Source organism: Bufo gargarizans, chromosome 10, assembly GCF_014858855.1.
Source record: "Bufo gargarizans isolate SCDJY-AF-19 chromosome 10, ASM1485885v1, whole genome shotgun sequence".
In the NCBI taxonomy this organism is placed as follows: domain Eukaryota; kingdom Metazoa; phylum Chordata; class Amphibia; order Anura; family Bufonidae; genus Bufo; species Bufo gargarizans.
The window spans coordinates 97,039,216-97,111,304 of record NC_058089.1 but is presented as its reverse complement, the minus strand read 5'-3'; positions in this window follow the sequence as shown (position 1 = coordinate 97,111,304).

Sequence of the window (72,089 nt, the reverse complement as noted above, 5' to 3'; positions counted from 1 at the left end):
TAGGTAAATCCCCTGCAAACAAATGTGGATAGGGAAATGAATTAAAATAAAAATTAAATAAATAAAAATTAACCAAAATCAATTGGAGAGAGGTTCCATAGCAGAGAATCTGGCTTCCCGTCACCCACCACTGGAACAGTCCATTCTCAGATATTTAGGCCCCGGCACCCAGGCAGAGGAGAGAGGTCCCGTAACAGAGAATCTGTCTTCATGTCAGCAGAGAATTAGTCTGCATGTCATAGCAGAGAATGAGGCTTCACGTCAGCCACCACTGCAACAGTCCATTGGCATATATTTAGGCCCAGCACACACACAGGCAGAGGAGAGAGGTCCCGTAACAGAGAATCTGGCTTCATGTCAGCAGAGAATTAGTCTGCATGTCATAGCAGAGAATGAGGCTTCACGTCACCCACCACTGCAACAGTCCATTGGCATATATTTAGGCCTAGCACACAGGCAGAGCAGAGAGGTCCCGTAACAGACGATCTGGCTTCATGTCAGCAGAGAATCAGTCTGCATGTCATAGCAGAGAATCAGGCTTCACGTCAGCCACCACTGCAACAGTCCATGGTCATAAATTTAGGCCCAGCACCCAGGCAGAGGAGAGAGGTCCCGTAACAGACAATCTGGCTTCATGTCAGCAGAGAATTAGTCTGCATGTCATAGCAGAGAATCAGGCTTCATGTCAGCCACCACTGCAACAGTCCATTGGCATATATTTAGGCCTAGCACACAGGCAGAGGAGAGGTTCATTCAACTTTGGGTAGCATCGCAATATAATGGTAAAATGAAAATAAAAATAGGATTGAATGAGGAAGTGCCCTGGAGTCCAATAATATATGGTTATGGGGAGGTAGTTAATGTCTAATCTGGACAAGGGACGGACAGGTCCTGTGGGATCCATGCCTGGTTCATTTTTATGAACGTCAGCTTGTCCACATTGGCTGTAGACAGGCGGCTGCGTTTGTCTGTAATGACGCCCCCTGCCGTGCTGAATACACGTTCAGACAAAACGCTGGCTGCCGGGCAGGCCAGCACCTCCAAGGCATAAAAGGCTAGCTCTGGCCACGTGGACAATTTAGAGACCCAGAAGTTGAATGGGGCCGAACCATCAGTCAGTACGTGGAGGGGTGTGCACACGTACTGTTCCACCATGTTAGTGAAATGTTGCCTCCTGCTAACACGTTGCGTATCAGGTGGTGGTGCAGTTAGCTGTGGCGTGTTGACAAAAGTTTTCCACATCTCTGCCATGCTAACCCTGCCCTCAGAGGAGCTGGCCGTGACACAGCTGCCTTGGCGACCTCTTGCTCCTCCTCTGCCTTGGCCTTGGGCTTCCACTTGTTCCCCTGTGACATTTGGGAATGCTCTCAGTAGCGCGTCTACCAACGTGCGCTTGTACTCGCGCATCTTCCTATCACGCTCCAGTGCAGGAAGTAAGGTGGGCACATTGTCTTTGTAGCGTGGATCCAGCAGGGTGGCAACCCAGTAGTCCGCACAGGTTAAAATGTGGGCAACTCTGCTGTCGTTGCGCAGGCACTGCAGCATGTAGTCGCTCATGTGTGCCAGGCTGCCCAGGGGTAAGGACAAGCTGTCCTCTGTGGGAGGCGTATCGTCATCGTCCTGCCTTTCCCCCCAGCCACGCACCAGTGATGGACCCGAGCTGCGTTGGGTGCCACCCCGCTGTGACCATGCTTCATCCTCATCCTCCTCCACCTCCTCCTCATCCTCGTCCTCCTCGTCCTCCAGTAGTGGGCCCTGGCTGGCCACATTTGTACCTGGCCTCTGCTGTTGCAAAAAACCTCCCTCTGAGTCACTTCGAAGAGACTGGCCTGAAAGTGCTAAAAATGACCCCTCTTCCTCATCCTCCTCCTCCTCCTCCTGGGCCACCTCCTGTTCCACCATCGCCCTAAGTGTTTTCTCAAGGAGACATAGAAGTGGTATTGTAACGCTGATAACGGTGTCATCGCCACTGGCCATGTTGGTGGAGTACTCGAAACAGCGCAACAGGGCACACAGGTCTCGCATGGAGGCCCAGTCATTGGTGGTGAAGTGGTGCTGTTCTGTAGTGCGACTGACCCGTGCGTGCTGCAGCTGAAACTCCACTATGGCCTGCTGCTGCTCGCACAGTCTGTCCAGCATGTGCAAGGTGGAGTTCCACCTGGTGGGCACGTCGCATATGAGGCGGTGAGCGGGAAGGCCGAAGTTACGCTGTAGCGCAGACAGGCGAGCAGCGGCAGGATGTGAACGCCGGAAGCGCGAACAGACGGCCCGCACTTTATGCAGCAGCTCTGACATGTCGGGGTAGTTGTGAATGAACTTCTGCACCACCAAATTCAGCACATGCGCCAAGCAAGGGATGTGCGTCAAATTGGCTAGTCCCAGAGCTGCAACGAGATTTCGCCCATTATCACACACCACCAGGCCGGGCTTGAGGCTCACCGGCAGCAACCACTCGTCGGTCTGTTGTTCAATACCCCGCCACAACTCCTGTGCGGTGTGGGGCCTGTCCCCCAAACATATGAGTTTCAGAATGGCCTGCTGACGTTTACCCCGGGCTGTGCTGAAGTTGGTGGTGAAGGTGTGTGGCTGACTGGATGAGCAGGTGGAAGAAGAGGAGGAGGAAGCCGAGAAGGAGGAGGTGGCAACAGGAGGCAAAGAATGTTGCCCTGCGATCCTTGGCGGCGGCAGGACGTGCGCCAAACAGCTCTCCGCCTGGGGCCCAGCTGCCACTACATTTACCCAGTGTGCAGTTAGGGAGATATAGCGTCCCTGGCCGTGCTTACTGGTCCACGTATCTGTGGTTAGGTGGACCTTGCTACAGATGGCGTTGCGCAGTGCACACTTGATTTTATCGGATACTTGGTTGTGCAGGGAAGGCACGGCTCTCTTGGAGAAGTAGTGCCGGCTGGGAACAACATACTGTGGGACAGCAAGCGACATGAGCTGTTTGAAGCTGTCTGTGTCCACCAGCCTAAATGACAGCATTTCATAGGCCAGTAGTTTAGAAATGCTGGCATTCAGGGCCAGGGATCGAGGGTGGCTAGGTGGGAATTTACGCTTTCTATCAAATGTTTGTGAGATGGAGAGCTGAACGCTGGCGTGTGACATGGTTGAGACGCTTGGTGACGGAGGTGGTGGTGGTGGTGTTGGTGGTACATCCCCTGTTTGCTGGGCGGCAGGTGCCAACGTTCCTCCAGAGGCGGAGGAAGAGGCCGAGGCGGCAGCAGCAGAATAGGCCGAGGCGGCAGCAGCAGAAGAGGTAGCAGGGGGAGCCTGAGTGACTTCCTTGGTTTTAAGGTGTTTACTCCACTGCAGTTCATGCTTTGCATGCAGGTGCCTGGTCATGCAGGTTGTGCTCAGGTTCAGAACGTTAATGCCTCGCTTCAGGCTCTGATGGCACAGCGTGCAAACCACTCGGGTCTTGTCGTCAGCACATTGTTTGAAGAAGTGCCATGCCAGGGAACTCCTTGAAGCTGCCTTTGGGGTGCTCGGTCCCAGATGGCGGCGGTCAGTAGCAGGCGGAGTCTCTTGGCGGCGGGTGTTCTGCTTTTGCCCACTGCTCCCTCTTTTGCTACTGCTGTTGGCTCGGTCTCACCACTGCCTCTTCCTCCGAACTGTGAAAGTCAGTGGCACGACCTTCATTCCATGTGGGGTCTAGGACCTCATCGTCCCCTGCATCGTCTTCCACCCAGTCTTGATCCCTGACCTCCTGTTCAGTCTGCACACTGCAGAAAGACGCAGCAGTTGGCACCTGTGTTTCGTCATCATCAGAGACATGCTGAGGTGGTATTCCCATGTCCTCATCATCAGGAAACATAAGTGGTTGTGCGTCAGTGCATTCTATGTCTTTCACCGCTGGGGAAGGGCTAGGTGGATGCCCTTGGGAAACCCTGCCAGCGGAGTCTTCAAACAGCATAAGAGACTGCTGCATAACTTGAGGCTGAGACAGTTTCCCTGGTATGCATGGGGGTGATGTGACAGACTGATGGGGTTGGTTTTCAGGCGCCATCTGTGCGCTTTCTGCAGAAGACTGGGTGGGAGATAATGTGAACGTGCTGGATCCACTGTCGGCCACCCAATTGACTAATGCCTGTACCTGCTTCAGGCCTTACCATCCTTAGAACGGCATTGGGCCCCACCATATATCGCTGTAAATTCTGGCGGCTACTGGGACCTGAGGTAGTTGGTACACTAGGACGTGTGGATGTGGCAGAACGGCCACGTCCTCTCCCAGCACCAGAGGGTCCACTAACACCACCACGACCATGTCCACGTCCGCGTCCCTTACTAGATGTTTTTCTCATTGTTATGGTTCACCACAACAACAAATATATTATTTGGCCCAATGTATTGTATTCAAATCAGCGGGATATAAATTTGAGGCCTAGTATTTAGGCGCTGGGTGACCGGTATGGATTTAGTGACAGAATTAGACTTGGAAATGCACAGAAGCGTGTGTGTGAAGTTATTCTGAATGACCCTATGTGCACCTTCAATATTATATACCCTTTTAGGGATAGATTTCAAATAGCTCTGATATAGCAGAAACCACTAAATTATGAAATTGCTAAATTGGGAATTGTACTTCAACCCAGAACAAAAAATGTGCTTTGACGGACACTAAATATCTTGCCCAGCAACAACAGTACAGCGGTGGGTAACGAGAGATTTAGAGGGATTTAAATTTGAGGCCTAGTATTTAGGCGCTGGGTCACCGGTATGGATTTAGTGACAGAATTAGACTTGGAAATGCACAGAAGCGTGTGTGTGAAGTTATTCTGAATGACCCTATGTGCACCTTCAATATTATATACCCTTTTAGGGATAGATTTCAAATAGCTCTGATATAGCAGAAACCACTAAATTATGAAATTGCTAAATTGGGAATTGTACTTCAACCCAGAACAAAAAATGTGCTTTGACGGACACTAAATATCTTGCCCAGCAACAACAGTACAGCGGTGGGTAACGAGAGATTTAGAGGGATTTAAATTTGAGGCCTAGTATTTAGGCGCTGGGTCACCGGTATGGATTTAGTGACAGAATTAGACTTGGAAATGCACAGAAGCGTGTGTGTGAAGTTATTCTGAATGACCCTATGTGCACCTTCAATATTATATACCCTTTTAGGGATAGATTTCAAATAGCTCTGATATAGCAGAAACCACTAAATTATGAAATTGCTAAATTGGGAATTGTACTTCAACCCAGAACAAAAAATGTGCTTTGACGGACACTAAATATCTTGCCCAGCAACAACAGTACACCGGTGGGTAACGAGAGATTTAGAGGGAATTAAATTTGAGGCCTAGTATTTAGGCGCTGGGTCACCGGTATGGATTTAGTGACAGAATTAGACTTGGAAATACACAGTAGCGGGTGTGTGTGAAGTTATTCTGAATGACCCTATGTGCACCTTCAATATTATATACCCTTTTAGGGATAGATTTCAAATAGCTCTGATATAGCAGAAACCACTAAATTATGAAATTGCTAAATTGGGAATTGTACTTCAACCCAGAACAAAAAATGTGCTTTGACGGACACTAAATATCTTGCCCAGCAACAACAGTACAGCGGTGGGTAACGAGAGATTTAGAGGGAATTAAATTTGAGGCCTAGTATTTAGGCGCTGGGTCACCGGTATGGATTTAGTGACAGAATTAGACTTGGAAATGCACAGAAGCGTGTGTGTGAAGTTATTCTGAATGACCCTATGTGCACCTTCAATATTATATACCCTTTTAGGGATAGATTTCAAATAGCTCTGATATAGCAGAAACCACTAAATTATGAAATTGCTAAATTGGGAATTGTACTTCAACCCAGAACAAAAAATGTGCTTTGACGGACACTAAATATCTTGCCCAGCAACAACAGTACAGCGGTGGGTAACGAGAGATTTAGAGGGATTTAAATTTGAGGCCTAGTATTTAGGCGCTGGGTCACCGGTATGGATTTAGTGACAGAATTAGACTTGGAAATGCACAGAAGCGTGTGTGTGAAGTTATTCTGAATGACCCTATGTGCACCTTCAATATTATATACCCTTTTAGGGATAGATTTCAAATAGCTCTGATATAGCAGAAACCACTAAATTATGAAATTGCTAAATTGGGAATTGTACTTCAACCCAGAACAAAAAATGTGCTTTGACGGACACTAAATATCTTGCCCAGCAACAACAGTACAGTGGTGGGTAACGAGAGATTTAGAGGGATTTAAATTTGAGGCCTAGTATTTAGGCGCTGGGTCACCGGTATGGATTTAGTGACAGAATTAGACTTGGAAATGCACAGAAGCGTGTGTGTGAAGTTATTCTGAATGACCCTATGTGCACCTTCAATATTATATACCCTTTTAGGGATAGATTTCAAATAGCTCTGATATAGCAGAAACCACTAAATTATGAAATTGCTAAATTGGGAATTGTACTTCAACCCAGAACAAAAAATGTGCTTTGACGGACACTAAATATCTTGCCCAGCAACAACAGTACAGTGGTGGGTAACGAGAGATTTAGAGGGATTTAAATTTGAGGCCTAGTATTTAGGCGCTGGGTCACCGGTATGGATTTAGTGACAGAATTAGACTTGGAAATGCACAGAAGCGTGTGTGTGAAGTTATTCTGAATGACCCTATGTGCACCTTCAATATTATATACCCTTTTAGGGATAGATTTCAAATAGCTCTGATATAGCAGAAACCACTAAATTATGAAATTGCTAAATTGGGAATTGTACTTCAACCCAGAACAAAAAATGTGCTTTGACGGACACTAAATATCTTGCCCAGCAACAACAGTACACCGGTGGGTAACGAGAGATTTAGAGGGAATTAAATTTGAGGCCTAGTATTTAGGCGCTGGGTCACCGGTATGGATTTAGTGACAGAATTAGACTTGGAAATACACAGTAGCGGGTGTGTGTGAAGTTATTCTGAATGACCCTATGTGCACCTTCAATATTATATACCCTTTTAGGGATAGATTTCAAATAGCTCTGATATAGCAGAAACCACTAAATTATGAAATTGCTAAATTGGGAATTGTACTTCAACCCAGAACAAAAAATGTGCTTTGACGGACACTAAATATCTTGCCCAGCAACAACAGTACAGCGGTGGGTAACGAGAGATTTAGAGGGAATTAAATTTGAGGCCTAGTATTTAGGCGCTGGGTCACCGGTATGGATTTAGTGACAGAATTAGACTTGGAAATACACAGTAGCGGGTGTGTGTGAAGTTATTCTGAATGACCCTATGTGCACCTTCAATATTATATACCCTTTTTGGGATAGATTTCAAATAGCTCTGATATAGCAGGAACCACTAAATTATGAAATTGCTAAATTGGGAATTGTACTTCAACCCAGAACAAAAAATGTGCTTTGACGGGCACTAAATAACTTTCCCAGCTACAACAGGACAACGGTAACGAGAGATTTAGAGGGATTTAAATTTGAGGCCTAGTATTTAGGCGCTGGGTGACAGGTATGGGTTTAGTGACAGAATTAGACTTGGAAATACACAGTAGCGGGTGTGTGTGAAGTTATTCTGAATGACCCTATGTGCACCTTCAATATTATATACCCTTTTTGGGATAGATTTCAAATAGCTCTGATATAGCAGAAACCACTAAATTATGAAATTGCTAAATTGGGAATTGTACTTCAACCCAGAACAAAAAATGTGCTTTGACGGACACTAAATATCTTGCCCAGCAACAACAGTACAGCGGTGGGTAACGAGAGATTTAGAGGGAATTAAATTTGAGGCCTAGTATTTAGGCGCTGGGTCACCGGTATGGATTTAGTGACAGAATTAGACTTGGAAATACACAGTAGCGGGTGTGTGTGAAGTTACTCTGAATGACCCTATGTGCACCTTCAATATTATATACCCTTTTTGGGATAGATTTCAAAGAGCTCTGATATAGCAGGAACCACTAAATTATGAAATTGCTAAATTGAGAATTGTATTTCAACCCAGAACAAGAAATGTGCTTGAACGGACACTAAATAACTCGCCCAGCTACAGCACTAGGGACAGATTTAGCTGGATATAAATTTGAGGCCTAGTATTTAGGCGCTGGGTGACCGGTATGGATTTAGTGACAGAATTAGACTGGGATATGGCCAAAAAATGAACAGACTATTGCTGGTTAAATGCACTTGGTGTGACAGCTTCACCCTGATGTAGGCTTTAGCCAAATAACAACCACACCATTGAGGGTTAAATGCACTTGGTGACAGGCGCAGCTTGCCCCTGATTTTGTATATGGCCAAAAAATGAACAGACTATTGCTGGTTAAATGCACTTGGTGTGACAGCTTCACCCTGATGTAGGCTTTAGCCAAATAACAACCACACCATTGAGGGTTAAATGCACTTGGTGACAGGCGCAGCTTGCCCCTGATTTTGTATATGGCCAAAAAATGAACAGACTATTGCTGGTTAAATGCACTTGGTGTGACAGCTTCACCCTGATGTAGGCTTTAGCCAAAAAACAACCACACCATTGAGGGTTAAATGCACTTGGTGACAGGCGCAGCTTGCCCCTGATTTTGTATATGGCCAAAAAATGAACAGACTATTGCTGGTTAAATGCACTTGGTGTGACAGCTTCACCCTGATGTAGGCTTTAGCCAAAAAACAACCACACCATTGAGGGTTAAATGCACTTGGTCGCAGCTTGTGCTGGCGCACCACAAGACACAAAATGGCCGCCGATCACCCCAGAAAAATGAGACTGACAAACGGTCTGTGCAGCCTAAAAACAGTGAGCAATTGAGGATCAGCAGCTCAATGATCCACAGCTGCAGATCGATCAGTTAATCAAGTCCTTTGGAGGAGTTAATCTGCCTAATCTCGCCCTACTGTCGCAGCCGCAACCTCTCCCTACGCTAATCAGAGCAGAGTGACGGGCGGCGCTATGTGACTCCAGCTTAAATAGAGGCTGGGTCACATGGTGCTCTGGCCAATCACAGCCATGCCAATAGTAGGCATGGCTGTGATGGCCTCTTGGGGCAAGTAGTATGACGCTTGTTGATTGGCTGCTTTGCAGCCTTTCAAAAAGCGCCAAGAAAGCGTCACAAAAGCGCCAAGAAAGCGACGAACACCGAACCCGAACCCGGACTTTTACGAAAATGTCCGGGTTCGGGTCCGTGTCACGGACACCCCAAAATTCGGTACGAACCCGAACTATACAGTTCGAGTTCGCTCATCCCTAGTCATTAGTAATACTGGTGCATGAACACTAGTCGCAGACCATCTAGAGCGAACACATGTCTGTTCCAGGAGAAACAGGCATGGTCAGTACAGTTGACAAGAACTTAATTCAAATATGTGTCAAGGTCAGTCACCAGGAGAGTCAATTTAAGTAGAAACAGCAGCCACTGGGTTAATCCAGAAACAAACCAGAAATCAGTTTAACATGAGAGTGAATAATGTGAGTAAATTTGTGATATTGAATATGATATAATGATATATGAATAATGAATAAATGTGTCACTAGCCAATCAAATAAAAAAGCTATAGGTGTCAAATAAATGTTTGTAAAAACATCTAAACTGTGCCTAATCCTAAAGCTCAAAACTACGGTTGACTGAACCCAAACTGTAAAGTACGGGTTCGTACTGAACTTTAGTTTTTTTTTTACCCAGACCCGAACCTAAACATTTTTGTAAAAGTTTGGGTTCGAGTTCGGTATTCGCCGATTTAATGGCGCTTTTTGAAAGGCTGCAGAGCAGCCAATCAGCAAGCATTTAACTGGTGTGCCCTTAGAAGCCATTTAAAAGTAAACCGTTGCTTATTCTTCAATATAGCAATCAGTTCAATCAGATATTTTTTATAAATACTTGCCCATCTTGGAAGATGATGCTACGGTAAAGGGACTGATACAACAGGGATGTGATGATATTTATAGGAGACCCCCATCGATACGACAAATCTTATCACCCAGTTTATTCCAGTCAACAAAAACACACAAGGCTACTTGGCTACAAATTACCGACTTTTATAGATCCTTGTCATACATGCAGACATGTAGTATCAAGTAAATAGTTTTCAAACGCAGGTGGAATTGCATCTTTCACAATTAGGAATAATCTCAATTGCAATACTACATTTGTCATTTACATGATCCTGTGTTCTCTTTGCAATAAAAAAAAGTATAGAACATCTTAATGACATCACTAATCCAAAAACAAATAGGAACATACAGTATCAAGTGTATCCAAACATTTGTTACAGGCACATAAAGGTTCATTAATGGGGCTGCAAGTGGTTGGTATGGAAAAAATAAAATAAACGTTTAGGGGGGTCAATGTCAAAGATTTACTGCATAATAGGGAGACATAATGGATATTTCAATGCAACACAATAGCCCCTAAATATGAAGCGTGAAATAATGTATTACTACTAACCCAATTGGCCTACAAAAATAAAATATAATATTTTAAACACCCTGAGATCATTCGACATTGTACACGACACACAATTTAATTTTGGAATCTATCTTGTGAAAAATGTATGGGGCATAAATGAATTGCTGTACAATGTCATGGAATTCAATATGGTGGCCCTGATATACTCATGTGCCTCAGTGGACCCTGCCCGAGTCAGAGAAATAATCTGATTTCCCAAAGCTATGCATGTTTATATATGCTCATGTAATATCCCAGTTTATAAAGGGCAATTTCCTTTCTATACTGAGTTGTGGATGTTTGGATTTGCCACATCAAAGTTTAAAAACATATGCAACTGGGTGTCAGATGTTCTGTTGCACATTTATTTTATTTTATATAAGATTGTTTTTATATGTAATTGTGACCAGCAGGGGTTAAATGCAAGGAATAGCTGATATCATAATCACCTGTGTGATAATTTCAATTCCAACCTGGTTGGTGGAGACATTTTCATTCCAGGTATATAAGAGTACTATACTTGCATTTGACCCATACCTCGATTAAGATCTGATAGATTGAAACGCGTTGGTGGCGTTACCGCTTATTCTTTGAAATTTATGGAATAAAGATTGAAGACTTTTATTCATCTCAGTGCTGGACATTTTTTGTTGCTTTAATGAACAGAGATGTACATCAGGATTCTGGAGAAGTATGACTTTTATTAATCTCCCAGAGCTCGGAAAAGCATTTAATGGGAAACAACTTTTTAAATCTGTCAATCCCATCAGTCATTGACTGGCAAACCACATTCTTGACAAGATAATGAAATGTGCCTGATGTCAATAACCAACAATCTATCTATTGAATTGTACTATTCTGCACAACTGCTTTCACGAGGAAGTCATGCAGAAAAACTGCTAAGTAGACAAACATAAGGACCTAGTACCCGATTGATGTAAGTCTACGTGAATAATTACTATGTGAAGTTAATGGGAAAATCATAATATTTTAAAAAGAATGTGTCTTCTGGTATACAAAGTTTAATGATCTGCCCCAGAAATTGATGTGAAAGCAACTATTACATGTAGCTATTTCCTGCTATTGTAACTAATTAGATACTCAAATTCTTTCTGCAAACATTTTTTTTTTTTGCAAATTAACTAAAGTGTTTTATTCGCATTTTTACCATATGAAGAGCCTAGTGCATTTGTAGAGGTGGACATTTTCCTTTTTTAGAACTGACTAAACTATTTTAAAGGATATTGATGAAAACCAGAAATCCCCCATAATGGATTAAAAGGCATTTTAAATGGGCTAATCAAAGGCCAAAAGGATCCCAATCTCTGGCTTTCGTAAAGTGCCTGACAAAAGGGCAAACAATAATCAGGTCTCTTGTGCCTGCGTAAGAATTATTTGTTATTGGCAGAACATCTCGAGGAAACAGGGAATCAGCTGCCGACATCAATGTAAATCAATGCTGCCACAAGTGTTCCGATTGTTCATGTGAATATTAATGTGGGCAATTATCTTCCCATGTGGAGCTCCTTAACCCTTTATCACCTTATTATTTTCCAATTTTGCGTTCTTGTTTTTTTTTTATTCCCTTTCTTCCAAGAGCCATAATATTTTATGCATTTGATGTAAAAAGCTGGGGGGGGGACAAATTTGGTGGAATTGGAACACAAAATGCAATTCGGAAAATTTTATGGATTTTGTTTTTACAGCATTCAGTATGAGGGAAAACTGACCTGTTCCCTTTATTCTCCGGGTCAGTATGGATATAGCGATACCACATTTATGTAGTTTTGTCTTGTGTTTTAATACTTTAATAACACTGACATAATGCTGTTAGTGGTCGCATAGTATTATATTGATTTATGATGCTATGTAACCCTTACAGTTCTGGAATGTATTGTATAACAATGACAGCATTATGTCAGTGTTATCCAATACATTTCAGACCTCTAAATCAATATGATGCTATGAGACCCATCAGTGCTGAGAGGTCAGGTGGAACTCGTTTGTGTGAAAGGGGTCTTAGACTAGATGAATGGTAACACCCAGTAGGCAATTTTATAAATAAATGTATAGTAGATATACAGTCCTGATCAAAAGTTTAAGACCACTTGAAAAATGGCAAAAAATCATATTTAGCATGGCTGGATCTTAACAAGATTCCAAGTAGAGCTTCAACATGCAACAAGAAGAAATGGGAGTGAGACAAAAAATTTTGAGCATTCAACGAATAAACTGAAACAGGCTGTTTTTCAGCTGATCAAAAGTTTAGGACCACACCTCCAAAAAAAAACTAGAAAAAAACAAAACAGAAATCCAACTTCCAAACATGAACTCAGTAATGAGTAGCTCCGCCGTTATTGTTGATCACTTCAAAAATTTGTTTCGGCATGCTTGATGCAATCGTTTCAATAAGGTGAGTTGAAACATTTCTCCAAGTGATGAAGACGGCCTCACGAAGGCCATCTACTGTCTGGAACTGTTGTCCATATTTGTAAACTTCCCTTGCCATCCATCCCCGAAGGTTCTCAATTGGATTTAGATCAGGGGAACACGCAGGATGGGGCAAAAGAGTGTCATGGTCTTACCTTCTCACTGTTCTCCTTCGTTTGACATGTGCTGGCGGCCATCTTGGTTTCTGGGTTTCTTGTAGCCTCCCACCCTGCGGCTCCTCCTTCCCACTGGGAGGAGCTGGATGCCTAGCTCATATATATAGAAGGTCTGTGGCTTCAGTTCCTTGCTTGGTCCTCCTGTGTGCACATGCTTCAAAGACTGCTGCTGCTTCTGGTTCCTGATCCTGGCCTCGTCTGACTACCCCGTTGGTTCCCGATCCTGGCTTCGTCTGACTACCCCGTTGGTTCCTGATCCTGGCTACGTCTGACTACCCTCCTGGTTCCTGACCTCCGTCTACGCAAGACCCTGCTTCAGTTTAGCCATCCGTTTGGACTTTAGCTACGGCTTGATTTTCAATAAAGCCTTCTTATTCCACCTATCTCTGTTGTACGTCTGGTTCATGGTTCCATGACATTAGGACCAAGCCATGAATTCTGACGGTACAGGGCCATCCTCGCTACCTACGCTGGTTGCCAGACTCGATCAGCAGGATCACCTGTTGGGTCGGTTCGCTGTGGCGTTACAAACCCTGCTTGAACGCACGGCTCATTTAGCTTCCGTTGCCGATGGGTCGGTTGTCGCTCCTGGGCCCGCTCCTACTGCCGCTCCGGTTGTTGCGCCAGAGTCTACCCCGACACCTGTTGCTGCACCTGCGGTGTTTCGGGGTATGACCGGTTCTGCCCCCCTTCCACAGCGCTTTGGAGGAGAGCCAACTCAGTGCCGAGGTTTCCTTAACCAGGTGGCCATTTATTTCGAGTTGCTGCCACATGCCTTTCCTACTGAGAGATCAAAGGTGGGCTTCTTGATCTCGCTGCTCTCGGACAAGGCCTTGGCCTGGGCCAGCCCTTTATGGGAGAACAACAATCCGGTGGTTGCCGAGTTTTCCGGTTTTGTTGCTTCTCTTCGGAAGGTATTCGATGTGCCGGCTCGTGCTGCCTCTGCTGCGAAGCTCCTTATGTCCATCAGACAGGGTTCACGATCCGTAGCTGAATACGCCATTGAGTTTCGTACCCTGGCAGCAGAGGTGGGCTGGAATAATGAGGCTCTGGTCGCTGCTTTCTCTCATGGTCTCTCGGATGCCTTGAAGGATGAGATTGCAGCCAAGGACCTACCAGTGGAGCTCGAGTCCCTTATTTCTTTCCTGATTTTGATTGACACCAGACTCAGGGAGAGACCTTCCTTTAAGGAGAGCCTGCGGAGGCCTTCTAACAGATTGGCGCCTACGTTTGCTGTCCCACCCGTGCCTCCCTCTCCTCCCACGCCTCCTGGGGATGACTGGTCTGGGGGTCAACCCATGCAGCTGGGGGTTGCTCGCCTGTCCGAGGGGGAGACGGGTACTCCGGAGACGCGAGGGCCGATGCATGTACTGTGGTCTCGGTGGGCATTTTCGGTTGGCATGCCCGAACCGTCCGGGAAACGCTCGCACCTGAGATCCTGTCGGGGGCAGATCTTGGGTGGAGTCTCCTCGTCCCCGGTTTCCCGTGTTGACAAACCACTGATTACTGTTGTCCTCTCCTGGGTCGGGGGCTCGGTGACGACCCAGGCGTTGGTGGACTCTGGTGCTGGTGGCTTGTTCATTGATAGTGTGTTCGCCGCCGCCAATTCCATTCCTCTGCAGCCTCGAGGTTCCCCACTGGCTCTTGAGGCGATAGACGGCAGACCCCTTCTGCCGCCACACGTGACTCAGGAGACCCTTCCAGTGGGGATGGCCATTGGTGCCGTTCACAGAGAGTCGGTCTGTCTCCAGGTTATTTCGTCTCCACACTACTCGGTGGTCTTGGGGTACCCCTGGCTCCAGAAGCATAATCCGACTTTCGATTGGAGATCGGCCGAGATCCTCTCGTGGTCACCGCAGTGTGGGGCTAGTTGCATCCATGGGCCTGTCAAGTTGCTGTGTACTTCCTCGGACTCTCTGTTGCCTCCTGAATACGAGGAGTACCGGGATGTATTCGATAAGGTGCGTGCGGTTGCCCTACCTCCGCACCGCCCATACGATTGTGCCATAGAGTTACAATCTGGTGCCGTTCCTCCTCGTGGCAAAGTCTATCCACTGTCGGTAGCGGAGAATGAGGCCATGGAGGAGTACGTGAGGGAGGCGCTTTCACGCGGACACATTCGCAAATCCTCGTCCCCGGCAGGGGCTGGATTTTTCTTTGTGAAAAAGAAGGGCGGTGAGTTGAGGCCTTGCATCGACTACAGGGGTCTCAATCGCATCACGATCAAGAACGCTTACCCGATACCCTTGATTTCCGAGCTGTTCGATCGCCTCAAAGGGGCCACGGTCTTTACCAAACTCGACCTGAGGGCGGCATATAACCTGGTAAGGATCAAGGCGGGCGATGAGTGGAAGACCGCGTTTAACACCAGGACCGGTCATTATGAATCCTTGGTTATGCCCTTTGGGTTGTGCAATGCGCCCGCAGTCTTCCAGGAATTCATCAACGATGTTTTCCGTGACCTGTTGCAGCAGTGTGTGGTGGTCTATTTGGATGACATCTTGGTATATTCTGCATCCATGGAGGCCCACATTCTGGATGTCAGACGAGTGTTGCAACGCTTACGAGAGAACAAGCTGTTCGGTAAGCTTGAGAAATGCGAATTTCACCGATCCCAGGTAACCTTCTTAGGTTACATCATTTCCGCTGAGGGGTTCTCCATGGATCCTGAGAAGGTTTCGGCTGTCTTACAGTGGCCCCAGCCCAGTGGGCTTCGTGCCCTGCAGCGCTTTTTGGGCTTCGCCAATTATTATCGGAAGTTCATCAGGGACTTTTCCATGCTAGCCAAGCCTCTCACGGATCTGACCAGGAAGGGCAGTAATCCTCAGGTCTGGCCGCTCGAGGCCATCCGAGCTTTTGAGGCTCTAAAGTCCGCCTTTGTGTCGGCTCCGATTCTGTCGCATCCCAACCCTGGGTTGCCTTTTGTCCTCGAGGTGGACGCGTCTGAGACGGGAGTAGGCGCCCTCCTGTCTCAGCGTAGAACACCAGAGGGTCCTCTGCTTCCTTGTGGGTTTTACTCCCGGAAACTGTCTTCCGCGGAGTGCAACTATCAGATTGGTGACAGGGAGTTATTGGCCATCGTGCAGGCCCTTAAAGAATGGAGGCACTTGCTCGAGGGCTCGGTGGTTCCGGTTCTCATCCTGACGGACCACAAGAATCTGACCTACCTCTCTGAGGCCAAGAGATTGACACCACGTCAGGCCAGATGGGCTCTGTTCTTGTCACGTTTTAATTACGTGGTCTCCTACCTACCCGGCTCCAAGAACATCAGAGCGGATGCCTTATCACGGCAGTACTCCGAGCTGTCCGGGGAGGAGTCGATTCCGACTACGGTCATACCCCCGAATCAGATCCTGGCTGCTATTCGCACCAGCCTGACCTCTCCTCTGGGTGAGCAGATTTTGGCGGCTCAATCTGGTGCTCCCTCTGGGAGACCCAACGGCAGATGTTTTGTGCCTGAGGAGTTGCGCACTCGGTTGTTGCGAACCTACCATAACTCCAAGGCCGCGGGGCACCCTGGAAAGAATCAGCTGTCCTGGGCGGTTTCACGTCTGTTCTGGTGGCCTTCTCTACGTTCCGACATCGCCGCATATGTAGCGGCATGCTCCGTTTGTGCCCAGAGTAAGTCCCCTCGGCACCTTCCGTTGGGCCTTTTGCAACCCATAGCCACTGGGGAGCGTCCATGGTCACACCTGGGGATGGATTTCATTGTGGACCTTCCTGCATCCCGAGGCCATACGGTCATTCTCATGATTGTGGATCGGTTTTCCAAAATGTGCCACTGTGTTCCTCTCAAGAAGTTACCCTCTGCACAAGAGTTGGCCTCGATTTTTGCCAGGGAGGTCTTCCGGTTGCACGGTTTGCCCAAGGAGATTGTGTCGGATCGGGGGAGTCAGTTTGTGTCCAGGTTCTGGCGCGCCTTTTGCTCCCAGTTGGGGATTCATCTCTCTTTCTCCTCGGCCTACCACCCTCAGTCCAATGGGGCCGCAGAACGATCCAATCAGGCCTTGGAGCAATTCCTTCGTTGCTATGTCTCCGATCACCAAGACAATTGGGTTGACCTCCTGCCTTGGGCTGAGTTTGCCAGGAACACGGCGGTGAACTCTTCCTCTGGGACGTCTCCCTTCATGGCCAATTATGGGTTCCAACCTGCCATGTTACCGGAGGTATTCTCTCCCCAGGATACTCCGGCTGTGGAGGATCACCTTTCCGTCCTACGTACTTCTTGGGTACAGATCCAGAGGTCCCTTGAGGTCTCTGCGCAACGCCAGAGACTCCAGGCTAATCGCAGACGAGCGCCCGCTCCTTCCTACCAGGTCGGAGACCGTGTATGGTTGTCCACCCGCAACCTCAACCTTCGAGTGCCCACTCCCAAGCTGGCGCCTCGCTTTGTTGGTCCCTTCCGAGTGCTTCACAGGGTAAACCCGGTAGCCTATGCCCTTGCGCTTCCTCCTGGCATGCGGATCTCCAACGTGTTTCATGTCTCCCTGTTGAAGCCATTGGTGTGTAATCGTTTCACTTCCTCGGTTCCTCGGCCCCGTCCGGTCCAAGTGGGCAATCGTGAGGAATATGAGGTGAGCAATATCCTGGACTCACGCCTGGTCCGCGGTCGGTTGCAGTTTTTGGTCCATTGGCGTGGTTATGGTCCAGAGGAGCGTTCCTGGGTTCCCTCCACAGATGTCCATGCTCCTGCGTTGCTCCGAGCCTTCCACGCACGCTTCCCTCTGAAACCGTTCCTTACTCCGCGGAGGAGGGGCCCTTGAGGGGGAGGTACTGTCATGGTCTTACCTTCTCACTGTTCTCCTTCGTTTGACATGTGCTGGCGGCCATCTTGGTTTCTGGGTTTCTTGTAGCCTCCCACCCTGCGGCTCCTCCTTCCCACTGGGAGGAGCTGGATGCCTAGCTCATATATATAGAAGGTCTGTGGCTTCAGTTCCTTGCTTGGTCCTCCTGTGTGCACATGCTTCAAAGACTGCTGCTGCTTCTGGTTCCTGATCCTGGCCTCGTCTGACTACCCCGTTGGTTCCCGATCCTGGCTTCGTCTGACTACCCCGTTGGTTCCTGATCCTGGCTACGTCTGACTACCCTCCTGGTTCCTGACCTCCGTCTACGCAAGACCCTGCTTCAGTTTAGCCATCCGTTTGGACTTTAGCTACGGCTTGATTTTCAATAAAGCCTTCTTATTCCACCTATCTCTGTTGTACGTCTGGTTCATGGTTCCATGACAAAGAGTGATGTTATTCTTCTGGAAGAAGTCCCTTGTCGTGCGGGCATTGTGTACTGTAGCGTTGTCCTGTTGAAAAACCCAGTCGTTACCACACAGACGAGGGCTCTCAGTCATGAGAAATGCTCTCTGCAACATCTGGACATAGCCAGCGGCACTTTGACGCCCCTGCACTTCCTAAAGCTCCATTGTTCCACTAAAGTAAAAAGCACCCCAGACCATTATGGCGCCCCCTCCACTGTGGCGTGTAGAAAACATCTCAGGTGGGATCTGCTTGTCATGCCAGTAACGTTGGAAACCATCAGGACCATCAAGGTTACATTTTTTCTTCCACCTTTGAATGTCCCCATGTCCCGTGCTCTCTTGCAAAGTCCAAACGAGCAGTTCTGTGGCGTTCAAGGAGACGAGGTATTTGAAGACGTTTTTTTGTTATTGAAGCCCTTCAGCCTCAGATGCCGTCTGATGGGTATGGGGCTGCAGTCAGCACCAGTAAGGGCCTTAATTTGGGTCGAGGATCATCCAGTGTCTTGACAGACAGCCGATTGGATCCTCCGGCTCAGTGCTGGTGACATTTTTGGGATTCTTCCACTTGACTTTTTTGTTCCATAACCCTCGATGGCGCGCTGTGAGAGACCCTGCTTATGCAGTTCAACAACCCAACCATGTTCAAAAAGGGAGAGTTTTTTTGCCTTTGCCATCACAACGTGTGACTACCTGTCAGAAAATGACAATGAATCCACATCTTTGCAGAGATTTGGCCTTTTAAAAGCATGTGGTCCTAAAATTTGGATCAGCTGAAAAACAGCCTGTTTCAGTTTAAAGGGCTTCTGTCAGCCCACTAAACCCTTTTTTTTTTTCCCGTTAATATTAATCCCTACACTGCAAGCTCCCTGTACGAATGCTAAATATTAATTTTCGTTCAGTAGATATTGTTAAAAATCAAGTTTTATCATATGTAAATTACCTTGCTACCAGCAAGTAGGGCGGCTACTTGCTGGTAGCAGCGGCATCCTCCTCTCATCATGACGCCCCCTCCGCGGTTTGATTGACAGGGCCAGGGAACGGGTTCGTTCTCTGCTGGCCCTGTTCAAATTCAAAATATCGCGCCTGCGCCGTACCTTTCTTTAATCGGTGCAGGCGCACTGAGAGGCGGCCTCTCTCCCGGCCGCTTCATCCTCAATGCGCCTGCGCCGATGACGTCACATCTACACCCGGCGCAGGCGCATTGAGGATGGAGCGGCCGGGAGAGAGGCCGCCTCTCAGTGCGCCTGCACCGATTAAAGAAAGGTACGGCGCAGGCGCGATATTTTGAATTCGAACAGGGCCAGCAGAGAACGAACCCGTTCCCTGGCCCTGTCAATCAAACGGCGGAGGGGGCGTCATGATGAGAGGAGGATGCCGCTGCTACCAGCAAGTAGCCGCCCTACTTGCTGGTAGCAAGGTAATTTACATATGATAAAACTTGATTTTTAACAATATCTACTGAACGAAAATGAATATTTAGCATATGTACAGGGAGCTTGCAGTGTAGGGATTAATATTAACGGGGGGGGAAAAAAGGGCTTAGTGGGCTGACAGAAGCCCTTTAATCGTTATTTTCAATTAATTGAATGCTCAAAAAATGTTTTGTCTCACTCTCATTTCTTCTTGTTGCATGTTGAAGCTCTACTTGGAACCTTGTTAAGATCCAACAATGTCTAATATGATTTTTTTGCCATTTTTTAAGTGGTCTTAAACTTTTGATCAGGACTGTAATAGGGGAACTACACAACATACAGTTAAAGATTCTCCAGAATTGTTACTTAATGTCTAATGCAAGTAGTTACTAAAACAGATGTAAATAGCAGAAATAATAGTTTGTCTATCATGGTAGATAATCCCTTGACAACTAATGCTTCCAAGCATGTATGTGCACTGAATAGACAGGGGGGAAGAGGGGTGGGCTTGCCATATACCCTACAGCGAAATTTCCTTTTAAGCAGATGCCCAGTGGGCCACCTGAGCCCTCCTCTCTGCTGCTGCCTAGGTACATATTGATCAGATGATCTTAGCATTAATGCTAGGAGCATCAGGTACTTATGCACCTGGCCAGTAGCCGCAGATGCCCTTGTGAATTCCACTGTATCACCGTCCTCTGTACAGTGATAGGGCAGTATTTTATGCCACGCTGTAGTATTTGGATTTTCTGGGGCGGTATTTTGTGGGGCACTACGGTATTGCTGGCCATGGCTACTTCTGTTATCTCTACCTACTTGTGGTTTGGTTTGGCTCTGCCTACGTGCATTGCCCCACCTTCTGTCAGTTTGAACCTGCCTACAACTTGGGGCCACTTCTATGTTTTTTTCAGGGCCACTTTAAGTTCCCAGTCTGCCCTGGGAAGGGGTGGGGTGGGGGCACACCGCTTCCAGATATCTCTGCCATTACCTTATCTCCACTGAGAACAAAAAGATAGGTCATATTGAAGTTCAACATGCCTGACCCTTTTCACCTTTAGTCAACACCTATGCTAAGTTGGGACATCCCCATTGCGCATTTGATGTATGGCCATAATGTGTAAAGCAAACGATAACTTTTGAATTATTGAACTGTTTCTTTTGGGCTATAATAACTATGTTAGTTAACATATTGTGGTACATTTATATAGTCATTTAACACCACGGATTACAAAAATTGCCCAATATTTACTATTGTGGCTGGGCTTGAATTCTGATATAATTAAAATTGGAATGTTTTTGGAGCAAATTGGAAGATATCATTTTAGACATACTGTTTTATTATACAAGTAAGCAAAACAAATTGATGGACCCTCATATGCCAAAGGTGCACGGCTTTGTGGGAAAATTGTGTGCCAATGTATGCCAAAGTATGGGTGGTGTAAAGTTTCAAGAAAGTACCTATGGGTCAAATTTATCATCCAACCAAAGCCACTGTGATAAATTTGGCGAATCTAGACTAACTGTCTGAAGGTGCCCATATACATTTAGTAGCTGTCAGCCAAACACTCATTTGGCCAACAGCTCTCTCTCTCTATCTTGATTACACCGTGCACATACTTGCTCATTTCTGCCAAGTATGTATGTGGAAAGAGGCAATGGCTAACTGCTGGGAGAAAAAAGGATTGGGATTTAAAATTCAAAACGCCTATCCGTTTTTTCCCAATATCAGCAGATTTGGGAGACCCCCCATACACATTAGACTGTTGCCCTATCCTGCTGAAAATGATGATTTTGGTTAACAATAGTCTTATGTGTATGAGGGCCTTAAAATATAGTAAACAAGTGCTCTCTGGATCTAATATTGCTGACAATTGAATTTTAGCAAAAATCCACCAATGATCTCAAAACAAAGATTACAGCAATAGAACATCAGCTAGCATCTATACTTTCCACCACTAAATGGCTTGAATCCAAAATCAAGCTTGACAACTCATTCTCGGACTTCATAAAAACTACGGAGAAGAGAAAACGGGACAAGTTCCTGAGAGACACCGAAGACTATACCAATGACCCTATACCAACGACCGCATTTACAGATGGCAGACCACCAACCGAATCCTTGGAACCTGACCCGCCGTCAACACTTCCACCACAGCTTCAACAGTTCTGACAGCAATGCTTCTTTCACAAGATCCGGCCAACAGATTATAGGACAATGAGGCTGCCGACCAAACTGACAAGGAGGGGCCATAAGAAACCAAGACGTCAATCCGGAGACTCGGATCCAGACCCGTTCACAGGTAGGACTTCCAATTTAGTAATTTATATTTTATCTTACACTCTCACACCCACTGAACTTACATTACAAAAAGGTCTTACCTTTTACCCCACACCCCAACTTAACGATTTAACGGCTAGAACAGGAACTTCAACGCTTTTTTCGGACAATAAGACTCAAAACACATTTCGGTAATCTTGAAAACTCTCTAACTAATCTTTCAGCCATCAATACGGATACATCTACCCGGCCATCTATCTCCATTGAAGAACTTGGGCTCATCAAACCAAGTAATTTTAACCCCCAAAAGCTATCATGCTACAGAAACTGTGATTGAACTTATGCACAGAGACATTAAAAAGAATTGTTGCCGACTAAAAACGCGGCTACTTTACTAGAATTTCTCACCAACCACTATCCAATAACACACATTATATACATCTTATCCAAAATACACAAATCCTTACAAAAACCACCTGGACGCTCAACGGTTGCATCAACCGATTCTATTCTGGCCCCAATTTCCATTTTCCTTGAAAAAATTCTCACTCCTCTTACTCAAAAAGCCAAATTTTACATATTAGACACTAATCACTTCAAGAAACTTAAAGACCTCTCACCGGTAACCCCAAATAGCTTCTTAGTAACCTTCGATATCAACAGCTTGTACACCAGTATCGAACACGACAAAGGCATTCTTTCCTCAAAATCACTCTTAGAACAATCTACCCACGACCGTAATACAATCCTACTCACACTCGAACTCCTAGAAATTGTCTTAAGAGACAATGTTTTTCTTTACGGGGATACCTTTTATCTACACACATGCAGGACCACAATGGGCGTGAACGTGGCACCGCCCTACGCCAATGGATATATGGCCCACTTTGAAGAGACCAGAACTGCAATTTACCTTAAATTACGATACAGCTTGTATCAGTTTCCAGGATACAAAGGTTTTAAAAGACAACATGGGCAACATCAGTACAGATTTATATACCAAACAGACCAATCGCAATGGACTCTTAAATTACTCTAGCTGTCATTACGTTTCAACCAAAAATTCTCTTCCATGATCACAATTTCACCGCATTGTCTCTGATCCTCTTAACCGGCACTTCTCATAGATTTCAATAAATCGGTGAATTTATTGGTCACATATTATGTCATAGTGACGCGTTTCAGCACCAATGTGCTTTCATCAGACTATGCACAAACATCTCACATCGGTTCTTTTAAATAGACAAATGAAATACATCAGCAGGACTCCTCCCCCTCAGTGACGACAATAGGCAATATGATGTGAAGTATACAAAAGGATCTTATCCAATTCATTTGATTATTCAATTCCGCTAGAGAAAAAAATAGAAACATTTATAGATTGTATACTTATTATTCCAAATAATAAACAGGATGCATCAAAGAAAACAAGATACATTGTATTTATGATTGAGGCCCCTGGGTTCCATTGTTTGTAAACGATGGATCCAGTAGGCCTCTCTCTTTAGTCACAATTTATTTCTGTCACCCCCACGACAGGGTAACGAAACACCCTCAATAATTTGATAACGCAGTTGTGCAATATTATGTTTTTGTTGGTGAAAATGAAGGGGTACTGGGAGTAGGAAATTACCTTTTCTGATAGTAGATTTGTGTTTACTCAGTCTGTCCTTCATTCTCATTGAGCCTTCCCCCACATATAACAATCCACAGGGACACTTGAGAATGTAAATCACAAATCTACTATCACATGTAAATGTGCCCCGTATTGGAATCTTTTCACCTGAATGTGGGTGAGAAAAACATGAGCCCTTGATGACACTGGAGCGACGTTCGATCCCATCGCGGTCCCACGACACTGCTGATAAAAAGAGTCCTGAAACAAAAAGCAATTTTGCTCAAGTACTATTCTCAAAAGTTTCAGAAAAAAATCGTTCTCTATTTTTTTATATACGCTAGTGTCTAAGAGACCTGCGACTGCTTTAATGCCCTTCTCATGTATAATCGATGTATAAAGGCTGCACACATCAAGAATGGCCAGTATGCAGCCCTCATTAACCTGAAGTGAGCCAATATCTGACAGAATATGGACGGTATCACGTATATATGATGGTGCTTGTTGAGTTAAAGGTGTTAATACCTTCTCAAGAAGAATAGCAGGAGAGGAGAAAATGGAGTCTGTAGATGCCACAATAGGGCGACCAGGAGATTTAGTGAGTGACTTGTGCACTTTCGGTAAAGTATAAAAAAACAGGAGTAACAAATATGAAAGTCACCCAATTTGGCATCTACAACTCCATTCTCTTTAGCTTCGTCGACCACTTTCTGTAGGATCTCTTTAATACGGTAAACAGGGTCATTTTGTAATATTTAGTGGGTACTGCTGTCCTGTAATTGTTGCAGGATTTCAGCGACAAAGTACTCTTTATCCAAGACTACAATAGCCCCCCTTGTCAGCGGGTTTAAATATTAGAGATTTTTCATCCAACAAGTGATCAATGGCATGCTTCTCTTCCATAGGTAAATTATGTTGTGTATGAAGCATTCCTTGTTTACATTGTTGCAACAATGTATCAACATCTCGCTGCACTAAATTAACAAAAGTCTTAATCAGGTGATGTCACTGTGTTTTCGGTGGTGTATAGTTACTCCTCACTTTTAAATTAAATTGTTTCACAGTCAATGCGTTGGTAGAGGAGAAATCATCCACCTGATAACTGGGAGACGCTTTCATCACCTCTAAAGTGAGCTCTCAGGCGTAAATTATGAAAAAAAATATGTAAGTCAGTGTCCATGGTGAACGTATCAAAGCCGCCGGTCGGGCTAAAGGACAAGCCTTTTTTCAATAAGTTCATCTGGGCAGGACTGAGGCTTTTAGATGATAGATTCAATACTAAGTTTTGTACCTGTGACCGCGTTTTCCTCAGAGTGTCTGCCTCGCTTGTGGTGACGACCTGCTCTCCTGGTGTTGGTCTTTTTGTACGGCGTTTGCCTAAAAAAGGCCCCCTGAGATCTATTTGAAGCCTCGCTGCCAGAGCCAGATGATATTGAACCGGCTTGTCGAAATCTTGGACGTGACATGGGAATCGTAGTACCAGAAGCGTCCTGCCATCTGTAGACCCGGTGTGATGTATAATCCTCCGTGTCCCGGAGGTATTTGGATCTTTTGGTTAGTTTGATTTTGCTTCTTAATTCGATACATTGTTTCTCTAAGTTTTCTTGAAGGGACGTAAAATCCTCTATTTTCAGACTATCCCTCAGTTGATCTTTAGCTGCTGCGATGTTAGCGTTGCACTCACTGATTGATGTGGATAGGTGTTCAAGTGTCAGTACTATAAGACCCGATGAACACTTATTAAGAATGTTCGCAAAACGAGTGCAGTAATCCAAGTTGTCGCAGAAAAAAGTGGTATCTTCTGAGTACGGTGATATTCAGCCAGAGTGGCCGCATTTAATTCAAGTGAAACAAGGTGCCTTGCCTCCTTAATCAGACTCCTGCTCTTTATTTCACTGGGAGGAATCCTCAAGAAATCAGAGGGAGCAGTGATTTTAGACAAAATATCTCGTGCTTGATCCTCTGTATAAGCAAAGGTATTCATCTGAAGTCCGGATGATATAAGCGTGCTCATACCCGAATGCCAAATTCGTTACAATTAATAACAGGTTGGCACTGCTTTCTTGTGAAGTTGCGGTGCACGTGTCAGTGGGTTAGCATCCAAGGAAACAATGTAGCGAAAAGACAGTCACTTTGCATAGATTTCGATCAATCTGTGAATTTATTGGTCACATATTATATCATAGTGACGAGTTTCAGCACCAATGTGCTTTCATCAGACTATGCACAAACATCTCACATCAGTTCTTTTAAATAGACAAATGAAATACAAAGGAACTGACGTCATCAGCAGGGCTCCTCCCCGTCAGTGACGACAATAGGCAATATAATGTGAAGTATACAAAAGGATATTATCCAATTAATTTGGTTATTCAATTCCGCTACATTGTTTCCTTGGATGCTAACCCACTGACATGTGCACCGCAACTTCACAAGAAAGCAGTGCCGAGCTGTTATTAATTGATCCTCTTAACCGTCAAACACAACTCCAAACCATAGCCAATAAATTCCTCGAAAGAAGCTATCCAAAAAACCTACTGGACAAAGAAATGGCTTACACACCACTTCAGACCAAACCCACCAAAGAAACCCCTGAACGAGTCCCCTTTATACACCCTCTGATGCCTAAAATTGAATATATGATTAAGAAACATTGGCCTCTACTTAAAACCTCTTATCCCACCATCCCATCCTTCCAAACTCAACCCCTAATGTGCCTCAAAAGATCCCGCAACCATAGGGACAAACTCATTAAAACTGATAGGCAGCCAAACACTACAACTGAGACAAACTTTTCTCAAAACCCAACGTCACAGCACGTTCCCTTGCCTCTATTGCAGCTACTGTTCTAACATCATAAAAGGTGACCACATCACACATCCCCACACTGGCAAATCTTACCCTGTCAAGGACTTTTTTACTTGTGATTCAACATTCGTTGTATACCTGATTAGATGTCCCTGTGGACTCCTCTATGTGGAAGAAACTACAAAATTAATATGTGACGCATCAGCCATAAATCAACCATCAGATGTAAGAAGAATTTTCTACCACTTCCCGACCACTTCAATAATACTCACCACAATATCGCACAATTAAAGTTTCAGGTGATCAAAAAAGTATGACGCCCACGACGTGGCGGTAACCACATATGTCTACTCAAAGAACGTGAAGAATTTTGGATCCATAAGCTTCAAAGCCTTTCTTAGAAAGGTCTTAATTGGGACTTTAATCCCTATATTTAAACATTTATGTTACTTCCATAGTATGTATATACTGCCTTTCATGTAACCGTTTAGTTTCTTCATTAATGTATGATATTTTAATTTGCAGACCCAATGAACTTCCGTGGAACTCCCTAGGTAGTATGCAACCGAGGCCGGCAACCTTCTGTAACCCCTTATTCTTCTCTTCTCTTTCCTTATACATCATACTTGTCACGCACTACACGGAGTTCCACACACTCTCCTCTCTTTTATCACATATTACACTTGTCACACACTACACACACTTAACCCCTCTCTACACAACATTCACATACATGCATATTCATTCCACACTATGCTTACACATTCACATTACACCACACGTACATGCCACTTCACTCTCATGCACATGCCCCTCTTTTTCATTTATCCCTCATCTCACTTCACCACATTTACATATTCACTCATTTACACCATTGACATCATTATTTTATCAACCTATTCACATAATCCTCTCCTCCCTATTTTCTTTGTTGTACAGTACATTCCTTTCACTCATTAACACATCTTTGCCCACACTCTGCCCTATTTTTTTACCCTCCCTTTTTATTCCCTCCCTTCTCCAATATGGCCGCATTCTCAATCACCGTGCCTTTCACACACTGGAGCGCCCGAGATATCTCGAGATCCCGTGGTATTTGGCACGCTCTGGCCCAAAAAACAGCCTTATAGACACAGCTCCTGGCGTCTCCTTCGCACATGCCTCCAACTGTGCCACGGGGATCACCTCGTCCACCTCTCCTTCCTACTCTGGTAAGCCCCCTATACCTTTCGTGCCAGCACTGGGGCTGCTGCCCTCCTCCAGGTGACACCCTGAACCACCAATATACTACTTATATCTGTGTACTATTTGCAAGTTACCTATGGATTGCTAGCCCCTCTCCCTATTTCATCATTACAAGGTTGCTTATACACTGCCAGTATACCCTCCAAAGGTTACTCATTAATTACCAGCTTTTCCTACATGCTGCCTATTAATTGCCAGCTCTTCTCCCTACTTCATCATAAGGTTACCTACATACTGCCAGTATGCTCCCCAATGGCTATACATCTATTGCCAGCCTTTCCTTAGATCCTACACTACCCTCCTATTACTACTATAGGAGTTATCCCTGACCTTGCACACACCTTCTTTATTTATGTTTCAGCATGTTTCCTTCTCTACCATCAAGTATTACCACTAAGTATCTCCTATGCTCCTGAGATTTAATCAAGCCTTTTCACACCTGTACCAGAATACTGCAATCATTTTATCCAGGACTCTATCTCAGGATATCTATTGTAGCTCCAACATAGGCCGTAGCCTTTCTATTCCATATATAGACCATATCTATTATTTCTTTCCTTCTTTTATACATTAGTTTTCTCTTTTACATACTTTTTTTTTCATTGTTACTTTCTACTTGAATCCCACCTTCCCTTATCACTAATGTGTTCCATTTTCTTTTAGCAACTCTTGTGAAAAAGGTCCTATTGTGACCGAAACGTCAAGATACCAGGCACACTTTAATTATTGGCAATTGTTTCTTGTAATTTTGCTGCTTTTGGAGGGCTTGTCTAAATAAATAAGCTCTTTTGCATATAACCCGTGAATGATCAGTGGCTCTCTTTTTTTTTTTAAGTTTGGATCATATCCACTCCACCGAAGCACCTCATCATTTGTACAGTTTGTACAACCCCAAGTTATCTAATTTATATTTTAGACATGATTAGTAAATTTGCCTCATTGTTATATAATCACAAACTCAACCCTGAAGTTTTAACTAAGTAATATAAAAAATAAATACATGGACATACTGTAAATGAGGTCATAGTAACAACAAAAGAGATATGTGAACATTCAAGTAATTTGTTCAGAACATTTTATTTAAAAATGTAATTGTGTGAAATACTGTTTTCTCTTTTACTTCAGACTGTCTAGCTTTAAGCCTATTGAAGGACTCTGCAGGAAGCTTCTTTAAACCTGATAGCAGAAAACAATGGGGTCTATACTCAGCTTCATAGAAAATATAAATTCAATGCCGAGCACTTCAAAATCCATCATGGTATGGGAACTTTCACATACAAATAAGCACTATAAGGCTTCATTTATGGTGACTACTTTCTGTTTTGTAATTTATTGTTTCTTGAAGTGTTTCAATAGTTGTTGTTGAAGGTGTTACCCGGTATTTAAACAAATAAATGAAAAGAGCCACCAAGATCCTTAACAAGATCAGGGGAGGAGAAGCTACTACCAGAGTATCATTTCTGGATTGGCAGGGGACTGAAGAGGTAAGTACTTTCTTTTATAGATTGATTTTACTGTTGAGAGGGACCAGGAAGTTCAGACTGGCAGGGGACCCACGGAGCACTGGAATTAGAATGGCCTGAGGAAGTCGGCAGATTGCTTACAAAATGCATTGTGTTAGACAAAAGAGCTTTGCCACTCCCTGCCCTGTCAATCAAAGCAGCCAGGGAGGGGTTATCCAAAGAAAGGAGTGGGGCTTATGTGCAACAAGAGCATTGGTGATGCCCTGATTGCACAAAGACCTAATTTGCATATTAAAAAGTATCATGACTTGGGAATGAAGCCTCAGATCAATAAAAGAAAAACAGTGTTTTAATGAGGTGAACCATAGCTATGGACAAATAGTTGAATGGGAGGGGGGGGGGGGGACAGTCTCCCTTTAAAACAGGTGAAACAAATGGTTTCATACTACTTTTAAGGGCAATGGAGTAGGCCACTCAATGGTACTAGCACTGCATTAATAAAAAATTATACTACCAAAAGTTTTTAATTTCTTGGTTACTATCTTGTTAGCACAAACAAAACTTTTACAAAACTATTTAACTATAACAAATTAATTTGTCTGGTAGGAAAAGTGAATCCAGAGGGGCAAAACTATTTTACATTTTGAAAGGAAGAAGGGGTACTTTAATTTACAGACTGTACAATACAGACCCTTATGTAGAAAACCCAATTCAGTTTTATACATAAGGTCTTACAACTGACAATGCATAAACCAAGCCATGAGGAGGAAAGAATTGCCCTTAGTGCTCAGAAACAGCATTGTGTGGGGGTATAAATATGGAGAAGGGTACAAAAAACTTCTGCTGTCTTAAATGTTCCCATGAGCACACTGGCCTCCATTAATCTTAAATGGAAGACGTTTGGAAAAGACAGGACTCTTCTTTTAGCTGGAAACACCACCAAACTAAGTAATGGAGAGAGAAGGGCCATAGTAAGAGACGTATACAATAACTCAATTTTCATTCTGGCCGAGCTCCAAAGATCCTGTGTGCAGATGGGAGAAACTTCCAGAAGGCCAACCATCACTGTAGCACTCTACCAATCTGGGCTTTATGGCAGAGTGGCCAGAAAGAAGCTTCTCATCAGTAAAAGATACACAAAAGCCTACCTGGAGTTTGAAAAAATTACCAAAAGTACTCTCACACTGTGAGAAACAAGAATATGTCATCTGGTGAAACCAAGATTTAACTTTTGGCCTCAATTCTAAGCATAATGTCTGGAGGAAAGCAGGCACTGCTCATTCCCTACAGTGAAGCATGGTGGTGGCAGCATCATGCTGTGGAAGTGCTTTTGAGTGGCTGGGACAGGAAGACTGATTACGGTTATGGGAAAGCTTAATTTAGCAAAGTACAGAGATATTAATTAAAACCTGATCTAGAGTGCTCTGGACCTCAGACTGGGCTGAAGGTTAACTTCCAACAAGATAATGACCCTATGCACACAGCTAAGATAACACAGAATAGGGACAACTCTGTAAATGTATTTCAGTAGCCCAGTCACAGCCCACACTTAAAACCAATCGAATTACTCTGGAGAGACGTGAAATGACTGTTCTCTGACCCAGCCAACCTGACAGAGCTTGAGTGGGTCTACAGAGAAGAATGGCATAAAATCCCTATATTCAGGTGTTCAAACCTTGTGGCATCATACCCAAGAATACTAGAGGCTGTAATTGCTTCCAAAGGTGCTTCAAGTAAAGGTTCTTAATACTTAAGTCAATGCAAATTTTTTCTTTTTTTCTTTTCAATAAATTAGCAAAGAGTGTGAACATTCAGTTTTCACTTTCTCATTTTGGGGGACTGAGTGGGGAAAAACATGATTTTTTATTTTATTTTGGCATAAGGCCATAACATAACATAACAAAATGTAAATAAAGTGAAAGTGTCTGAAGACTTCCGGATGCATTGTATATTGATTAAAACAGGTGGTTCTTTATAATATGACAGATCCATAGATTTGTGGGGGAGGAGGGGATATATTGTAATGTAATACAGATTATGGCACATGATAAAATACACTGGAGGATTTAGAGGTTTTATAGAGATAATAACAATTTTGAGAATTAGGTTTAGAGAGCACTTTAAGGGAATTCCTAAATTATACATTTTGAGTTAAAGATAGTAAGTGCATTGATTCTAAACTAATCAAATTTGACTTGAATGTTTCAAAAATGTTGTAAATTCTGAATCAATTCAGAATTTTTGTGTCAGCCATTTTTGAGATCAGAAGACAGAAAAGGTGAAGAATAACGATTACATGACCCAGATAGTGTTTGTATAGACATGGCTTTCCAGGGCAATTGGAACAATTGAGTTAATTTTATTCATACCAGAATCAAATCTGCCAACTGACTCATTAGAATCGGACTTGAAACAAATCAAATCTGAATTGAATTTCAAGAAATTTTCTTATCACTAGTTAACTATGGAGTTAAGAATATTGCCCATTTGCTTTGGCATGGCATTATAAAAGGCCTTTATATGTTAAAATGGCAATTACTTATTATTCCATTTTTTCTTTATGTGCAACTCAATACATTTCATTTTCTAGAAGAAAAATATAAATTGAAAGTGATGTTTCAAATTTATGATGACATTTGCAAAAGGGAGAAGAGAATAGAACTGAAATACAAAGAATATAGACAATTGTTAAACTGGAGTTGTAGAAAAGAGGTTATAAAAATTTAACAAAAGTGGTCTCAAGGTATAGCCAAGTATAAATAATTCAATGGATAAATATTAACAGAGATATGAGACATATTTCCAAGAGCTTTTCTGGTTGCACACACTTTATGGTTAACCACAGATTATACTATGACATTACTAAATCGATTTGTTTGAAGCAAAACAGCTGATTGTTTAAAATGTAACTTTTGTGATACTGACCTTGTGCACTTACTCTAAAAAACCTCCAAGCTTCATCAATATTGGGATCAAGTACGATTTCCTTTAAATACTGTTCTAGACGTGAACTTGGAAAAAGCACATGGATATTTTTATTAGGGTTATATTTAGAAAATATATGATTTCCGATTCAGTGATTTTATAGCCAGATACAGTATATTAGTTCTTTGCAAATGGTTATCTCCCTTATTGGTAGATTGGAAAAGACAAGTTTATAGGGTCATGCTAATTAAAAAATGTCATCTCAGTATTGCAGTATTTGCAGTGAAATTCTCTACACGGGTGAAGTCATTACTATTACAAAATGAGGAAAGGGGACAGTGAATTTAAGCTTAAGTAACTATTGTTACTTTGTTTGACTTGATCAGAAAGATCTGACCCTATGGCACTAGATATGACCCTAATCGTAAAAAAAAAATAATTGAAAAATGATTTACTTTTTGCCAAGCCTTTTAAGATATAAATATTTTGAAACTAAACATCTCTAAGGACATCTGTCAAAATTCAGATGCTCATTAGGTCCCTGGAAGAGATGTGTGAATTGTCTCAAATTTGCTTCATGTCTGATTCCAATTAAACAGTTTCAGATTTGATTCTGGTATGAATAAAAAAGTGCCTACATTACCTGAAATGTTGTATATGACACTTTGACGTCTCTAATGGCTATATCCGTACCCCTTTAAGCACGTTAATGCCAATATAGCATTATTAATAGTAAAGTGATGGTGAAATACATGACATGGGGTAAATGGAAGGTAGAGGGTGGTAACAAACTGGCTGTTTTAGAACACACTGCACCATCATAGTTTATTTTTAGATTAGCACGTGGTTCATAAATTATGCCTTTTTCTCTGTCTTCTGACCTGTAAAAGGACCATACTTTTGAGAGATTTGTCCGAATTGAATAGGAAAAGATTCACATTCAACTGGAATCCAAAATTTGGGGAAATCTGAGATGGATTTGATTAATTTAGAATTGTTCACTCATCTCTAATCTCTGATGAGAATCTTCTTACAGAATTTAAGGGGGCATAAGTTAGACTTTTTGGCTAATTGTGAAGACTGAGATAGAGACTGAGGTGGAAAGAAATCATATCACCTTTTTATGGAAATTAGGTAGCATAGTTTAATGACATGGTGGTTTTGGATCTTGTTACTCTCTTCTCACAAAGTAGTTTTTCACTCTCTTCTCCATAACATGTCCTAGTAATAGCATAGCTTGCACTTTATAAACTCCATTTCTCCTCTCATGTTTCTTTGTTCCTATCATTTATAATTCTTTTGAAGCCACCTTTTCAAACATTCTAGTATATTAACTATCAAAATGTTTTATAATTTTAGATGAAAGACTAAAATGATTTTCTAACATGAAAAGAGAAATTTGGCAAGCCCTTTAAAGGGAAAACTTAACTATGCTTAGTATGTGTTGCTGAGAAGATAGTGTTCTCAGTCATTTCATTTTCAATACATGTAATTATAGTACGAAAATGTATTTTACTTTTCCATTTCAGTCTAGCCCAAAGATGTCTAAAAATTATAATAATACCATTTTTATAACAAAGTATGAGCACATGGAATTTTGCCTGATGATTAACTGTAATATAATACTGACAATGTAATCCACCTAATTCCACCTAATAAAAGTGTAATATCCATTAAGCATGACACAGACATGGGTCAAGTGTGGGTGTCTGCAACAGTTTGTGTTTTTGACTACACATGTTAATCATTCGATTAAATCATAAATGCACATGGGTGAGTCCAAAATTATCTGCACTCTGGCTTTAGAATTTATTTTAATCAACTTTCCGAAAAGGCGAATACATAGGGGAGATTTATCAAAACTTGTATAAAGGAAAATGGCTTAGTTGCCCACGAAAACCAATCAGATTCCACCTTTCATTTTTCACAGCTACTTTGCAAAATGTAAGGTGGAATCTGATTGGTTGCTATGGGCAACTAAGCCAGTTTTACTTTACACCTGGTTTGATAAATCTCCCCCATAATCTTTTATAATAATCTTTCTGATTTCAATATAAAGTGTCCATCTGCCAGCAAGCTTTCGTCTTCCATCATTACAATAAAAGTTTTAGGCTGAGCTTGAGCCATGCTTAACTATATAGTACTCTAATAGGTAGGCGACTGCAAGAGATAGTCGTTTAACTATTAAGATGACTGTCGCTAAAATGTAACTATTATTAAGATAACTTAAAAGGTGGATAATTCAAATTAGGTATATACGTTAAAAAAAACTATATGTCGTCCTGGATCACATTAGTCCGAAGTGAGAGTATTGTCTCTTATACTGGGACCTGATCCTAGGTCTGTGTATACACAAGGGGCTAATTGAGTGTCAGGAAGTGTATAAGACTATGTATTCCACACAGCCCCCACACACAATTTACTGCACTGAACAAAAACAGGGTATAAATATTAAGACCATCTACAACTGAACCCTGGAATGCTCCCCTAAGTAACACACTTAAGAACTGGCTACACTGTAATTCTGCTTCCTGACATAGAGGCACTCCCCTATATCACAATAGGCAACTGAGCCTGTGTAATTCTCTAATGCTCTATGCATTTTTTAGCTGCTGTATTTTGCTGCTTAATCATCAGGAGCACATATTATACGGTTGGAAACCGATATGAACAAACAAACAGATACAGCTACCGCTCTTAAAGAAGAAGAAAAAGCCACGCCCCCATGGCTGACCAAAGCAGAGCGGGAGCCAATAAATCAGGGACACTGCCGGGAACCGGCCCGCCCCTAACCCTCCCCTACCCCGCCTCCTAACTATACTGAATGGAGCACAGAGGTAAGTATGTTGCATGAAGTGACTACGGGCGATTTTACATTATCTTCAGGACATCAATCACACGTATGTATAAGCATAAGCACCCAGATTAACCAGGAAGAGAGGATCTACAGAGGTAACCTAAACATAAAGGTAGGGTGGTATAAATACTTAGTGGGATAACACATCGTAACCCACATAGCAATGAGCCATATCTATGGATAAAGTTGCCCCAAAAGGGGTATAGGCATAAAGTGCATGGTAACACGGCACAATAAGATGATACGCCTTTAACCGCCTCCGGACCGCCTAATGCAGGATCGCGGTCCGGAGGAGGCAGTCTCAGGCAGACGCATTGGCGCGTCATCTCGCGGGCCGGCAAAAGTTAGAGGGGTATTACATCATCAGCCTGCTGGCTTCTCTGCTCCTCTGCTGGTTCTTTTGGTCGGTTGGTTCCAGCAGAGGAGCAGACATCACAGTGAGTACACCAAACACCACACTTAGCCCCCATATAACCCCCCATCACCCCAATTAACCCCTTGATCGCCCCTGTCAATCACCTAGTGAAAGGGAAAAAAGTGATCAGTGTAAACTGTCACTTTTTTTTTTTTACTGGTATTGACTGTTAGGTTTTAGGATAGTTTAGGCCCCTTGGTTAGGTAGTTAGCGATCGCTTAGCGCCCAGCCACAGCGCACCGCAGTCACTGATTCGCTGATTAGCGTATCGCTAATCAGCATTTGTACTTTTATAGTATCTGTAAGTGATCAGAACTGATCACAGTCAGATCTATAATAGTATTAGTGTCACCTTAGCTCGCCCTCCACCCAAAATGCAGTGTTTGCCCGATCAGGCCTGATCGGTCGCCCACACGTGCATTCACCCACGCCCGCCCCGCCGCAGTGACAAAAATATATATATTTTTTTATCACTGCACAATCACTTTACAAGCGCTGCAGCAATAAAAAAAAATCAGTTTTGATATTTTTTATCAATCGCAGCGGCTTCCGGTACTTTGCTAGCCTCCCATTTGTAAGACAGGCTTGCTTTTTTTCTTGGGTAGTCTCAGGGAATACCCCCTAAATTTAGTAGTCCAAATGTCAAACAAGGGGTATTCTTCTGAAGAGGCCTACAGGCTTCTGACCCAGTCGGATGAGGAATGGGAACCCTCATCTGACGAATCCAGCGGGTCAGAATATGAACCTGTAGAAAGCAGCGGCAGTCTGACCCACAGGTTGCGCAGGATCCGCTTCAAGGGCAGCAGAGTGGGGCTGGCGCTGTCGGATTACGTGGTGAGGCATACACCAGCAGCGCAGCCCACCCTGGACCTAGTACCAGCACTGCTGTACAACATGGTGAAGTGGCGAGCACCAGAAGGGCAGTTGAAGCTGTACAGACAGGCTTGTAGAGCCCCTAGAGTCCCTGAGGTGCTGGCAAACCTTGATTGGCAGTCCCCAACTTCAGCCGCACCATTAGTTCTCCCTTTCACCGCCCAGTCTGGAGTTCGGGTTGAGACAGCTCAGATCAGTTCGGCACTGGGATTTTTTGAGCTGTTCTTGACTGCGGAGCTCTTGGACATAGTCGTGGCAGAAAAAAATCGGTATGCCACTCAATTTATAGCCGCCAACCCGGGAAGCTATTATGCCCAGCCTTTCCGGTGGAAACCCGTCCAAGTTTCCGTATTAAAAAAATTTCTGGGCCTTCTCCTCAACATGGGTCTAACCAAAAAGCATGAATTGTGGTCATATTGGTCCACAAACCCAATTCATCACATGCCCATGTTCTCTGCTGCCATGTCCAGGGCACGATTTGAGGCCATCCTGCGTTTCCTGCACTTTAGCGACAACACCACCTCCTGTCCCAGAGGCCACCCAGCTTTTGACCGGCTTCACAAAATTTGGCCCCTTATAGACCACTTCAACAACAAATTTGCAGATTTGTATACCCCTGAGCAAAACATCTGCGTAGACGAGTCCCTTATACATTTTACCGGGCGCCTTAGCTTCAAACAATACATCCCAAGCAAGCGTGCCCGGTATGGGGTCAAATTGTATAAGCTCTGTGAAAGGGCCACAGGCTATACCCACAAATTTCGAATCTATGAGAGTAAAGATCAGACCCTGGAGCCGGTCGGTTGCCCTGGCTACCTGGAAAGTAGTCTGGGACTTGGTTTCACCCTTATTTGGCAAGGGGTACCATCTTTATGTGGACAATTTCTACACAAGTGTGCCCCTGTTCAGGCATTTGTTCCTAGAACCGATTGGCTGCTGTGGCACCGCGCGACCTAGTCGCCGGGGCTTCCCCAATGGCTCGTTGCCACCCGTCTTGCAAGGGGGGAGAGGGCTGCCTTGTGTAATGAAGAACTGCTCGCAGTGAAATGGAGAGACAAGCGTGAAGTTTACATGCTCTCCTCCATTCACACAGACACGACAATACAAATTGAACGAGCAACCAGTGTCATTGAAAAGCCCCTCTGTGTCCACGACTATAATTCGCTCATGGGAGGGGTGGACTTCAATGACCAGATGTTGGCTCCTTATTTAGTTTCCTAACGCACCAGATGCTGGTATAAGAAGGTGTCTGTATATTTGATTCAATTGGCTATGTACAATAGTTTTGTTCTCTACAGTAAGGCTGGGAGAACAGGATCCTTCCTCAAATTTCAGGAAGAGATCATCGAGAGCCTCCTGTATCCAGGAGGTTCCGTGGCCCCAACCACCAGTGTAGTGAGCCGTCTACACAAGCGACATTTCCCCAATGTCGTTGCTGGTACCTCAACCCAACCGTCACTCCGAAAAAGATGTTGTGTCTGTAGCAGGAGTGGAATAAGGCGTGACACCCGCTATTTCTGTCCTGACTGCCCTGACCACCCTGCCCTATGCTTAGGGGAGTGTTTCCGGAAGTACCACACACAGGTACACTTAGCATAGGGATTGCATCTCACAGGACAGGCACACAGGGCTATTAGGGCCTATTCACACAGAGCTGCTGCAAACCTCTCCTTTCACCTAGGACAAAGTGCATAATGTACTTCGCCACATCTCTGGGCAATTTGCACTTTGCACATTGTCCCATGGGGAAGGAGAGGTTTGTTCTATAAAGGTAAAAAAAAAAATCACCGGTAAGCAAAAAAGTTAACGTTCTGTTCAAAAAGTTAAATAAAGTTTAAATGTTCGGTTCAAATGTTATTATTAAGTTAATAAATGTATTGCGTTGCGGCCAGTTTTTTTAAATTTTTTTACCTTCTAGGTGGACCAACCGATCGACTAGCTGCAGCACTGATGTGCATTCTGACAGAAGCATTGCGCTGCTGTCAGATTACACATAAGTCGGTGTATGCGGGGCTGCAAGACGAGATTTCTCCTCTGCAGTAAAAGATACGTTTGCCGAGGCATATGAGCTGAGGGGGCGGCTTTGTTCATATGCTTTGGCAAAAACTTTGTATATAAAAAAATAAATAAAAAATCCCGGCAATGATTTATTCATCCACATCGATTGATGTGAATGGAGAAATCGTGTTTGCCAGGGCATAGGAGCTAAGTAGGTATGGATGTTGGGCGGAGCTCCTATGTCCTGGCAGATGCCTTTCCCCTCCTTTTTTTTTTTGGTAGAGATTTTTTCATCCACATTGATCGATGCGAATGAATAAATCTGTGCCGTTCATTTTTTCTTTCAGCCCAGAGGCTGAACGGAAAAAAAAATCTCATTACCTGTATGCGCAATATAAGGAGAATAGCAGAAACTCCTAATGCTGGCCATACATGTAATGATTGCGGAGACCCTCAAATGCCAGGGCAGTACAAACACCCCACAAATGACCCCATTTTGGAAAGAAGACAACCCAAGGTATTCGCTGAGGGGCATATTGAGTCCATGAAAGATTGAAATTTTTGTCCCAAGTTAGCGGAAAAGGAGACTTTGTGAGAAAAAACAAAAAAAATCAATTTCCGCTAACTTGTGCCAAAATTATTTTTTCTATGAACTCGCCATGCCCCTCATTGAATACCTTGGGGTGTTTTCTTTCCAAAATGGGGTCACATGTGGGGTATTTATACTGCCCTGGCATTTTAGGGGCCCTAAAGCGTGAGCAGAAGTCTGGGATCCAAATGTCTAAAAATGCCCTCCTAAAAGGAATTTGGGCCCCTTTGCGCATCTAGGCTGCAAAAAAGTGTCACACATGTTGTATTGACGTACTCAGGAGAAGTTGGGGAATCTGTTTTGGGCTGTCATTTTACATATGACAGCTTGAAATCAAAATGTGTAAAAAATGCCCTGTGAAAACCGAAAGGTGCTCTTTGGAATGTGGGCCCATTTGCCCACCTAGGCTGCAAAAAAGTGTCACACATCTGGTGTCGCCATACTCAGAAGAAGTAGGGCAATGTGTTTTGGGGTGTCTTTTTACATATACCAATGCTGGGTGAGAGAAATATCTCGGCAAAAGACAACTTTTCCCATTTTTTTATACAAAGTTGGCATTTGACCAAGATATTTATCTCACCCAGCATGGGTATATGTAAAATGACACCCCAAAACACATTCCCCAACTTCTCCTGAGTACGGTGATACCACATGTGTGACACTTTTTTGCAGCCTAGGTGGGCAAAGGGGCCCACATTCCAAAGAGCACCTTTCAGATTTCACAGGGCATTTTTTACACATTTTGATTTCAAACTACTTCTCATGCATTAGGGCCCCTAAAATGCCAGGGCAGTATAACTACCCCACAAGTGACCCCATTTTGGAAAGAAGACACCCCAAGGTATTTCATGATGGGCATAGTGAGTTCATGGAAGTTTATATTTTTTGTCACAAGTTAGTGGAATATGAGACTTTGTAATAAAAAAAAAAAATTATCATCATTTTCCGCTAACTTGTGAATTACATTTAGGATTACACAGACCTAGGATCAAGTCCCAGTATAAGAGACAATACTCACACTTAGGACTAATGTGATCCAGGACGACATATAGTTTTTTTTACGTATATACCTAATTTGAATTATCCATCTTTTAAGCTATCTTAATAAAAGTTACATTTTAGAGACAGTCACCTTAATAGTTAAACGAGCTGTGAGCCATGAATGCGACGTAGTGGATTATTGCATAGACAGAACTAAGGCTGATTTGCAAATGATTTGCCATATAATCCACTGTCACTCTACAGAATCAGTTTATTTGAATACTCAATGTTATTATCAGCTGTGGACACGGATGTGCATCCAGCTGTTGCTCTTGGCTGGCACTTGTAGCCATCTTAGAACATCTCTATCTATTCATATTCACGTCTTTGTCACACAACACTTTTTCCATACTTTGTATTAAGTCTTCAATAAATATCAGCACCAGACACAAAAAAATGAATCAGAGAGGTGGCTGCAAAAGTTATTTCTACCACCATTCCTAGATTCACAGGTACACTGCTCAGGGCTGCTGAACAATGTCCTCCATGTGTCTGTTGCTTCAGAGGGTATTCTTTAGAGAGATAGGGGGATACAATCTCATCTTCTCTGTGTGATGTGTATGGAAGACATAAAAGCAGCTAATCTCCATTCACTAGCTGAGGTTTAACTGAGAGTTAGAAGTGGAACCCACAGAAGGGAAAACTGATGATAAATGCAAAATATTAATAATTTGATGACTAGATATAGTGTAATATCTCATGTGCATATGCATGAGAGCTTTTTCTGAAAACTAAAAAACAAAACAAAAAAAAATGTTAAACTTTAACTGCTTCATTAGCGGAGTGTTCACTCCCCTTCCTTAACAGGACAATTTTTCCCTTTTAGCCATGCACCTATCTTAAGGTAAATAACTAATTAATTTCTGTGCCAACCTATATATATTTAATATGATTTTTCATGGCATATCTTAGACCTCTCTTTTGTGCCATTAGATGACAGACAAAAATAATAAAACTTTAAAACACATATTTTTTCTTTCTTATGATTTTTTTCTAATTGTTACAAAAGGTTTCAAGACAAAAAATTTAAAAAAAAAATTGTTTGTAATGTGAAAATGGACACTATTTGTGTAATTCATCTACTGGCCGCAAGACTTCAAAAGGCTACAGGGCAAATTATCGGCCTATTTTTTTTTTATTCTATTATTTTTTTATTGCTTGTTCTATGCCACCATACTTCCAGTACAGATGTTGGAGAGAGCTAAAACATTACAAGCCCCTTTAAAAAAAAAATGTGTGTTGTATTCATCTTGGGTAAAGTTGTACATTTTAAGCAATTGGCATTTTTTTTTTTTGAGTTTTAGTATACTTTTTATAATTTTTTTAATAAATTTTATTTATTTACTTTTATTTCTTTATTTTAACCCCTTCTACCCCAGGCCAGTTTTCACCTTCCTGACCAGGCCATTTTTTCCAAATCTGACGTGTCACTTTATGTGGTAATAACTTTAAAACTCTTTTACTTATACAGGCCATTCTGAGATTATTTTCTCGTCACATGTTGTACTTCATGACATTAGTAAAAATTAGTCCAAAAATTTCATTGAAATTTATAAAAAATACAAAATTTACCAAGAATTTGTAAAAAGTAGAAAATTTCCAAATTTCACTTTCTCTACTTTTCTAATACATAGTAATACCTCAAAAAGTATTAATTACTTTACATTCCCCATATGTATACTTTATGTTTGGATCTTTTTGAAAATTACATTTTATTTTTTTGGGACGTTAGAAGTTTGACGCTTTGAAGTTTAGAAGCAAATCTTACAATTTTTAAGAACATTTCCAAAACCCATTTTTTTCAGCCCAGTTCAGGTCTGAAGTCACTTTGTGAGGCTTACATATTAGAAACCACCCTTAAATCACCCCATTTTAGAAACTACACCCCTCAAGCAATTCAAAACTGATTTTACAAACTTTGCTAATCCTTTAGGTGCCCCACGAGAATTAAAGGAAAATGAGAATTACATTTCAAAATTTCCCTTTTTTTTTAGCAGATTTTAAATGCAATCTATTTTTTCTGCAACACATCAGGCGTTAACAGCCAAGCAAAACTCAAAATCTATTACCCTGAATATGGATTTTACAGAAATACCCCATATGTGCTCAAAGACTGATGTATGGGTGCAAAGTAGGCTTCAGAGTAGAAGGAGCACCATATGGCTTTTGGAGAGCGGATTTAGCTGGAATGGTAATTGGTAGCTATGACGCATATGAAGACACCTTGAGGTGGCCCTACAATGGAAACCCCCCAGAAAATCACCCCATTCTGGAAACTACACTCCTCAAGGAATATTTTGAAGGTGTGTAGTGACCACTTTGACCCATCGGGCGATTCACAGAATTAGGAAACGTTTGGCTATGAAACAGAAAACTTAAATTTGTTTCTGAAAAAAGTTGCTTTAAACCATATTTTTCACTTTCACAAGGGGTAACAGGACAAAATGCATCCTGCATTTTGTTCCCAATTTCCCCCTGAATACGCCAACACCCCATATGTGCTCAAAAAATAATGTATGGGTGCACAGAAGGCTTCAGAGTGGAAGGAGCACCATATAGCGTTAGTAGAGTGGATTTAGCTGGAATGGTAATTGGGAGCCATGTCACATGTGAAGATACCCTGAGGTGGCCCTACAGTGGAAACCCACAAAAAGTGACCCCATTCCGGAAACTACACCCCTCAAGGAATATTTCAAGGTATGTAGTGAGCACTTTGACCCATCAGGCGCTTCACAGATTGAGGAAACGCTTGGCTATGAAAATGAAAAATTAAATTTTTTTCTGTAAAAAGTTGCTTTACACCCACATTTTTCAGTTTCACAAGGGGTAACAGGACAAAATGCACCCCACATTTGGTTCCTAATTTCACCCAACACCCCATATGTGCTTGTAAAATGATGTATGGGCGCATGACAGGGCTCTAGAGTCAAACAGCTAAATATGGATTTAGCTGACCTGAATTGGCAGACATGGATTTTAGGTGCCATGTTGCATTAAATTAATTGGTCCCCACAAATGAAAAACCCCAACAAGTCAACAAGTGACCACATTTTGGAAATAGCACCCCCGTACGAACATTTTAAGTGGTAGAAGGGGTACTTTTCAGGGGTCTCAGAGAAGACAGAAATACTTGAAAAAGCATTTCAAATCACACATTTGTGGGGGGAAAAAACTATTTTTTGCAAAAAAAAGCACTAAAACTGAACAGACACTGTCAGTAATTGAAAGTACTGACCAGCGCTCAGCAAGTGCAGGACCCACGCACGCAGACGTCATGTGCATGGGTTAAAATATCTAACCTAGTACTAACTACAAATAAAAGCCAGCAGCACACCATAGATTTCAAAAGGAACACGTGCGGTTTATTCACCCAACACAGCGGCGTTTCAACCGCTTGTTGTGGTCTTTCTCAAGCTATGTGCATATGTGTTACAATTATACAATATATAGGTGTATCAATCAATGATGCAATCAAATCAATCAAACAAAAAAATAAAAAAAATGAACAAAATTCATGATATCAACATTTAAAGCATATAGGCAAATCTCATTATCAGTGTCCAGAGTACATAAATACAATACATTCGCAGTGTTCTGTGATCAATTACATAATATACCGTGAACATACATACATAATTACTCATTACATGGTGCAGATGTACCCTATTCCGTAGTGTAACTTAAAAAAAACTCACAATCAGCTGATAAGCTGCACATATGGAGCATCTAGGTCTCGGCGGCGTCCCCATTCAGTCTCTGCGAATGCGCGGGAACCCTAAATCTCGCGATCCCTCAGGCGCAGAAAGACTGAATATAGCCCATCTCAAAGATGGCTCGATCTGATCACTCCCAAGTGTGCGCATGTGAATGCAGAGGGGGCCTCCCACCAATAGTCATGTGATCCTTGTCACATGATCAAGCAAAAGTAGGTAAACAAAAAAAGTTAAAGAACCTCAACAGGAGGCTGTGGGTCAGGATCGCATAGATACTCAAGCTCCCAGGGGATATGCAAATCACGCACACATGGGAACCCAGGATCCAACATCCTATCAACCCTAAGGTCTGGCAACATATCCACTCTATACGTGCACATTACAGGAAAGGATGGTGTCTCCCAGCTGAGACCAACCGTAACAACAGTCAGGTCATCGCCGTGATCAGGCGACGGCGGTGGCGCCGCGAGTCATTGCTGCGAACCGTCCCCGTCACCCTTGAATTACCCCCCAATCCACCAAGCGCCCTGAATGGTTAGAGCCAGACCTAATATAACCCTTGTTGGTAAGGGCATCTGCAATTTCTTGTTAAAATATTAGAGATATTCACTATGTGGGTAGGCCACCCACTATCATATACCAAGCGCCACACATGAAACAAAACTCAGATTGGGCCATCCTACTTGTATAAAATACAATAAAACAAAATATGGGTAGCTGGCAAGACCCAGGATGCTCGTGTCTTTATGCAGGATGTCAGTCATGATTGTGATTAATAGCCAAATCTATAAAAGCAAGGAGAAAAAAGAAAATGTTAAAACCAATTCAACTTGATTGTTTTATACACATATTCACTATACCCAGATTAGGGACTATGGATAACACAGTACCCGGGGAGAGACACCACTATTCCACTCTAAAGTCAACATTCAGGCAATTAGGCCTCAAGGTTTTCAAGGTAAAAATCCAAAATAACTCTCGCTTTTTAAGGAGGGCTTTCCTATCTCCCCCCGACACTGCACACTGATAATGAGATTTGCCTATATGCTTTAACCACTTCAACCCCGCTAGCTAAAACCCCCTTCATGACCAGGCCACTTTTTACACTTCTGCACTACACTACTTTCACCGTTTATCGCTCGGTCATGAAACTTACCACCCAAATAAATTTTACCTCATTTTCTTCTCACTAATAGAGATTTTATTTGGTGGTATTTTATTGCTGCTGACATTTTTACTTTTTTTGTTATTAATCAAAATGTAACGATTTTTTTGCAAAAAAATGAAATTTTTCACTTTCAGCTGTAAAATTTAGCAAAAAAAACGACATCCATATATTAATTTTTCGCCAAATTTATTGTTCTACATGTCTTTGATAAAAAAAAATGTTTGGGCAAAAAAAATGGTTTGGGTAAAAGTTATAGCGTTTACACACTATGGTACAAAAATGTGAATTTCCGCTTTTTGAAACAGCTCTGACTTTCTGAGCACCTGTCATGATTCCTGAGGTTCTACAATGCCCAAACAGTAGAAAAACCCCACAAATGACCCCATTTCGGAAAGTAGAAACCCTAAGGTATTCGCTGATGGGCATAGTGAGTTCATAGAACTTTTTATTTTTTGTCACAAGTTAGCGGAAAATGATGATTTTTTTTTTTTCCTTACAAAGTCTCATATTCCACTAACTTGCGACAAAAAATAAAAAATTCTAGGAACTCGCCATGCCCCTCACGGAATACCTTGGGGTGTCTTCTTTCCAAAATGGGGTCACTTGTGGCGTAGTTATACTGCCCTGGCAATTTAGGGGCCCATATGTGTGAGAAGTACTTTGCAATCAAAATCTGTAAAATATGACCGGTGAAATCCGAAAGGTGCACTTTGGAATGTGGGTCCCTTTGCCCACCTAGGCTGCAAAAAAGTGTCACACATCTGGTATCGTTGTACTCAGGAGAAGTTGGGGAATGTGTTTTGGGGTGTCATTTTACATATAACCATGCTGGGTGAGAGAAATATCTTGGCAAAAGACAACTTTTCCCATTTTTTTATACAAAGTTGGCATTTGACCAAGATATTTTTCTCACCCAGCATGGGTATATGTAAAATGACACCCCAAAACACATTCCCTAACTTCTCCTGAGTACGGCGATACCAGATGTGTGACACTTTTTTGCAGCCAAGGTGGGCAAAGGGGCACATATTCCAAAGAGCACCTTTCGGATTTTGCAGGCCATTTTTTACACATTTTGATTGCAAAGTACTTCTCACACATTTGGGCCCCTAAATTGCCAGGGCAGTATAACTACCCCACAAGTGACCCCATTTTGGAAAGAAGACACCCCAAGATATTCCGTGAGGGGCATGGCGAGTTCCTAGAATTTTTAATTTTTTGTCACAAGTTAGCGGAAAATGATGATTTTTTTATTTTTATTTTTTTCCTTACAATGTCTCATATTCCACTAACTTGCGACAAAAAATAAAAAATTCTAGGAACTCGCCATGCCCCTCACGGAATACCTTGGGGTGTCTTCTTTCCAAAATGGGGTCACTTGTGGCGTAGTTATACTGCCCTGGCAATTTAGGGGCCCATATGTGTGAGAAGTAGTTTGCAATCGAAATCTGTAAAAAATGACCGGTGAAATCCGAAAGGTGCACTTTGGAATGTGGGTCCCTTTGCCCACCTAGGCTGCAAAAAAGTGTCACACATCTGGTATCGCCGTACTCAGGAGAAGTTGGGCACTGTGTTTTGGGGTGTCATTTTACATATAACCATGCTGGGTGAGAGAAATATCTTGGCAAAAGACAACTTTTCCCTTTTTTTTATGCAAAGTTGGCATTTGACCAAGATATTTTTATCACCCAGCATGGGTATATGTAAAATGACACCCCAAAACACATTACCCAGCTTCTCCTGAGTACGGCGATACCAGATGTGTGACACTTTTTTGCAGCCAAGGTGGGCAAAGGGGCACATATTCCAAAGTGCACCTTTCGGATTTCGCAGGCCATTTTTTACACATTTTGATTGCAAAGTACTTCTCACACATTTGGGCCCCTAAATTGCCAGGGCAGTATAACTACGCCACAAGTGACCCCATTTTGGAAAGAAGACACCCCAAGGTATTCCATGAGGGGCATGGCGAGTTCCTAGAATTTTTAATTTTTTGTCACAAGTTAGCGGAAAATTATGATTTTTTTTTCCTTACAAAGTCTCATATTCCACTAACTTGCGACAAAAAATAAAAAAATTCTAGGAACTCGCCATGCCCCTCACGGAATACCTTGGGGTGTCTTCTTTCCAAAATGGGGTCACTTGTGGCGTAGTTATACTGCCCTGGCAATTTAGGGGCCCAAATGTGTGAGAAGTACTTTGCAATCAAAATGTGTAAAAAATGGCCTGTGAAATCCGAAAGGTGCACTTTGGAATGTGTGCCCCTTTGCCCACCTTGGCTGCAAAAAAGTGTCACACATCTCGTATCGCCGTACTCAGGAGAAGTTGGGGGATGTGTTTTGGGGTGTCATTTTACATATACCCATGCTGGGTGAGAGAAATATTTTGGCAAAAGACAACTTTTCCCATTTTTTTATACAAAGTTGGCATTTGACCAAGATATTTATCTCACCCAGCATGGGTATATGTAAAATGACACCCCAAAACACATTCCCCAGCTTCTCCTGAGTACGGCGATACCAGATGTGTGACACTTTTGCGCATCTAGGCTGCAAAAGTGCCCAAATTCCTTTTAGGAGGGCATTTTTAGACATTTGGATCCCAGACTTCTTCTCACGCTTTAGGGCCCCTAAAAAGCCAGGGCAGTATTAATACTCCACATGTGACCCCACTTTGGAAAGAAGACACCCCAAGGTATTCAATGAGGGGCATGGCGAGTTCATAGAAATGTATTTTTTTGGCATAAGTGATCAAAGGGGTGATCAAAGACATTTTATATCTCTAGCCACATAATCTCATCTTTGTCTCACTTCTCTGCCTTTCATTATGGTGGCGTATGAACCGAATTCACGATAAGGACCTTCTAATGTCACAGGGTCATGTGACTATGCCCCCCACCCTGTACTGTTCCCCTCACCCTGTACTGTGCCCCCTTATACCCTGCATTGTTCCCTCTTACTACACCCTGTGCAGTGCCCCTAGTCATTCCCTGTACTGTGCCTTCTTATACCCTTTTATCCAGTCACGGTATGGCAGTGTTATCAGGTCACTGTACAGAGGTGTTATCCGGTCAATGTATGGCAGTGGTATCCAATAACTGGATGGCCTTAACGTTATCCCTTTCCCTGCCCACATCATCCTTTTTTAGACCTGGCATGAGCGGAAAAAATATGCAGATTGCGGTGCTAAGGACCTTTGCGCTACAATCTGTAACAGAAATACACCTTACATAGACATATTTCTATATAATAAATGACTACCTAATTGTATTATTATTAGTGGGTAGGGCTAATATCTTTATATTATATTGATTCTAGTGTATTATACTGTGCCCTGTATTCCCCAGTAGAAAATGATCCTTGGGAAACACAATCCTCATCCCTGACCACCAGGACCAGGTAGCGCTCTGTTAGTAAATGGCAGCCTCCCCTCTCCACCACGCTGCTCCGCTGTGTACTGGTGCTTATTCTGACACTAGGGCTGGGTTAACATCCTATTTTTGCCATCCATTTAATGCATACCAAAAATGTATGCGTTAACAGCTGCCTCAGTGGAGTACGTTCACCATACAGTTCCATGGTAGAAAAAAAATTACGTTAACGTATGCATTTTTTTTATTGACTCTGCAGGATACAAAAACGTGGAGTGCTGCACATTTTTATACATCAAACCAATAGGAAATAACATTGTTCTATATTCCAGCAGGCCACATTTTTGAGAGCTTCCCTTTAAGATGCATAAAAATGGCCCTTGATTAAAATACATATTTTTAGTGGGAATTTTTTCCATTGATCCCCCTCTGATATGTCACTGTCCATGTTGTGGGACTATTTGTGTACTTCTAGTGTAAGTGTTTGCTGGCTGCAAATAAGACCTGAATTTGGGGCCCGCCGAGAATGAGCGGTTCGCGAACATTTGATCGTGTTCGCACGATCGCATCGTCCTGGCCGATGTTCGTTTATCACTACCTGCTGTCTTTATTTTGGCCTATCATGTGTGATACGCCACGTGATACGACCATGATTAGCCCGGAAAAATTAAGTCCATGTGTCAGCTGCATCTTCCAGGCCGACCACACTCTTCTGACCCTAAATCACAGCAATTTATGATACAACCTGTATCTGATCCTGAGGTATGTATAAAAGATTATGAGTACATGACAATGACTAAGCGGTCAGATAAAAACTGGTGGTATCATACATTACTATTATACAGGCAGTGCAGGTCAAAGGAGCCGCGGTCGGCCTGGTAAATGTAGCTGACACATGGACCATGATTCCTGGGCCGATCAGTCTTTTGCATGAGCCCTATCACTTTTATTGAGCCCCCATGACAGTGTCATCCATGGCACCTCCATAACAGTGACATCCAGAGCACCCCCATAACACTGACATCCACAGTGCCCCCATCAAAGAGACATCCATAGCGCCCTATAACATTGAAATCCACTGTGTTCTGATAAGTGAAATCCACAGTGCCCCCATAACAGTGACATCCCCAGTGTCTACATAATAGTTATATCTACAGTGCCCCCATAACAGTGACATCCATATTTCCCTATAACATTGATATCCACAGAGCCCCCATAACAAAGACATCCACAGCGCCCCCATAAGTGACATCCATCCTATAACATTGATATACATTGTGTTCTGATAAGTCTCATCCACAGCTCCCCCTAAGGGACATCCACAGTGTCCCCATAACAGTGACATCCACAGTACTCCCATAAGAGTGACATCCACAATGCCCCCCATAAGTGACATCCATAGTGCCCTCTAACATTGATATCCACTGTGTTCTGCCCCCAAATCTCATTTACAGCTCACCTAAGTGACATCCAGTGCCCCCAAGTGACATCTACAGTGCCCCCAAGTGACATCTACAGTGCCCCCAAGTGACATCTACAGTGCCTCCAAGTGACATCCAGTGCCCCTAACTGACATCCAGTGCCCCTAACTGACATCCACAGTGCCCCCCAAGTGACATCCACAGTGCCCCAAGAGATATACTGTGCCCCCAAGTCACATCCACAGTGCCCCCCAAAGTGACATCTAGTTCACCCGAGTTACATCCACAGTGCCCCCAACTAACATCCACAGTGCCCCCAACTAACATCCACAGTGCCCCCAACTAACATCCACAGTGCCCCCCAAGTGACATCTACAGTGCCCCCCAAGTGACATCTACAGTGCCCCCCAAGGGACATCCACAGTGTCTCCCTAAGTGACATGCACAGTACTCCCCAAGTAACATCTACAGTGCCCCCGAGTGACATCCAGTGCCCCAAGTGACATCTATAGTGCCCTCCAAGTGACATACACAGTTCCCCAAAGTGATATACAGTGCCCCCAAGTGATATCCACAGTGCTCCCCAAAGTGACATCTAATGCCCCCAAGTGACATCCAGTGCCCTAGTGACATCCACAGAACTACCCAAGTGACACCCACAGTGCCCCAGCATATAGACATCACAGAGGTTGATTGCTATGCTGTCACTCATGCACAGCACTTACATCATACTGAATAGACGGCTAGCGGTGTCGGCACATGTGCACTAGTGTGCAGGTGTCGGCAACTAGGAAGTCTGGCAGGAGGCGGTGAGGTCAGTGATGATGCGCTGCCCTTCTGCTTAGGAGAGGAAGAGAAGAATGTGGTGAGGGTCCGGAAGCCTTGAAAAGCCCTGCAAAGCCCTGCAAAAAGGGTCACGTGAGCGTGAAAAGGATCCTGGGAACACCTGTGTTGCGGTAGGTAATTATAGCTGCCTAATTTCTACACAGCTAAAGTTCAAGAATTTTTTTTGAACCTGGAGCCGAAGAACCTTATTAATGTTATGTGTGTGTACGTATGTTTGTATGTATATGTGTCCATTACACAAGTATTTAAATAATACTCATGCTTAAATTAGGCAGAGCTTTTTCAATTAAATTGCAATATCTAAAGTGAAGCGTCTCTAATAGGCATGATTGAAATGTAATGAGCTAGCCTGGATAATTAAGTAGCTATAAAATAATGTCTAATTGCTTCTTAATATGGTGCCAATTAATTTTCCATATTTCATTTATTAAAACGACAAAATGGATGAAAATGTTTAACATGCACCACATTTTTGGCATAGCTTTTAAGGTTCTCTGTTATTAGGTAAATTAAGCATTAAACAGAACATTTTTAGTTAAAATATAAACAGGCTCAATGAGTGCTGCTTTATTATTGTTTTACTGAAGGACCTTTTTTAATGTTAAATACTTGGAAGTTTATTTTTTATGGAATATGGTGATTTAAAAGCTTACCTGATAGTAGAAAATGTGAGTTCTCTTGGGTTTTTATTCACAAACAGTGCAGCTGTTGGCTATTGGTTGTATCTATGATTTGCAACTCAGACTCAGTCATTCGTATACCATTTTTATCGAACTTGACATGTTTTAGATTATTAACATATAAAATATACATAAAAGTGTTTTGTTATGTATCGTGCATTCTTGGTATCAAAGAACATCTATTGGTTTATTTTTCAGTATTTATTACTTATAACTTATTGTACTTTATCTATTTTATAGGGCTTTTATATGAATCTTTTAGTTACAGTATGACTATAAATGTTCCCTTTCCAGGAAGTGTGACTTATAATTAGTGATTTTTAGATGTATAAGCAAATGAGGATTAGAAGTTGAACAGCGATAAATGAAATCTATAAATTCTAGAACTCTATTACGAGAGATAAGTTTTATTGAAAAATTAGATTTGGCTGATTCGCCGAATTTTACAAAAAAATTTGCTTTGTAAAGAATTACTTTGTCACAAAGCGCATTTTTTTGTAACTAGCGGGTGCAATGACGGGGAGCTGCGATTGCATTGCTCCTCATCAATGTACCCTTCAGATGCCGCGTTTATACATAATCACGGCATCTGAGTCTAAAAACATTGTAATAATAACATAATTTTTTTTAAATCAAACGTACCACCTCCATTTGCTCACTATGGGCCGACCGCTGCCATGTTGCTTGAAGATCTGGCACACATGGGATTTCAACCGAGATCTTCAATCAAGATGGCGGTTGGCGGCCGTCGTGAGCAAATGGAGGCGGTAAGTTAGAATTGTTTCATTTTTTACACTATTTCAGGTTAAATCGATTTGTTACCATGAAGCACGAGGAAATTCGGATTCAAGGTGAATCGAATTTATCTTGAAATTCGGATCGAATTCCACTTTGTGGGATTCGATTCACTCATCTCTACTAGTAACCATAGGCTATAATATTGTTACACTCCAGAAATATATCCAGGCCGCTCTTGAACTCTTTTAGTGAATTCACCGTCACCATCTCCTCAGGTAGAGAGTTCCATAGTCGCACTGCTCTTACCGTAAAGAATCCTTTTCTACAGGGTTGCCCACGAAAAAGTAGCTCACCTCCAGTGATAGTATGACAAGATAAAAGAGCAAGTGGATTTTTTTATTTCTTTATTATGACTTACAAGTCACAAAAGATGCCAAAAGTGGTCTCCATTCATGTCTATGCATCTTTGGGCAGGTCAAATTATGTTGGCTGTTACTGCTTGCAATTCTTCAGCGTTAGCGTAGACATTTTATTTTCAATTTCCCCACAGATAAAAATCACATATGGACAAGTCTGGGGAACGTGGTGGCTATAACCTCTTGCTCAAAGCTCGCTCCTCCATTTTTTCTTCTGGTGTTAGTTGGTTATAAAACTGTTCAAAGATGTACATGTAAATTGCAGTATTCACAGTTGATTTGAAGAAAATTGGGCCCACTATTTGTGTTCCTGACACTGCACACCATACATCAATTTTATGGTCGTGACGTGGTGTTTCATGAGTCAAATGCTGATTTTCAGAGGACCAATAACCCTTATTCTAGGTTTTTCCATGACCTGATAAATGAAACCAAGCTTTGTCCATCAAGAAGTACAGCAATGGGTCCAAATGTCTGTCAGCAATCATAGTCAGCAACCAAGTCTAGTAATTTTCGCCTTTAGCTTTGTCAGACTCTTTCAGTTCATGCAAACACATTATTCAGTATGGTTTCAGGTTCAGAGATTTTAGCACTCGCTGACGCCAACTTGCTAAGACAGTCTTTGAGTTGATTTTTGGGGGCTACTTGCAATCCGCTGCTGAATTTTATGCACAACTTCAGCCGTCTTGATGATGGAAGCCTCTGTTTCTTCATGTTTTCAACAGAGCCAGTTTGATGCCATTTCCGAACCAGACTCTGAATACAACGTTTAGCTGATGGTTTTGCTCCTGGGTACCTGTCAGCAAAGGTCTCTTTTGTTTTCTTAATCGATCTGCTTCACACATAGCCTTTAACAATCACTATTCGCTGTCCCAGGGAGAACACAATCTTTCTTACACAGTAGGCCACTTTTATCAAATTGAATAATAAATCGGTCTTAGTTGTCCATAACAACCAATCAGAGCTCAGATTTCAGTTCCTACAGAGCTCTGAAAACAGGAAAGCTGAGCTCTGGTTGCTATGGACAACTAATACAGATTTACTATTAGGCAGTTTTATTAGGAGATATGGGAGGTGGGCTACTTTTACATGGACCACCCTGTATATTGATGTACTAACCAGATTTCCTCTAGACATCTCTGTGACATTCCTATATGCAGCCTTTTCCATTAAGGTTCATGAAAATCATAGAAAGAGCTGATGAATGCCTTCTTAAAATATTGGAATTTTTTATTTTTTTTTAAATACAATTTATATTACATAGGCTATGTTCATATTAGTGTAAAAGCTTCTGTTTATAACAGGATAGATGAAGTGCTAGATCTGTTTTCCAAAAGGATGAATACTGACAACTCCGACAGTGTCTTTAAGAACATGTCACCAAAGCCTCAGAGTTGTTCAGTGACCAGATGTTTGAGTAAGAAATGAAAAAAAAAAAATTTCTAAGAAAGCTAAATGTACCAGAATGTGAACCCAGTAAACACTTTGTGTAGAAGTTAACAGCAGAAAATAAACTGAGATAAATACCTTTTGGAAAACCGAACAGATATTGCGCTGGATATTGGGTGGATTAAGAAAAGTTGAAAAATATTGTACTTCTAACACTTTCACATTTATAGCTGTTAATGAAAAAGATCTCGAACTAAAGAGGTTTAGATAACAAGACCAATAGCCTGTAATTAAATGATACCTTTACCTTTTTATGTCAATAACTTACAGTGGCAGATTTACTAATACAATCAGAAACTTGTTTAATACTTAGTGTAAAGTTAGATTAGACAATCTAAAGATGTGCCAGATTTTCACAATGGCTGGTGCTGGATTATAAGTCTAGCATTCCTTTAGACTAAGTTTATACCAGCTACTACCATCTATTAGTTATGATCAAACAAATTTAGGGCAATTTTGGTGCAAGATGTCACATCTTAGGCCATTATCTTTCCCTAAAAGCCTTTTTTTCCTAGATTTTTATACTGATGGCCTATCCTCTGGATAGGTCATCAGTATGTGATCGGTGTGGGTCCAACACCCGGGACCCCCAACCTATAAGCTGTTTGAGAATGCACAGGAGCCCCTGTGAGTTCCACAGCCTTTTCTCTGCTTTTCCTAGGCTGAGTGACTACATGTTCATGTGTCATATGGCCTAGGAGAAGCTAAGTGAGAAACCAAGCACAGCCAATGTTCAATGTACAGAACTGTGCTTGGTGAGTTACGAGAAGGCAAGGGCACTTACAGGAGTGTGGGTGCCTTCTCAAACAGCTGATTAGCGGGGTTCCCGGTTGTCGGACCCCCACAGTTCAGATACTGAAGACCTATCCAGAGGATAGGTCATCAGTATAAAAATATCGGAAACCCCTTTTAACTCATGGTTGGATTTGGAACAAAAAGTTTCTAAGAAAATAAGGGTGCTTTCACCCATGCCAAATTCTGTATCAGAAATGTCTGCAGATGAAAATCAGTTCCATTTATTTGAATTAGAATTATGGATGAGCATATCAATTTGTACAATACAAATTGATCTTATAAACCAGAGTTAATCTCATGCCTTGAAATCTCACGCCTGGACTGCAGCTCTGAGTAGAGGTGCAAGTGCCAAGGCTCTGCTTCTGCTACTGGTTAAGTGACTGGCCATGCACCGCAACACTTTCCGTGTAGGGGCACATGAACAGTCGCTGCTCTGGAAGTAGATGCAGAGCCTCTGCGCTCATATCACTAGTCAGGCACGCAGGCATAAGCTTGTCAGGGCATGCTGAGATGTCTTGCGGTGTAAATTAAGCAGCAGAAGGAGTAGCTTCACCTGTTGGGAAAGCCCTTTACAGATGAAGAACTGGTAAATAAGATGAATTGCTTTGTAGGTATCAATGTTCTCATCCCTAATTAGGATAGCAGACATCCATGTGCTTCTTACCAACATAAACCCATCTAGATGAATGGAAATGATTTCAGTTATAAAGTTCTTAAACAAAATCTACCAGTTGTGAAGGCACCCTTTATACATTTTCATTAGTAAATCTGCTTTCAAGATCTCTGCTTCCTGCTATTCCATAGGAACCTCCAATTTATTTCCAATCAATGAAAATGAGTACATTGTTACATATGTGATGGAAAAACAGATGCAGGACTGGTTACAGCTCCAGTACAGTTCTCAAAGCTTTGTAAATTAATGGGACATACAACCTTGCATCGATCACATGATTAAGTTATATAGAAAGTAAAGTGAAGAATTTAGAAAACATTACCGTAATTTTCAAAGAATAACCTTGATTTGTTAAAACTGTAATACTTAATTTGCATGGTCAGTTAAAAGGGGTTCTCTGAGAGCAGGAACCCCTTTTAATAATGTCAGGAAGGGTGAAGGGCTTAAAAAAAAGATTCACAAAAAGTACAGTACCAGTGCGGAGCTCCCTTCTCAATGAACCAGAAATGTGACATACCGTCAAAGGTTTGAGCCAATCAGTGGCTTCAGTTGGGGAAAATGCAACCATCACCGTTAAGACCACTGAATGACTGGTGGCGGTGATGTGTGTGTGTAGATGACACATTACACTGTTAGTCCAGCTGGGATTGGAAGCGGAGGAGAAGGAAGCTGGCCACTGGAACCAGCGCTTCAGTGACAGGTGAGGATTATTATTTTTTTTTAAATTCCTACACCCTGCTTAGCAAAGTCAATAGTCTTGGAGAACCCCTTCAAGTAAAATAAGGGATTATCTTGTACTCTTTTTAGTAGGAAGTTCATTACCGGGTACACAACAAACTTTGTACAATAGATGGAAAAACATTACTCCAGTTGCATTTATGTACAAATTCATAAAAAATTTGTCTTGAAACTTTACAGATATTGGTCAAATTAAGGCCCTAACTGAATTAATTTTTAGGGCTATCAAAATAATTTTTTAATATTTTTTTTTTTTGACACAGAAGTTTGCTTATACTTTTTTTTTTGCATTTAAAAATGAATGTTTTAAATTTACAAATTAACACCAAAATTAATGTTGAGCGAACCCGACCTGCAAAAGTTCGAGTTCGAGTTCGGTGCTCGGGCATTTAATAAAGCTTGTTGAAAGGCTGCAGAGCAGCCAGTCAACAAGTTTTTAAGCTGTGGGCACTTAGAAGCCATTACAGCCATGCCATGTAATGGCATGGCTGTGATTGGCCGGAGCATCATGTGACCCAGCCTCTTTTCAAGCTGGAGTAGTGCAGGAACAGGAAGCAGGCAGCTGAACTGAGGGAGAGTGTTAGGAATCTCATCTGGCTATTTATTCTGTTGGTGACCTATAGTGATTTTTTTTTTGTAGGTGCAATACATATGAGCTTTGCACCCCTGACACAGAAATATAATAATTATTCTGGCTGTTAATTCTGTGGGTGACTTATAGCGATTATTTGTGGGTGCAATGCACCATCTTTGCACCCCTGACACAGAAATATAATAATTAATCTGGCTGTTAATTCTGTGGGTGAACTATAGTGATTTTTTTGTGGGTGCAATGCACCATCTTTGTACCCCTGACATAAAAATATAATAGTTAATCCGTATTTTAGTTCGGTGGCTGACATACCCATTTTTGGTGTGAGGTAGACCTGCACTGCTTCCGTGACAGTGAAATTTATTTATTTAAAGGGTTTCTGTCATGATAAATAACGTTATGTAGCTGACTGACATTAGCGATGTGCTAATGTCAGCAGAACATAACAGTATGCTTTATAACTCCCTGCCTGCAGCCGTTCTCTCAAAATAAACACTTTTAAAATATGTTAATCAGCCACTAGGTGCTATTAGGGCGTTGTTCAGCACCTAGAGGCTCGGTCTCCGCACCCTTTGGCATGCCCAGGTCCAGTTGATTGACTTTCGAGCTCTCCTCAGTGTCCAGTAAACCCCGCACCTGCAACCTCCCTTTTAGTATTCGGCGCAGGCGCAGAGAGTGAAGGACGCGATCCTGCTGCTGTCTTCCACACTGTGCCTGCGCCAAAGGAAGGAAGCTGGCAGCAGGAGCGTGTCCTTCACTCACTGCGCCTGCACCCAATACTAAAAAGGACGGCTCAGGTGCGGGATTTATGGGACACTGAGGAGAACTTTAAAGTCAATCAACTGGACCTGGGCGTGCCAAAGGGTGCGTAGACCGAGCCTCTAGGTGCTGAAGCAACGCCCTAATAGCACATAGAGGCTCATTAGCATATTTTAAAAGCCTTTATTATAAGAGAACGGGGGTGGGCAGGGAGTTATAAAGCATACTGTTATGTTCTGCTGACATTAGCACATCACTACTGTAATGTCAGTCAGCTACATAACGTTATTTCTCATGACAGAAACCCTTTAATCCATCTGTTAGTTCGGTGGGTGACATATACCCATTTTTTGTGTGAGGCACACCTGCACTGCATCCGTGACAGGGAAATGAATATAGTTCATCCGTCTGTTAGATCGGTGGGTGACATATACCCATTTTTGGTGTAAGGTACACCTGCACTGCATACATGACAGGAAAATTAATATAGTTAATCTGTCTGTTAGTTCAGTGAGTGATCTCAAAGAATGAGGAGAGCATCAACTAAGGGACGTGGCCCTGGTCATGGTCCTGCTGGTGTTGATGGAGCTCCTGTTGCAGGGATAGGACGTGGACAATCTGTGCCAGCTACACGCCCAAATTAAACACCTTCCTCAGGTGCACATAAGGCCCGAATACCGCTGTACGAATGGTGAGGTGGTAGTAGATTGGGTGGCTGACAGTGCCTCCAGTTCCTTCACATTGTCTCCCACCCGGACCCCTGCTGAAAGCACAGAATTTGCACCTGCAGCCCATGGGCCTCTGTCTTTCACCTCACCCCCTTTCAAATCAGCCATGCAGTTTGAGCCCCAAGTCATGCAGCAGTCTCTTATGCTTTTTGATGACTCCGCTGGCAGGGTTTCCGTAGGCCACCTAGCCGTGCCCCAGAAGTGGAAGAGATTGAGTGCATTGATGCCTAACCACTTATGTTTCAGGATACAGACATGGGAGGACCACCGCAGCATGTCTCTGATGATGACGAAACATAGGTGCCAACTTCTGCGGCTTTCTGCAGTGTACAGACCGGCAAGGAGGGCAGGGGTGAGTAGTGAGTGAAAGATGATGTGGAGCAGAGGTGGCCAACTTGTGGCTCGCGAACCGCATGTGGCTCCTTGCATCTTTATATGCGGCTCGCAGGGTAGCGGTCCGGCCAGCTCTTACTCTCCTCTGTCTACATATGCGGCTCGCAGGGGAGTGTGCCAGCTATTCCTCTACTTTGCGCTTGTCTCAGAAGCGCTTTCCAGTGACATGCTGGGGGGGGGCATTAGGCATGAGGGAGGTCTGCCCTGGGTGCCGCTCTCAGGAGGTGCCTAAAGAAAGAATACAGATGGACAGCGCTCATTGCTGGAGCGCACGGAGCTGTAGTCCTGTCACTCACTGCTCTGCTCCGTGCGCTCCTCCCCTCCTTCAGGCCAGCGGTGCTGTGAATGGTGGAGCAGGAAGAAATCTCCCTGCTCCACCATTCAGCCTGCAGACACAGATCGCGCTGCCGGCATGTGTGGGCGGAGCCTGTAGCCTGGTAATAAACTCTGCCAACACATTGCTGCAGAGCGATCTGTGCCTGCAGGGGAGAGAGAACTGTGAGCTTCAGGAGCGGGACAAGGTGAGTAGTTACTGTGTTTTTTTGTTTTTATTACAGAGGGGGCACAGAGGACTTTATTACTATGAAGGGGGCACAGAGGACTTTATTACTATGAAGGGGGCACAGAGGGCATTACTACTATGGAGGGGGCACAGAGGGCATTACTAATGTGGAGGGGGCACAGTGGGCATTATTACTGTGATGGGGGCACAATGGGGATTTCCACTATGGAGGGGGCACAGAGGGCATTACTAGCACAGTGGGCATTATTACTGTGAAGGGGCACAGTGGGCATTATTATGTGAAGGGGCACAATGGGAATTATTACTATGAAGGGGGCACAATGGGGATTATTACTGGGAAAGGGGCACAAAGAGGGCATTACAACTGTGAAAGGGGCACAGAGGAAATAACTACTGTGAGAGGACACAATGTGGGCATAATTACTGTGATGGGGCACACATCTGTACAAAACTACTGTGAAGGTTGTACAATAAGGGCAATACTACTGTGAGGGGGTACAATTTTTTTTAAAGTATTGTAGGGGGGTGCCAGCTTAGATAAGTCCCCCAAATCCTCATCAGACCCCCAAAATAAGCCCTCCCAGTGCCCACCTAAAATCAGACACCCCATGCTCACATCTCCGCTATGTCAAATCACCCCCCCACACATGATCTCAGAATGGGGGTGAAAGGGTCATTCGAGCATGAGGGTGTCATCTGTGCATGGGGCAGTCATCTGAGCATGAGGCGGACTGAATACAAGCCAGATTTGAAACACATTGTGAAAAACAAAGCTGTCTACATTACAGGCAGGGAAGGTGGTTTAAATACACTTTTAAATGTTTGAAAACTCAATTACAGTAATACTGTCATGTGCACTCATATTTGTGTAAATGTATAGCTTGTGGCTCCTGGCAGTCATACATTAGTTTTTTTTCTGTCTCTTTGTGTCTGTAAGGTTGTCCACCTCTGATGTTGAGTATGATGAGGTCCTAGACCCCACATGAAATCAAGGTCATGCAGCTCAGAGGAAGAGGTGGTGGACACACAGAGCCAGCCGCACAGCAAAAGAAGAAGCAGGGAGCAAAAGCAGAGTGGCTATCACCTAGTAAGTACGCCTGCTACTGCCAACCATACCCAGGGACTGAGCACACCAAAGCCATTTCCAAGGAGTTCCCTGGTGTGACAGTTCAACGCGAGTGGTTTGCAACAGTACGTGGTTCCCAGCCACCACTACTTTTCCAGGTGAGCCATTCCTGCCCTGCACAACCAAGTGGCGGACAAAATTAGGTCTGCACAGCGCAACGCCATCTATGGCAAGCTGCAAATTACCACCAATACATAGACCAGTAAGCACAGACTGGGACGTTATATCTCCCTAACTGCACACGGCTGGGCCTGAGGCGGATAGCAGTTTGGTGCATGTCCTTCCACAACCGAGGATTGCAGGACTTTTCTTGTTGCCTCCTTTTGCCTTCTCCTCCTACTCTGCTTTCTCCTCTACCGGCTCCTCATCCGATCAGCATAACACCTACACCACCAACTTCAGCACATCCAGGGGGAAACTACAGCAGGCTGTTTCAAAACTCATCTGTTTGGGGGGGAAAGAAAACACTGCGCAGGAGCTGTCGACCGGCATGGAACAACAGACCAATGAGTGGTTGGTGCCACTGAGCCAACGTGTGTGCCGTGTTGCACTGTTTTGAGTACTACACCAACATGGCCAGTGCAGATGACACAGACCTTAGCGTTTCTATCTCACTTCTATGTCTCCTTGAAAAAATGCTTTGGGCTATGATTAAAAAGGATGTGGCACAGGAGGAAGAGGAGGAGGAAGAGGGATTATTTATATGGTTAAAAGGCCAGTCATTCGCAAGTGGCTCATAGAGTGGGTTCCTGCTCTAAAAGAGGCCAGGTACACAACTGTCCAGCCAGGACACATTTCTGGAGGATGAGGAGGAGGATGATAAGGAGGAGGAACTGTGTTCACAGCAGGGTGGCATTCAAAGCAGCTCATGGGCATCACTGAAGCTGGCTGGGGAGATAGAGAGGCCACAGACGATACACCTCCCACAGAGGACAGCTTGTCATTGCCTCTGGGCAGCCTGGCACACATGAGCAACTACATGCTGCAGTGCCTGCGCAACGACCGCCAAATTGCCCAGATACTGACCAGTTCGGGAGCTCAGTGGAAGTACAAGGCGAAGCAGAGGAGAATGAAGAAGTCACCAACGCAGCTGGGACACCGCCAGCACCTCAGAAGGGAGGGTTAGCATGGCCAAAATGTGGAAAAGCTTTGTCAGCAAGTCGCAACAACCAGCACCACAAGCTGATACAGAACGTCTTAGCAGGAAGCAGCATTTCAGCAACATGGTGGAACAGTACGTGTGCACACGCCTACATGTACTGACTGATGGGTCTGTCCCATTCAACTTCTAGATCTCCATATTGGGCACATAGCCTGAGCTTGCCCTTTAAGCCTTGGAGGTGCTGGCCTGCCCTGTGGCCAGTATAATGTCTGAACGTGTGTTTAGCATGGCAGGGGGGCTGATCACAGACAAGTGCAGCCGCATGTCCACAGCCAATGTGGACAAGCTCACATTCATTAAAATGAACCAGGCATGTATCCCACAGGACTTGTTCGTACCTTGTCCTGAATAGACAAGTATACCAGCCTCACCCAGCCATTGTTATACTCCAGTGCACTTTCTCTTTGCGTTCTATTTTCCATTTCCCAATGTTTTGAGGCCTTCCCAAATTTATTAAAAATAAATAAATAAATAATAAAAAACTACGGCCTCCACTGCCGCTTTCAACTACACTGCCACGTCTACCGCCTCCTCAACCTCCTACTCCACTTTGACCTCTGCCTCCTAGTTGAAGATTATTATTATTATTTTTTTTCTATTCTGTGTTATTTTAAGTCATTTCCATATCCACATTTGTTTGCAGGGCACGTGTCCTGCTCTTAACCATTTATTTGCACTTTTCCACTGTAACTTGGCCATCCATAGGAGCCCAAGTTACAAGAGCAAAAAGTCCATGGTACATTACACTGAAAGAGCTGTCCTTGGTCAAGTCTGCTAAGAGCCAGTAGCTGCTTCTTCTATTTACCTCTTAGTGCTCATTGAGTGTTATGTAGCCTGGAAAAGAGAATGCAGATGCAGTTAAAAACAGTTTATATCTTCGAGGACCCATTTTTCTCCTAGATCACCAGATCCTTATACCAGTGATGTCAGTGATGTGATTTGCTAGAGATTCAGGACTTGCTCTGCCCACCATGAAAAGGTGATGGGCAATTTATAGGGGGCTGTCACATAATTAAAGGATAATATTACATTTCTAAAGAGCAAACCAATTTCCTAATTTCTAGCCACTATAGAGACATGACAACCACTACTATTTGGCTTCTATTAGCTACTTTAGTCTTAGCATAAAATCAGCTCACCTGGAATGTATGCATAACATTTTTCATGCTGAATATAAAACTTCAGTGTGCTTATGCGTCGTAACTAGAAGAATTCAAAACAATTATTGACCTCTAAAAGACATTGGATTAGGTTATTTGTTTTATGCTTTTACAGCACTTATAATTATTCTCCATAGCTATATATTGTCTTTTTTCTGAGAACAGGGCATTTTGATATATCTAAAAGATCAACATTTTGGCATATTCTTTATGTTTTGCTGCAATATGTTGGGAAAAACAGGCAGTGGTGTTGTGTTTTTTCTTATAGTGTGCAAGTACAGCCACTGCTGCTGGATTACATGGTGTTCATAACTCATGGATATGAGTAATGTATAATGTGATATAAAACGAATCAAGCCAGGAAAGGAGGCAATATGGACAATCAAAATACATTATTAGTAAGTGTCTTATATAAACTTTCTCTACATGATAAATGAAATTTGCTAAAGTGAGACAGCCCCTTTAAATGTATTAAAGAGGTATTGACATAAGCAGTTCATAATATAAAATACTGTAAACATTTAAAAGACTAACACACACTTCAAAGACAGTATATATGCTTTATATATGAGCTTTTCCTGAAGTGGCTGCTTTATAGAAATGGTTATAATAGCTATTACACATACAGCTGTCTGTAGTTTGGTTGCCTAGAGCTTCAGGTTACCTTCCAACACACATTGCATTCGCTGTTATACATGCCATTACCAATACTTAGCTTATAGCAACACCTAATTAATAAGAGTTATAAAATTAATGAGTTATAAATTAGGGTTTAGATTAGAATTTAAATTTGAAAATGTAACTTACATCATACTCCCATCAATAAAAAAACAATTATTAGAAAATATAATATAAACTCTAAAAGTCTTGAATTAGTACAATAAAGTTATGTGCATTGGGTAGATCTAAACAGCAGAACAAGAGAAACAGCTACTGTAGTTGTTCTTCATTCAATTCATCTGTCACTTCTGTTGCATCTCATTATGTCGGTTAATTGAACTGTCCCAGATTTTATAGATTCTATGCACAATACTTTGTCTTTAGGTGCCAGAAGAAGACAACAAGGGTCTAACGACAGAAGGATACTCTGTTTGGCCACAAAATGATAGGTACAAAGACTTTTTTTGTAAGGTTGTTTTACTTTTCATATTGGATGCTTTGGAGTAATAAAATGGTTGGACAGGTGTCCATAGCCATTAAAGTAAAAAATTATATAGATTAAACACGGTATGTATTCATTGTAGCAGCACAAACACGTCATGGTATATGCCAAGAAGCTAATGGAGAATTCCAGCCTAAATACTCTTTTGCCAGAGCAAGGGGGGATGCTTTTTAGAATATTCTATACTCAGAATCTTATAGGACACACTAAGTTTTGATCTATAGTTACTGGACTAATCAAAAGTCAATAATTCAAATTTTGTGTCAGAATTAAATTTTTTTTATTTTGCTCCGATTGTCCAAATCGGCAAAGGAATTTGATTCAGGTACAAATTGATTCTACTAAAATCTAAAGTACTTTTAATGGCTGGGAAATTTGAGAGGAAAAGAAAGCGAGAGATAGAGAGAGATTTTCTCCATATGTACAGTGCGTAGTAAGGAAGGGATGCAAATGAGCTCTTAACAAGCTCTGCCTCTATAGCCACCAGGTGTAAGGTCTCTCACCGTGTTAAGCCAGTACTCTCTGCTCTGCACTGATGAGGGGCAATCACCCTGAAACAGCTGTCTGCAGATAAGGTGCTGGCTTATTTAATATCCAAGCCATGTCTCAAGGCTTATTTCAAGAGCTGAACATTGACTTATAGGATAGCTGCCTTACATATGGTGGCATTAGAGGCAGAGCTTGTTAAGAGCTCATTTGCATCCATTCCCTCCCCGAATTCCAGAGGAGCATGTATGGCCTATAAGTCTCCTCACACAGATTAAGGTGCTCTCTCCCTAAGGGGAGTTAATTCCCTCTGATACAGAGCTTAGTAAGGCATGATGAGTCTTTTAGGCCAAGCAATGGGTTTACTTACTTTGGCAATTAGCGCTACTGCCAAAAGGAAAAGAAAGCTAAGCTTATGATGCCACCAGATGTAAGGTAGTTTTCCTATTAAGCGTGAACCTTTTAAGCGGGCATTCAAGCTGAACTTTAATAACAGCTAAGCATCTCATCTGCAGACAGCTGTTTTGGGGTTATTGCTGCTCATCAGTGCAGGGCATAAAAAATTGTCTTATCTAGGTGAAAGGCTTTGATCTGTTTTTCTCAACTCACCTACATGATAATAGTTTTGAAAACAGTTCAAGATTGAATCAAGAGTTGAAACGTTGAGCATATTCCCAACATATTTCTGGATATTTAGAGTTCCTATGTAGAGATACTGGCTATGATTTCCAATCCCAATGAAATTCCTGTAAATATTTTTCAAAAGAGGCTTTACATAAGGACCTTTACTTAACGTAACCCATATGACATATTCTAATACTGGTAGGATCTGAGGAAATGCAAGATAAGGGATATCTATCGTCTGTGAATCAGGATCATAAAAAATTATATCAATAGTGATAAGTGAATTAATTCTAAACCAATCAAATTAGTCTCAAATTTTTAAAAAAATTCAGAAGTCCAAATCTTTTGTGTTCCAATTTAGATGAATCTCTAATAATGATGGTCACCATTTTTTACATTTACAGAGCAGTGTGTTATTAAACATGCTATGTGTTACCACCGGCTACCATCTATTTTCCCATAGCCACATATGTCACTGACAATTCTAATGCTGTCTTGTTGTTAAGGAGCTTGAAATCAGTTGGATACAGTCCTAGGAGACACTGGACTGTTATACACAAATTTTCAGGGCAATCTAAACATTTTTTTGAATCTGGTGACAATTTCTTAAAATTGGAGCCTAAACAAACTTCAAGAAATTTGCTGACCTCTAAAAATCTAGTTTGATTTTACTTGCCAGAATTCCAGACTAAAATTTGACATTATTTTCACTAACTTTTCCCCTATATATTCACTTAGATAATATATCTCTAATACCACAGTTTGCTAATTAATGTTAAGGTGCGTGTACCTAACCATAAATGATTTACCCATCTACAAAAGATGCAAAAGCTAACAATGTACATCAAAAGTTATTTGCCCTTGGCCAAGGTCATATCTATCAGAGAGTGGGCTATCTGTGGTGTAATGATGCATTTCTACCTTAATATATGATCACTTGCGAGGCTAAATAAGGCAGTAAACGGGAAGAAAACACATTGGCTTCCACAAGTGTCAATTTTACACTACAACATTACATTTTCTAACAATTCTTTTCCTAGCATTTTACCATGACTATCTGTGTAGATTAGAATGCTTCTTAACTGTTATCTGTAATAGATTTTGCCTGTAGCAAAATTCATGCAGGCATAATAGAAGAACAAAGTGTGCTGAGATGAAATTGGGACCATCATTTTCCGTTGCCTGACATTTATTGCTTATTGCTATTAGAATCCAAGTGCCCATTTGTTTCCTACTTTGTTTTTATTCTTGCATCACAAACGTATAATGGAATAAAATCTATTTTAAATGTTAGGTTAAACATTGCATATCAGCAAGATCAATAATACTTAAGTACACTCCTAGACAATTAATTTTTAAGGAAGCACATCATGCTAGCAAATACTAACACATTAACAGGAAAACGGGTTGTATTCTTTATTGTTTAATTAAAAGCAATGCTTAATGGCTTGCAGTTCACTATTCAAACAGAATGTGCTTATTATATGAGATACACAGGCAGGGGATACATCAAGTGTATTTCATTATATAGAGTTTTAATTAAATTTCACTATCTTTTATTCATGGAATTATTATTACAGAGCTGCAGACAAACACACTATGATAAGGGAAGAGAGTTGACGTCAATACATTTTAACATTTCCCACTAAGATGCCAGAGTGAGTTCTGATCAACAAGACTATAATGAGTAGTTAACAAAAAAAATATCCGCAAAAGGATCACAGCTTATCCGATAAATTAGCCTGGAACATAAATTCAGAAATAATGTTCCTTTTATCAATTATAGGCAATATACACTGCATGGCCCACAGAGTTTATCACTTCACAAACAGGTCATGATATAACTGAGCCACTTTACATTTTTGCATTTTTGTTTTTCACCCTCTTCCTTTCCAGAGCTTAACTATTATTTTTCCATTGTTATAACCGTATAAGGACTTGTTTTTTGTGGGACAAGTTGTACTTTCTAATGGTACCATTAACTGTTGCATATTGCATAGTGGAAAGCTGGATATAAAAAATCCAAATGTGGTGGAATTGGAAAAAAAATCAATTCTGCCACAGTTTTAAAGGTTTTGTTTTTACGGATTTCCTTATGCATTAAAACAGATTTATGCTGCACTCTCTGGGTCAGTATGATCACAATTAGAGATGAGCAAAGTGAGCTTCTGATGCTACATATGAAACAGCTTTGCTAAAAAATTTGTTATAATTCTGTATGGACATACCTCTCCATACACCATTTAGAATGTACTGTCTCCGATGAGGCGAAGTCCATTTTTCACGAAGCTGCGCAAGACATTAAATAACTTCGGTAATTAATTATTACAGTGAAAAACAACTTAAAAACTTGTAACCAAACTCGGCTTTGGTTCCAAATGGTACCTTGGAACCAAAGACGAATTTGGTTCCAAGGTTTTTTTACTGTAATAATCAATTACCGAAGTTATTCAACAAAGTCTTGCGCGACTTCATGAATAAGGGACTTCGCCTCATCAGAGACAGTGCATTCTAATGCAGAATTACAATATTACAGAATTACAACAAATTTTATAGCATCCAAAGTCGCTTTGCTCATCCCTAATTACAATATTTTCAATATATTGAATACAATATTTATACAGCTGTTCTTACTTTTTAATAAAAAAAATGAAATCTTTGGAAAAAAAAAATATTTTTTTATCATCATATTTATATCATATTAGTGATGAGCGAGCATACTCAGCCAAATACCTGTTCGGCTCGAGCATCGCTATGCTCGGCACATGGCGGTACTCAGCCGAGTACCACATTGCTTGAGCGCCATGCTCAAGTCTCCTCCCCGCAAGTTTCGCGGCTGCTAAGCAGCCAATAAATGTGCTCGTAAGTACTGCCATCACTGTAATGCCAGTAGCCATGTTGGCTGCTGGCATTACAGTGATTGGCTGGCCGGAACGCGGCATCGGGTGCTATATAGAACCTAATGACGCGGGTTCGGCTCATTGCGAGTCAGGGAGAGCTGTGCTTAGGAAGGGACAGATAGTGTAGGGAGATTGTGATCGCAATATATTCCAGCGAATAACGTTTCAAAGACCCAAAAGTCCTTTTAAGGACTATTGTGTGTGGTGGCAGCAATTTAATTGTGCAAAGTAGTACTCAAAGTTTTTTTTATACTTTGCGAAATAGCGATTCTTTTGCTATATATAGAAAGTGTCTGCAGTGACTTGTGACATCTGTGCAGCAATACCTTCTGTGTGTCAGGGGAAGAGATAGGAAGAATATTAGTGAAAACAATATTTTTTTTCCCATAATCTATCCACATTTTTGCTGTCAACGGTGTAATTCGTGAATTGTCTGATCTGTGCTTCAATACCTTGTGTGGTTGTCAAGCCCAGATATAGGGAAAAATTTAAAATACAGAAAACAATTTTTCTTCCCATAATCTGTCCACATTTTTGTTGTCAACGGTGTAATCCGTGAATTGTGTGATCTGCGCTTCAACACCTTGTGTGGTTGTCTGTCCCAAATATAGGGAAAAATATTAATATAAATATAAACTACATCAGAAAACAGTGTCAGTGCAGATTTCAATAATCTGGGCCTAAAATAGTGTCCATATTCTGTGATGTTCTGTGACATATACAGTACTCCATCCAAAAACTGTTTCTTTAGGGCAAATTCCAATAATCTGGGCCTAATCTACTGTCTATATTCTGTGTGTTTCTGTGACATATACTGTCCTGCATCCGAAAACTGAGTGTCACGGCCTATGGTGTACGCTGTGACACTGTTGCCACACTTGCGGTTGCCCGCGGCAACGTGTTGCTGTTAGAGCATGCAGTGGCAGTGTCTCGGCCTTCTGGGTGATTGCTGTGATATGGTTTCCACGCATGCTGTTGCCGGTGGTAAAGTTTTTGGTATGCTTGTGTGTGCACTTCCCCTTTAAGTTGTAGCCTCCCTCTGTCTGGTGCTGTAAGGGTTAACTCCCTGACAAGGTGTGATCACTTCCTTATATCTCCTGTGGTTTCCTGGCTGGAGGCAGTTGTACTTTAGCTGTGGTTGGTGCTGGAGCTCTGCTCCAGTCCAGAGTGTTCCATCTGTCCAGTGAGGGCCACCCTTGTGGTCATCAATGTTATCCCAGTGTCTCCTTCCCTTCCTGTCCTTATTTGGATGGAGTGGGTTATGTTTAGGGTGTTTGTATGTCTAGTTTGGTGTTACATGTCTGGTGGTTTTTGGTGTCATGTTTGCTAGACATTCCCCTGTCTCATGTTTATAGCAGCTATGGTTGTCCTGGGTTACTGTGTGGTTTGTGGTGTGTGCTGTGTCCTTTAATGTTGGTGTGTACAGCAGCACTAGCGCACGGGTTCCAGTCAGTGTGTCTGTGGCAGGTAAGTGTGTTATTGGTTTCCCTTACCTGCCATCTCCTTAAGCTGTATGTGTTCACCTCTCCTTGCAGCCTGGCCTCAGATAGACTCCTGTTCCTCCATGACTGGGATGAACACGTCGTCTCTTCCTTGCTCCTTGGTGAGGAATTGACTGGGCGACTTAGAGTCTCTAGGAATCCTGAGTATAAGTCGTCCTACCATCAGGGTCCGCTCATATGGTGAGGAGTCAGGGAGAGGATTAGGGACACTGTAGGAGGTGACCTTCTCCCTTATTACTCCTTTTGGCCAGGCTGATCCCCTTTTACCCTTTGACACCGCACGTAGAAGGGATTCCCCCACTCCCCGCCATGACAGTATGACCACAAAAGCTCCTTGCTTGGAGCCTTTGGAAGTGGGCCCAGCATGTGTTGCCTGCCGTTTTTCTGGCGCACATGCTTATCCTCCGGAGGGAGGGTGAAAGGTGAGATGCTGTTAACAGTGCGGTTCCCTGTGACTGTTGGTTGCAGAAGGTGTGAACCGTCACTTGTGTTTGCGTTTCTCCTCGTCCATTTCTCAGTGGTTTTGTCACTTGTGTTGTGTGCTGGCTACATTCCTGTGGTGTGCTGGTTGGGAATGCTTGGTGGCAGCAACCTTGTGTGAACTGGGTCTGAGGTGGACGCAGTGTTCACTGTGGTCTTTCTGAGCTGTATGGTGGCTGACTGCCTGGTTTCTAGGTGGTTCCAGGGGCTGGCAGCAGCCTTTTAGAGACTTGCTTGCACTGATGCTGATCCTGTTACTTTCCGGTCCCCCCCCCCCCCGCCCTGTTGTTTTTTGGGTGTTCTGTTTAGTTCCCCTTTTTTTGTTGGGGGTGCTTTGAGGGGTGGGAGTGTCACGGCCTATGGTGTACGCTGTGACACTGTTGCCACACTTGCGGTTGCCCGCGGCAACGTGTTGCTGTTAGAGCATGCGGTGGCAGTGTCTCTGCCTTCTGGGTGATTGCCGTGACATGGTTGCCACGCATGCTGTTGCCGGTGGTAACGTTTTTGGTATGCTTGTGTGTGTACTTCCCCTTTAAGTTGTAGCCTCCCTCTGTCTGGTGCTGTAAGGGTTAACTCCCTGACAAGGTGTGGTCACTTGCCTTATATCTTCTGTGGTTTCCTGGCTGGAGTCAGTTGTACTTCAGCTGTGGTTGGTGCTGGAGCTCTGCTCCAGTCCAGGATGTTCCATCTGTCCAGTGAGGGCAACCCTTGTTGTCATCAATGTCATCCCAGTGTCTCCTTCCCTTCCTGGCCTTATTTGTATGGAGTGGGTTATGTTCAGGGTGTTTGTATGTCTAGTTTGATGTTACATGTCTGGTGGTTTTTGGTGTCATGTTTGCTAGACATTCCCCTGTCTCATGTTTATTGCAGCTATGGTTGTCCTGGGTTCCTGTGTGGTTTGTGGTGTGTGCTGTGTCCTTTAATGTTGGTGTGTACAGCAGCACTTGTGCACGGGTTCCAGTCAGTGTGTCTGTGGCAGGTAAGTGTGTTATTGGTTTCGCTTACCTGCCATCTCCTTAAGCTGTATGTGTTCCCCTCTCCTTGCAGCCTGGCCTCAGATAGACTCCTGTTCCTCCATGACTAGAATGAACACGTCGTCTCTTCCCTGCTCCTTGGTGAGGGATTACCAGGGCGAGTTAGGGTCTCTAGGAATCCTGAGTATGAGTCGTCCTACCATCGGGGTACGCTCATACGGTGAGGAGTCAGGGAGAGGATTAGAGACGCTGTAGGAGGTGACCTTCTCCCTTATTACTCCTTTTGGCCAGGCTGATCCCCTTTGACAAAGCACGTAGAAGGATTTCCTTCACTCCCCGCCGTGACAGTATGACCACAAAGGCTCCTTGCTTGGAGCCTTTGAAAGAGGGCCCAGCATGGCCAGGCTGATCCCCTTTTACCCTTTGACACTGCACGGTGGGGGGTTTCCCCCACTCCCCGCCGTGACACTGAGTTTGAATTGCAAAATCAAAAAATCAGGGTTTAATCTAGTGTCCGTATTCTGTGTGTTTCTGTGACATATACACTACGTGCAGAATTATTAGGCAAATGAGTATTTTGACCCCATCATCCTCTTTATGCATGTTCTTACTCCAAGCTATATAGGCTCGAAAGCCTACTACCAATTAAGCATATTAGGTGATGTGCATCTCTGTAATGAGAAGGGGTGTGGTCTAATGACATCAACACCCTATATCAGGTGTGCATAATTATTAGGCAACTTCCTTTCCTTTGGCAAAATGGGTCAAAAGAAGGACTTGACAGGCTCAGAAAAGTCAGAAATAGTGAGATATCTTGCAGAGGGATGCAGCACTCTTAAAATTGCAAAGCTTCTGAAGCGTGATCATCGAACAATCAAGCGTTTCATTCAAAATAGTCAACAGGGTCGCAAGAAGCGTGTAGAAAAACCAAGGCGCAAAATAACTGCCCATGAACTGAGAAAAGTCAAGCGTGCAGCTGCCAAGATGCCACTTGCCACCAGTTTGGCCATATTTCAGATCTGCAACATCACTGGAGTGCCCAAAAGCACAAGGTGTGCAATACTCAGAGACATGGCCAAGGTAAGAAAGGCTGAAAGACGACCACCACTGAACAAGACACACAAGGTGAAACGTCAAGACTGGGCCAAGAAATATCTCAAGACTGATTTTTCTAAGGTTTTATGGACTGATGAAATGAGAGTGAGTCTTGATGGGCCAGGTGGCTGGATTGGTAAAGGGCAGAGAGCTCCAGTCCGACTCAGACGCCAGCAAGGTGGAGGTGGAGTACTGGTTTGGGCTGGTATCATCAAAGATGAGCTTGTGGGGCCTTTTTGGGTTGAGGATGGAGTCAAGCTCAACTCCCAGTCCTACTGCCAGTTTCTGGAAGACACCTTCTTCAAGCAGTGGTACAGGAAGAAGTCTGCATCCTTCAAGAAAAACATGATTTTCATGCAGGACAATGCTCCATCACACGCGTCCAAGTACTCCACAGCGTGGCTGGCAAGAAAGGGTATAAAAGAAGAAAATCTAATGACATGGCCTCCTTGTTCACCTGATCTGAACCCCATTGAGAACCTGTGGTCCATCATGAAATGTGAGATTTACAAGGAGGGAAAACAGTCCACCTCTCTGAACAGTGTCTGGGAGGCTGTGGTTGCTGCTGCACGCAATGTTGATGGTGAACAGATCAAAACACTGGCAGAATCCATGGATGG